The 66,727-nt window shown below is 57.7% G+C and overlaps 19 protein-coding genes across 19 annotated transcripts in view; all 19 read right to left on the bottom strand.

Annotated features, from left to right (window-relative positions):
• The window catches only part of LINJ_09_0240 (conserved hypothetical protein), a gene marked incomplete at both ends in the record, with an annotated part of 2,352 nt that extends 2,114 nt beyond the window's left edge, over nucleotides 1–238 (bottom strand). Inside the window, one exon of the mRNA XM_001463444.1 lies at nucleotides 1–238. This exon is cut by the window's left edge and continues 2,114 nt beyond it. Within this exon, the coding sequence (XP_001463481.1) occupies nucleotides 1–238 (238 nt within the window).
• Nucleotides 239–2,577: 2,339 nt separating this feature from the next.
• LINJ_09_0230 (conserved hypothetical protein) lies at nucleotides 2,578–3,495 on the bottom strand (the record flags this gene model as incomplete). The annotated part of the gene is made up of 1 exon (XM_001463443.1): nucleotides 2,578–3,495. One exon carries the CDS (start codon nucleotides 3,493–3,495, stop codon nucleotides 2,578–2,580), a length of 918 nt encoding a protein of 305 aa, XP_001463480.1.
• A 489-nt stretch (nucleotides 3,496–3,984) lies between these two features.
• On the bottom strand, nucleotides 3,985–5,496 carry LINJ_09_0220 (conserved hypothetical protein; the record flags this gene model as incomplete). Its single annotated transcript, XM_001463442.2, has 1 exon — nucleotides 3,985–5,496. One exon carries the CDS (start codon nucleotides 5,494–5,496, stop codon nucleotides 3,985–3,987), a length of 1,512 nt encoding a protein of 503 aa, XP_001463479.2.
• Nucleotides 5,497–6,697: 1,201 nt separating this feature from the next.
• Nucleotides 6,698–7,060, bottom strand: LINJ_09_0210 (conserved hypothetical protein; the record flags this gene model as incomplete). The annotated part of the gene is made up of 1 exon (XM_001463441.1): nucleotides 6,698–7,060. The coding sequence occupies one exon, from the start codon at nucleotides 7,058–7,060 to the stop codon at nucleotides 6,698–6,700; it is 363 nt and encodes a 120-aa protein (XP_001463478.1).
• Nucleotides 7,061–8,094: 1,034 nt separating this feature from the next.
• Nucleotides 8,095–8,463, bottom strand: LINJ_09_0200 (microtubule associated protein-like protein; the record flags this gene model as incomplete). Its single annotated transcript, XM_001463440.1, has 1 exon — nucleotides 8,095–8,463. One exon carries the CDS (start codon nucleotides 8,461–8,463, stop codon nucleotides 8,095–8,097), a length of 369 nt encoding a protein of 122 aa, XP_001463477.1.
• A 1,216-nt stretch (nucleotides 8,464–9,679) lies between these two features.
• Nucleotides 9,680–10,054, bottom strand: LINJ_09_0190 (microtubule associated protein-like protein; the record flags this gene model as incomplete). The annotated part of the gene is made up of 1 exon (XM_001463439.1): nucleotides 9,680–10,054. One exon carries the CDS (start codon nucleotides 10,052–10,054, stop codon nucleotides 9,680–9,682), a length of 375 nt encoding a protein of 124 aa, XP_001463476.1.
• Nucleotides 10,055–11,109: 1,055 nt separating this feature from the next.
• ATG8C.1 (putative ATG8/AUT7/APG8/PAZ2) lies at nucleotides 11,110–11,514 on the bottom strand (the record flags this gene model as incomplete). Its single annotated transcript, XM_001463438.1, has 1 exon — nucleotides 11,110–11,514. The coding sequence occupies one exon, from the start codon at nucleotides 11,512–11,514 to the stop codon at nucleotides 11,110–11,112; it is 405 nt and encodes a 134-aa protein (XP_001463475.1).
• Nucleotides 11,515–12,732: 1,218 nt separating this feature from the next.
• On the bottom strand, nucleotides 12,733–13,107 carry LINJ_09_0170 (microtubule associated protein-like protein; the record flags this gene model as incomplete). Its single annotated transcript, XM_001463437.1, has 1 exon — nucleotides 12,733–13,107. The coding sequence occupies one exon, from the start codon at nucleotides 13,105–13,107 to the stop codon at nucleotides 12,733–12,735; it is 375 nt and encodes a 124-aa protein (XP_001463474.1).
• Nucleotides 13,108–14,021: 914 nt separating this feature from the next.
• LINJ_09_0160 (conserved hypothetical protein) lies at nucleotides 14,022–15,596 on the bottom strand (the record flags this gene model as incomplete). The annotated part of the gene is made up of 1 exon (XM_001463436.1): nucleotides 14,022–15,596. The coding sequence occupies one exon, from the start codon at nucleotides 15,594–15,596 to the stop codon at nucleotides 14,022–14,024; it is 1,575 nt and encodes a 524-aa protein (XP_001463473.1).
• Nucleotides 15,597–17,666: 2,070 nt separating this feature from the next.
• LINJ_09_0150 (putative kinesin) lies at nucleotides 17,667–20,921 on the bottom strand (the record flags this gene model as incomplete). The annotated part of the gene is made up of 1 exon (XM_001463435.1): nucleotides 17,667–20,921. The coding sequence occupies one exon, from the start codon at nucleotides 20,919–20,921 to the stop codon at nucleotides 17,667–17,669; it is 3,255 nt and encodes a 1,084-aa protein (XP_001463472.1).
• A 942-nt stretch (nucleotides 20,922–21,863) lies between these two features.
• On the bottom strand, nucleotides 21,864–23,999 carry LINJ_09_0140 (conserved hypothetical protein; the record flags this gene model as incomplete). Its single annotated transcript, XM_001463434.1, has 1 exon — nucleotides 21,864–23,999. One exon carries the CDS (start codon nucleotides 23,997–23,999, stop codon nucleotides 21,864–21,866), a length of 2,136 nt encoding a protein of 711 aa, XP_001463471.1.
• A 1,072-nt stretch (nucleotides 24,000–25,071) lies between these two features.
• On the bottom strand, nucleotides 25,072–25,737 carry LINJ_09_0130 (conserved hypothetical protein; the record flags this gene model as incomplete). Its single annotated transcript, XM_001463433.1, has 1 exon — nucleotides 25,072–25,737. One exon carries the CDS (start codon nucleotides 25,735–25,737, stop codon nucleotides 25,072–25,074), a length of 666 nt encoding a protein of 221 aa, XP_001463470.1.
• A 2,444-nt stretch (nucleotides 25,738–28,181) lies between these two features.
• On the bottom strand, nucleotides 28,182–29,930 carry LINJ_09_0120 (calmodulin-like protein containing EF hand domain; the record flags this gene model as incomplete). Its single annotated transcript, XM_001463432.1, has 1 exon — nucleotides 28,182–29,930. One exon carries the CDS (start codon nucleotides 29,928–29,930, stop codon nucleotides 28,182–28,184), a length of 1,749 nt encoding a protein of 582 aa, XP_001463469.1.
• A 12,311-nt stretch (nucleotides 29,931–42,241) lies between these two features.
• On the bottom strand, nucleotides 42,242–43,141 carry LINJ_09_0110 (RNA-binding protein 5-like protein; the record flags this gene model as incomplete). Its single annotated transcript, XM_001463431.1, has 1 exon — nucleotides 42,242–43,141. One exon carries the CDS (start codon nucleotides 43,139–43,141, stop codon nucleotides 42,242–42,244), a length of 900 nt encoding a protein of 299 aa, XP_001463468.1.
• An 11,024-nt stretch (nucleotides 43,142–54,165) lies between these two features.
• On the bottom strand, nucleotides 54,166–54,903 carry LINJ_09_0100 (RNA-binding protein 5-like protein; the record flags this gene model as incomplete). Its single annotated transcript, XM_001463430.1, has 1 exon — nucleotides 54,166–54,903. The coding sequence occupies one exon, from the start codon at nucleotides 54,901–54,903 to the stop codon at nucleotides 54,166–54,168; it is 738 nt and encodes a 245-aa protein (XP_001463467.1).
• Nucleotides 54,904–56,298: 1,395 nt separating this feature from the next.
• On the bottom strand, nucleotides 56,299–60,003 carry LINJ_09_0090 (putative RNA helicase; the record flags this gene model as incomplete). The annotated part of the gene is made up of 1 exon (XM_001463429.1): nucleotides 56,299–60,003. The coding sequence occupies one exon, from the start codon at nucleotides 60,001–60,003 to the stop codon at nucleotides 56,299–56,301; it is 3,705 nt and encodes a 1,234-aa protein (XP_001463466.1).
• A 1,995-nt stretch (nucleotides 60,004–61,998) lies between these two features.
• Nucleotides 61,999–62,394, bottom strand: LINJ_09_0080 (putative RNA-binding protein 5; the record flags this gene model as incomplete). The annotated part of the gene is made up of 1 exon (XM_001463428.1): nucleotides 61,999–62,394. The coding sequence occupies one exon, from the start codon at nucleotides 62,392–62,394 to the stop codon at nucleotides 61,999–62,001; it is 396 nt and encodes a 131-aa protein (XP_001463465.1).
• A 657-nt stretch (nucleotides 62,395–63,051) lies between these two features.
• Nucleotides 63,052–63,828, bottom strand: LINJ_09_0070 (putative endonuclease III; the record flags this gene model as incomplete). The annotated part of the gene is made up of 1 exon (XM_001463427.1): nucleotides 63,052–63,828. The coding sequence occupies one exon, from the start codon at nucleotides 63,826–63,828 to the stop codon at nucleotides 63,052–63,054; it is 777 nt and encodes a 258-aa protein (XP_001463464.1).
• A 1,765-nt stretch (nucleotides 63,829–65,593) lies between these two features.
• Nucleotides 65,594–66,343, bottom strand: GPI12 (N-acetyl-D-glucosaminylphosphatidylinositol de-N-acetylase; the record flags this gene model as incomplete). The annotated part of the gene is made up of 1 exon (XM_001463426.1): nucleotides 65,594–66,343. The coding sequence occupies one exon, from the start codon at nucleotides 66,341–66,343 to the stop codon at nucleotides 65,594–65,596; it is 750 nt and encodes a 249-aa protein (XP_001463463.1).
• Nucleotides 66,344–66,727: the final 384 nt, after the last annotated feature.

The following is a 66,727-nucleotide window of genomic DNA, read 5'->3' as shown; positions in this document are numbered from 1 at the left end:
CGTGCGGCAGGAGAAGGAGCGGGTCGTACGCGTGGCCGTACTCTGCACCATCGCTGCCGGTTCCGGGGAGGGCACCAGAGGGAGCAGCCCCCACCATCGCGGAGACCCCGTCACCCGCTGACGCCGTTGCCGTCGACCCCGGCTCCTCCGCCTCCACCGGCACGTTCAGAAATGTAAAGTACGCCAGCGCGACGCATAGCGCGATGCTCACGAGGAGCTCCAACAGCAGGCTGAGCATCAGCAAAAGAAAAAGAAAAGGAAAGCGCGTATGTTGGTGTGTGAGACCGTCGCCGCATGAAGGGTCGTCTCCGCCGCCTCCTGGTACGTGCGTATGCACCTGCTAATCCTGAGCACCGCGGCGATGGTGGTGGTGTTTATGGGAAGGAGAGCGGAGGAGAGAGGCAAATGTGATTCAGCACAGCTCCTCTTTCTCTTTGGCGCGCACACGCACACATAAAGTACTCCTCTGTGGCGCCTCAAGTCCCACTTCGCCGTGTTCTCCAGATGCCGCGAGGCCTGCTGCGGTTGTTTCGCCTCCTGCGAACCCCTTCCCCCCACAACAGGCGGCGCTTCAGTGGAGTGGCAATGGTCTTTGCTCTTGCCGCGTCTGCGCGTGTGCGTGCATGGAGAGAGAGGGATGCGATGATAGAAGCCGAATGCGAAGAGAAGTCCTGCGCACATGCGATGCACTCCTCTGTTGGCCGCTGGAAAGCAGCAGAGCTTATTCTCTTTTTTTTGGGGGGGAGGGGATGTGAGACTGTGGCCACATATACACCCGGTCCGGAGGTCGAGACTTGCCGAAGGGGGAGGGGGTTGGAGAAGGAATGATGGGGGAGAGCTTCGCTTTCCGTTTTCAACGTGCCTGTTCTCTGCTGTACAACATGAGCGAAACCCCACATCAGCCCCCTGGCCCTGCCATGGGACCTCATCCCACGGTGCGAAGCAGCGGTAGCCACACGCCTTGCAGCAATGCGCCGACTCGGTCATCGGAGAACACGGCCTCTTCCTCAAACCCTGCCCGCCTCCCGCTTCGCAGGTCGCTTCACAGCCGCGCCCATCGCGCTGGCTGCCACCGGGTGCATCCCACCCCCCTCGGGGGTGGGGGAGGGGGCTGCACGCAGGCTCCTCCCCACACATCAGTGGGCCGGGTGAGGGCCGCGTGAGGCATACGCTCGAGTCACCCTGACACGTTTTGCCTATCGTATGGATGACACACACGTGCTCGCTGTCGTCGGGCGCTCCGACGCAGCGCCGTCCAGGACCTCAAACCACTGTCACCACGTGAAGCGACTGAGCATGGACCGGGATATAAGGGGTGGGGGGAGGGGTGCACTGGACTCTGCAACGCCACGCACGGAGATGTGCGACGCTCCTCCCTTCATCCCTCCCCCGCTTGTCATGAGGGGGCCACCAGGGCAAGAAAGCACAGAGAGACGCGCGAAAGGCGCGCACTGCCTGAGCGATGTAGATGAGGGGGAGGTAGGAGGGCGTCGCGAGAGGCACACGAGTACAACGTAAAGGCGCGGTAAACGAAGCGAGGGAGCTCGGGGAGACCTGTGCAGAAGTAAAGCGCCACGCGCGACTCCCTCTCTCACTATCCCTTGCGTCTTATCGGATGGCTTGCAGGGGGAGAGGAGCAATATTATGTGCGTAGAGCTGCAGCGGGGCGCGGTGGCCAAGCGATGCACGCGCAGCACGTCGCATAACACATTGTATGCCGTACACATTTCTGTTTTCCCCTCGCCTTCACGTGTGTCGCAAGATGTTCCTTTTTTCAAGCAGCGCGGCAGCTGTGCGTACGTGTAGGTGCGCAGGGAGTTGGGGCAGTGGACACGCGGACCATCCCATAGAGAGTCGAGGAGGCGCGGGCACACGTGCACGCTGAGGGGGGGGGTGGGCAGGACAGAGCGTCAGAGAGAGAGGATGCGCCCGCACACAGACACAGACAAACCTCAAGAGGGATAGACGCTGGCCAACGAGCACAGCGAGAGATGCACATACAGTAGTGAAAGATAGGAAGGGGCGAGCAACGACAACAGATTCACACAGCGTCATCACCATCATCGTGAGCAGCAGGCGCAGCGGTGATAGACTGCAGCCGTTGCTGTTGTTGGATATACTTCACATGGAGGCAGTGTACAACTTGATACATAGAGACACTCCGCGCAGAACGGCGGAGGAAGGAGGAAGGGGGGAGGGTGAGATATTCGCCAGCCACAACAGCCGACGAGCGAACAACAGCAACAGAAGACATAGAACAGGGCAACGCTGCATCTTAATGAACATAGGAAGGGAGGCCGGGGAAGGGCTGGTGTATGTGTGTGTGTGAGGAGGCGGGACAGCGACAGGACAGCCACAACGAGGACAGGAAACACAGAGACACCACTCTTGACCCTCCGCCGCCGTCTTTTATGTACATTCTGTTTTTTTTTTTCTAGCTCTGTACGTAGATCAGCGACCCGTACTACCGACCCCCCTCCCCCCTCCCCTTTCCACTCCTCTGCGCAGCGCACGAGAGCAGCGGCACAGACGGATGCGCACAAGAACAACGAGGGGAGAGCGACGCTGCGGTGCCCGTTACACAACTGCCGGAGGGTCGTAGTTGATGGGTTTCGTGTAGATGTACCGGTACGGGTCGTTCCCGGCCGGGATCCATGGCTTGTAGGTACTTTCCTTCTGGCGCATTGCCCGCACCTTCTGTTCCTTCACGTCGTACGGGTCTTCCTGGTACTCCGGCTGCTTCAGTAAATCAGGGACAAGAGCGCCGCCAGGCACCCACGGCTTGCGGCCGGCAGCGGCGCTAGCGATCGCCTGCTGCGATGATGGGTTGCGCTTGGGGGGCAGCGGCTTCGTCAAACCGTACACACGACTCACGCCGTGCTTGCTCTCATCGAAGCAGCCGCCGGAGCGGACGGCACTGCGGAAGGGCGAGCCGATGCGCTTCGTTGCTTCGTACTTTCTCTGCAGCGCCTCGCGGCGCATGCTGCCCTCGTATGGGTCCGCCACATACTGCACCTCGCCTGCCTGTCCAATGGTGAGGCCGGTGTAGCCATATGTGCCCTTCTTGGGCGGGTTCACGATGAAGTTGCACTTCGCTGCGGCCGTCTCGGCTTTGTAGTCGGCGGCCGTCTTGATGGGCGGAAACTCGGTCTCGTGGCGGATCGGTGCCTTTTCGCTGAAGGTGCCGTAATAGTCGCCCTTGCCGCTGCTCTTCTTGCTGGCCCCGACGGGGCGGAACGGCGGTGGGGCTGCGGCGCTGCTGCCGTGCTCCGTCTTGCCGCCTGCCGAAGTGTTTGCGCGGAAGGGCCCAGCAAAGCCAACGGAGGTGTACGGGTCACCGTTTGAGAGCGATACGAAGGGGTCGAAGGTGGCATCGTTGATGTGCGGGTTACGCTTCGCGGAGACCACGAACGGTGGCTGCCCTGTTGCCTTCGCGATCACCTCGCGCTTGTCGTACTCGTCACCGACGGAAATGTACACCGGTGGGCTGAACATCTTCTGAGCCGCAGAAGTCGATGCAAGTGGTGCGAGATGTTAGAGAGCAAGAGAGGGAAGGACTGTGTGGGGGAGTGAGGTAGCGAGGAGTGCGGTTTGGAGAGTGGTGATGGCGGATACAGCTGGATTGGAGCACACGCGTCGCAGTTGTGTGTGTGTGTGTGTGCGCGTGTGGGCAGCGCCATGAAAGAGGGAGAGGGGGGTAAGCGAGAGGCGCCGTGGTGCAGTGGATGCGTGGAGGAAGACGGTGACAGAATCAGACATGGGGGTGGTGTGTGTGTGTGCGTGTGTATAGGCGACAGAGAGAGAGCGAGCGCGCGCCGCGGTGACAGGGATCTGTCTTTGCCTTCTTTCCCCACTCGACTCCCTTTCGCCGCGGTGTATCGTCCGTACGGGAGCTCTTCCGTGCTCGCATCAACCGCTGCGGGATGAGGCCTTCAATGAGCACATCGGTGTGTGTGTGTGTATGCGCGTACGTATCTATGCGCATTATGGCGCTGGTATCTCTGCGGAGTCGCGCAGGCAGCTGCCGTCTTGGAGGATGCGGTAGGCAATCCACGGCGCCGCCACCACACTCTGTGTTGCCACGTCAAACGACACCTTTCGCTGACAGAAGTGGATGACCGTGGTGGCGCTTGCAGACGACACCACGTTGGAAAGCGTCGACGGCACCGCTGCAACCCGCTCCACTAACACCATCGACTGCATCTGTGTGCCATAACCACGAAATGGCAGCTTGAATATGCTCGACTGCAGGTAGGCCTCACGCGTCGCGGCGCCCCCGTCACAAAACCGAACCGAAACGTCATCCTCATCACCGGCGGCGCTGTTGCCAAAGTACTCATGGAGCTCCTTCTCAGTAAAGCCCAGGAGCGGGTTATTCGAGTGCAGCTGCGCGTGCAGGGCCGCCGCCGCCGCTGCCGAGAACGCCGTCTTCTCCATCTTGGGCAAGTCGAAGCTGCAGCGGTCGCACAAGCACTCGTCCGCTAGTGCCGTCGCCACCTCCGTTACCATGGCTGGAGTAATGCCCGACGTCGACGAGGGGGGCTGCTCCGCTGCGATGGGGTCGATCACACGGTGGAGGGCGTCCGTGAAGAGTTGCCCAAGTCGGGCCGTAATGGGTTCGCCATGCATGTTGTCCAAGTAACTGTTCTGTAAGCAGTGCACCTGGCCTGGTGCAACCGGGCACCGGTGCTCGGCAGTGTACCGATTTGTTGTGTAGAGGATCTCCGGTGCGGCGGCGCTTGTGTTGCCAGACTCGTGCCGCCCATGCTCCGATGCTACAGCATCGACGCCGCACCGACGAAGGTCGTCGCAGGAGAGAAGGTTGAAGCCGGCGTAGTAGGGAGGCACTCGCAGTACAGCCGGCAGCGCTGCCACTAGTGCATCGTCCTTGCCCAGAGATGCGTCAGCGTCCTCGCTTCTTGTGCAACCCATCGGCGTCTGCGCGGTGTCCCCAGGCAGAATACCCGTTTGCAGAAAGTTCTTGATGACCAGGCCGCGCGACGTCGGTGGATCGTAGGCGAGTGTCACCGTCCGCAGCTGCTTGCTGTGTTGAGGGCAACGACTGTCTTCCGCTGCTGTCTTGGCCGTTGCCAGTACGGTCGGCAAGGCAGTCACCGGCACCACGGTGGTGTGTGCGCAGATGTGCGAGAGCGGTGCAGCCCCGCGCCACACGGCAGCTGCGGTGAAAAGCCCTGCGCGCTGTGCCGGCTCACCTCTCTCGCTACCGCCGCACTGGTCCGCATCGCGTGCCTTTGCGCTGCAGGTCAAAGGTGCGGCTGGCGAGCGTCGGCAGTTTGTAAGAATGGCGAAACGCCCGCTGCGAGGCTCGATACCCATCCACGACCCACCGGCGCGTCGATCCAGCGCCCACACAAGCCCTGTGGATGTGTCCAGTGTCAGCCCACCAGTGACCCTTGCCAGTTCCTCATCACGATTGCCAATCAGGATAAATGGGAAGCGCTCGCAGTGGCGCGTGATGAAGGCGAGGATGCACATGAGCAGCCCAAGGAAAAAGAGCGGCTCGCTCGAACGCATGGACGCACCGGTGGTTGCGTGCGTGACGGGAGGGGAGGGGACGGCAAAGATCCCCTTGTGCCTGCTGCTTGCCCTAACCGACCTACACGAAGGTGATGTAGACGACGCGATAGGCTGAGGAGGATGGGGTGGAATGGTGTAGGATAGTTCACAACTGCAGGCCAGCATCGCTCATGCACGCCCGTGCCAAGCAAGAGGGAGGAGCCAACGAGGAAGGACGAGAGGGGAGGAAAGGCTCCTAGCGCATGCACGTCGGTATCTGTGTCGACGTGTGCACGGTGTGCTGACATGCATGAAACAAGGTAGGGGTGGCTGGACGAGGAGGTGTGTTTGTGTGTCTGGAAGCAGAGAAGGTAGGCGAAAGCAAACAACGATGCGCGCGCGCCACACGACGCGCACATTCACGCATACATGTGCACACACGAATAACGTGGCGCTCATCATCTCGCCGTGGCCCCATGACACAATATTTCGCCTTCTCCGCCTTGCCCACGATTTCGCACACGCTCTCGGAGATCAGCCAAGACGATAACAGCAACATACACACACACACATAAAGAGGATGGATTCAGGCACTCTGGTGCTTCGTGCTTACCTCCTTCGCTCAGCTCAACCCGGCTAGAGCAGTGGTCTTGCCTTGCCCTCCTCCCCCCCCGCACCTCCTGACTCCCGTGTGCTCTTCCGAGGGGCCTTGTGGCAGCTTTCCCGCTCGTCTCTTGCCTTCCCGCGGTGCGAATCGACACATCGACGGCGTGTAGAGGGCGTGCAGCAGTAGCAGGAGGTCGGAGGGCGCCAGAGTCCCTTTCCCGCTTGGCTTATGTGCACATCAGCAGCTAAATACGGCCATGCATCTCACGCACCTCCTTAACCCCGGAGGCGCTTGCCCTGTCCTATCGTGCCATCCAGGACCTGGCCAACCGTGTAATGCACAAACAGAGGTGCACACAGATACGCCTGCTCGAACGCGCACTCGCACTCACACAACAAGAGTCGCTCCGTGAACGGAGGAAAAGACAACAAGGTGCGCGGCAACAGACACGCTGCACATGGCAAGCTGTAAGAGGAAAGCCCTTGCGTCTAGTCGGCCGTGGGGGCCACGAGAGGAGGGGGAGGGTAGGGGGCCGCAGATGCGTCGCATCACGCGTCACTCGCCCTCCCTCTTTCATCCGTTCTCTTCAGTGCCGGCTGCGCTTGATCGCAATGGCGATGAACTCTGAGGCGGGGGCTGCTGCTCGCCCGCCGTTGACGGCCGATGGATCCGCGAGGGCTGCAACGTGAGATACTGCGGGAACATCGACTCCTTCATGTCCCATCCGCAGCGCTGCCGCAGCGCCGTGTAGGTGTAACTGTACTCCGGATTGCAGTACACAAAGTAGAGCAACATGCCGATCACAAAACCGCAGCGCACGTAGCCGTGCCGGCGGAACCGCAACTCGCCCGGGGATTGGACGCGTGACGGTGAAAGCAGGTACGCCAGCCCTGTGGTGCGCTCTGCATCCTTTCGTCCAGCGAAGTGCTTGCTCATGATTCGAGCACACCAACGCAGAGCCGTGACGCAGACTCGTCGGCAGTGACCAAAGAGATGGAGGCGACCGTACGCGCCTGAGACAGTAGAGAGCGCGACGCTACGCAGGCACCACTACCAGCGCTAAGCCTCGCCGTGTCTTGACTACCAAGGGGTGGGGGGCGATGACCCACCCATTCGGGACGAGCAACGTACAGAGGAGGAGAGGGGGGGGAAGTAGACACACACAGCTTCAGCAGACCACAAGGGTAGACCAACACATGCAAGGGGAGAAGAGGCGCAGGAATAAAGCCCCTAAGCAGACAACCGTCAAGGTGCTGCACAATGACACGCACAACCGCAAGCGTTAACGTCGGCAGTGCGGGCGCACCGCGCCGCACGGCGGCCGGCGGCGCCGGCCAAGCTGAAAGGCAGACGACCATAGGACAACGGGTGCGACATGCCGCGAGACGCGCACGAAAGCAACGGTGCGCTTCGTTAAGGGGAAAGGGACAGGGACAGAAGGCAACGGCACACCGGGGAGGGGGGCAGCAAGAAATACAATCACCGCGACGGCCGGGGAGCAGATTATCGAATGAAGGACTCGACGCGTCCATGCACACCAGGACTCGACCGCTGAGGCGGAGGGGGGCTTCCCTGTTCATGGCCTCCTAGAGAAACAAACACACCTATATATGTATATATAGGTATGTTTGAGTCGGCAATCCATTTAAGACAGACCGGCAGCCCCCAGCACGCAGTACGGGGCAGCGCCAGCGCCACGGCAACTCTACGCGAGGGGACCACAGACGTCGGCATGGAAAGCTCGATATCTTCCACCACAGTTCAGCGCATGCAGGAGCGGCATACAACCACACAACCGGCATTCTTCCAGCAACAGCGCAATCTAGACCAGAGCCAAGCATAAGAGCCGAGAAGCAGAAAGCGCGAGCCTGCACCCAGAGTTCCGAGTGCTAGCAGCAATCTCCCACCACACCCGACCCATCACGCACCTCACAACAAGAAAATATCAAGCGGCAACAAAGAAATCAATTCTACGCGCACGAGCCGCACGGCGTGCACACCGCAGCGCCCATGCAGCGCTCCGCGGTGTAGGCGACGTACAGCATGCCGTCGTCCGCTCGCCTGCACGCGTCGTGCAGCTCGCCGAGCGTCGCCGACGGCGACACGCTGCAGCCGGCAACCGTCAGCGCCACCGGCTTCTTCGCGTCCACGCCGCGGAAGCCGCGCACCGCGGCCACAAGCTGTGCAACCGTCGTCTCGCGCGCCAGCGCGCTGAAGTGTGCCTTGCCGCCGCGCGCCTGCGCCTCCTCCACGACAACGGGCACCGCGTTCGCAGCGCGCAGGCTCGCGCACTTCGCAACGCGGGCCTCCAGCGGCGTCGACAACACGTAGGCGGACATGGTGATGATTGGGGTGGCCTGGGGGAGGGGGGAGTGGGAGTGCGTGTGTGTGGGGGTGGTGGTGGGTGGGATGAATGCAGGAGATGCGTGCGCTCAGCCCGCAGGGCGTCAGACGGCGGTGATCGGCAAGGGGTACACCGCGGCGCATGCGCACACAGAGAGACAGGCGGAGAGAGGGAAGGAGGGGAGGTAGCAGAGAGGCGGGGAGGGGGGGCATGAGCCACGGGGGCGAGGCAGCGAACGAGTGGCGGAGGGCACCGCGGGGAGCAGAAGAGGCCGCATCGCGGCGACAGAGAGACAGCAGCGCCTGCCCCCCCCCCTCCCTCCCCTCACTCGCACGCAGGCTCACACAGCGTGTGTCCTGCTGGTATTCCCGGGGCGCAGTTTTGCAGAGCTGGCGGAGATGGGCATTGCTGAGAGAGGAGGGAGGCACACGAGGAGTGGCGAGTGGCGCTCCAGGACTGCAGTGCAGCTCGCACTCCAGCGGCGCACACACAGCCGCCAGCACACGGGCCACCACCGACGCGTCGGCAATGAAAGTTTCGGGACACACGTATACACATGAGGACAGCGGGGGCGAACAAGATCAAGAAAGTGAGGGGGAGGGGAAAAGAGAAGAATGAGAGGGGCGTGAGTCGGCCCGCCGCAGCGCTGTGCACACGGGAGAGAGATCATAGTCGCGGAATATCAGGAATAAACAAGCAAAACAAGTGCGTGCACATGGAGAGGAAGGCGGTGTGGGTGGTGGGGGGCGGGACGTGTGCACAGGTAGCGAGGCGTCGCCGACCACAGCCCGCAGGGAGTGTGTGGGGGACAGGAGCGCCCGCGAGACGTGCCCGCCTCCGAACAACACAAATGACACTTGGCGAGCGCACACACACACACACGAGGGGTGCCGTCGATGCGGCGACAGAAAAGAGAACCAAAGAAAAACGTATAGCAGAGGGCCGTCCCGCACAGGCACACACACGGGGAGGCAGTGTGTGTGTGTGTGGGAGGGGGTGCACCCGGCCGCACACACGCAGCTAGTCATCCGGTGCGCCGCACGCTGTCAGCGAGGGGTAGCACAAGGCAAGGAGGAGGGTACCCAGAAGAGACAGCCAGCGCACCGGGGAGCGGTGGGGCCAAGCACACCGCAAGGCTAGGCAGACAATACCACGGGAGCCGCAGGACGCGTTGAGCGCTACCACACCACGCTGTCACGCCCTTCCCGGCGCTAGTTCCAGGCACACGAGCCGCACGGCGTGCACACCGCAGCGCCCATGCAGCGCTCCGCGGTGTAGGCGACGTACAGCATGCCGTCGTCCGCTCGCCTGCACGCGTCGTGCAGCTCGCCGAGCGTCGCCGACGGCGACACGCTGCAGCCGGCAACCGTCAGCGCCACCGGCTTCTTCGCGTCCACGCCGCGGAAGCCGCGCACCGCGGCCACAAGCTGTGCAACCGTCGTCTCGCGCGCCAGCGCGCTGAAGTGTGCCTTGCCGCCGCGCGCCTGCGCCTCCTCCACGACAACGGGCACCGCGTTCGCAGCGCGCAGGCTCGCGCACTTCGCAACGCGGGCCTCCAGCGGCGTCGACAACACGTAGGCGGACATGGTGATGATTGGGGTGGCCTGGGGGAGGGGGGAGTGGGAGTGCGTGTGTGTGGGGGTGGTGGTGGGTGGGATGAATGCAGGCTGAGCAGGCAGTAAGAACGTGCTGTGCGAGGGTCGGGGCGTCAGAGAGAGAGAGAGGGATTGTGGAGAGGCTGGCGACAGTGCAGGCGGAAGTGACGGCGTGTGAGAGAGGATGGGCGGGTGGGCGGACCGGAGCGAGAGGAGCGGCGTGGGAGCCGGTGCTGGCCCAGGGCATTCAGTTGAGGGCAGGGGAACACGAGTACGCGGAGCGACAACGGGCATATACGGAGAGAGCGATACTGCGGTGACGGGATGGGGTAGGTGGTGCACTGTTGGCTATACTCGCAACACACGCGCTGGCGCACATCCCTCGCCGCGCTGGCAGCGTCCGCGATACCGGTGGCGAAGCGAGCGGAGGAAATGAGGGCACGCACGGAGAAGGCATGCACGTTCGGTGCTGAGGTACTTGGCAGGGAGGTGGGGAGGGAGGGGCAGCAGGTGGCTGCGATGAGAAGGACCTTCACACATATTCACAAACGACACACACGCGATTAGGAGGAAAACACGAAAAGCAGCTGTACACATAAACTCCAGCGCAGGCGAGCCATTGACGCCACTAAATCGCACAGGCTCTGTCCAGACCGCGCGCGTCGTGTTGGCAGCGGAGCAGCAGCAGCAATGAGATCGCGCTGCCTCAGGTAGAATAGAACAGGAGACATGGCGGCCGGTACCGCTGTCGGCATTGCTGCGGCACCGCATGCGAGGGGGAGGAAGGAACGGAAGGAGAGAAGAGCGTGCGCGGGTTACGCATGGCCACGGCACAGGAAAGAGAATCATGAGGAAACAACAGAGAGGATGTTGGAGCTGCGCCTCACCAAGACGAGGCAGAGGGGGGAGAGAAAGGGAGCCGGAGGTCCACGCCATATGCGCAGAGAGCGGATCGGCAACAGCCCTGCAGCTTAGCCCGTCAACACCCACGCGGCTTCACCGGCGCCAGCAGCAGCCGGGCCGAACGCTGCGCCTCAGCACGACCCTTAAATGATCACGTCATCGTCCGCAGTGCTGCCGTCCCACGCGCACGAGCCGCACGGCGTGCACACCGCAGCGCCCATGCAGCGCTCCGCGGTGTAGGCGACGTACAGCATGCCGTCGTCCGCTCGCCTGCACGCGTCGTGCAGCTCGCCGAGCGTCGCCGACGGCGACACGCTGCAGCCGGCAACCGTCAGCGCCACCGGCTTCTTCGCGTCCACGCCGCGGAAGCCGCGCACCGCGGCCACAAGCTGTGCAACCGTCGTCTCGCGCGCCAGAGCGCTGAAGTGTGCCTTGCCGCCGCGCGCCTGCGCCTCCTCCACGACAACGGGCACCGCGTTCGCAGCGCGCAGGCTCGCGCACTTCGCAACGCGGGCCTCCAGCGGCGTCGACAACACGTAGGCGGACATGGTGATGATTGGGGTGGCCTGGGGGAGGGGAGAGTGGGAGTGCGTGTGTGTGGGGGTGGTGGTGGGTGGGATGAATGCAGGAGATGCGGGCTGAGCGCACGCAGGGCGTCAGACGGCGGTGATCGGCAAGGGGTACACCGCGGCGCATGCGCACACAGAGAGACAGGCGGAGAGAGGGAAGGAGGGGAGGTAGCAGAGAGGCGGGGAGGGGGGGCATGAGCCACGGGGGCGAGGCAGCGAACGAGTGGCGGAGGGCACCGCGGGGAGCAGAAGAGGCCGCATCGCGGCGACAGAGAGACACCAGCGCCTGCCCCCCCCCCCCTCCCTCCCCTCACTCGCACGCAGGCTCACACAGCGTGTGTCCTGCTGGTATTCCCGGGGCGCAGTTTTGCAGAGCTGGCGGAGATGGGCATTGCTGAGAGAGGAGGGAGGCACACGAGGAGTGGCGAGTGGCGCTCCAGGACTGCAGTGCAGCTCGCACTCCAGCGGCGCACACACAGCCGCCAGCACACGGGCCACCACCGACGCGTCGGCAATGAAAGTTTCGGGACACACGTATACACATGAGGACAGCGGGGGCGAACAAGATCAAGAAAGTGAGGGGGAGGGGAAAAGAGAAGAATGAGAGGGGCGTGAGTCGGCCCGCCGCAGCGCTGTGCACACGGGAGAGAGATCATAGTCGCGGAATATCAGGAATAAACAAGCAAAACAAGTACGTGCACATGGAGAGGAAGGCGGTGTGGGTGGTGGGGGGCGGGACGTGTGCACAGGTAGCGAGGCGTCGCCGACCACAGCCCGCAGGGAGTGTGTGGGGGACAGGAGCGCCCGCGAGACGTGCCCGCCTCCGAACAACACAAATGACACTTGGCGAGCGCACACACACACACACGAGGGGTGCCGTCGATGCGGCGACAGAAAAGAGAACCAAAGAAAAACGTATAGCAGAGGGCCGTCCCGCACAGGCACACACACGGGGAGGCAGTGTGTGTGTGTGTGGGAGGGGGTGCACCCGGCCGCACACACGCAGCTAGTCATCCGGTGCGCCGCACGCTGTCAGCGAGGGGTAGCACAAGGCAAGGAGGAGGGTACCCAGAAGAGACAGCCAGCGCACCGGGGAGCGGTGGGGCCAAGCACACCGCAAGGCTAGGCAGACAATACCACGGGAGCCGCAGGACGCGTTGAGCGCTACCACACCACGCTGTCACGCCCTTCCCGGCGCTAGTTGCAGGCACACGAGCCGCACGGCGTGCACACCGCAGCGCCCATGCAGCGCTCCGCGGTGTAGGCGACGTACAGCATGCCGTCGTCCGCTCGCCTGCACGCGTCGTGCAGCTCGCCGAGCGTCGCCGACGGCGACACGCTGCAGCCGGCAACCGTCAGCGCCACCGGCTTCTTCGCGTCCACGCCGCGGAAGCCGCGCACCGCGGCCACAAGCTGTGCAACCGTCGTCTCGCGCGCCAGCGCGCTGAAGTGTGCCTTGCCGCCGCGCGCCTGCGCCTCCTCCACGACAACGGGCACCGCGTTCGCAGCGCGCAGGCTCGCGCACTTCGCAACGCGGGCCTCCAGCGGCGTCGACAACACGTAGGCGGACATGGTGATGATTGGGGTGGCCTGGGGGAGGGGGGAGTGGGAGTGCGTGTGTGTGGGGGTGGTGGTGGGTGGGATGAATGCAGGCTGAGCAGGCAGTAAGAACGTGCTGTGCGAGGGTCGGGGCGTCAGAGAGAGAGAGAGAGGGATTGTGGAGAGGCTGGCGACAGTGCAGGCGGAAGTGACGGCGTGTGAGAGAGGATGGGCGGGTGGGTGGACCGGAGCGAGAGGAGCGGCGTGGGATATGAGATGAAATAATCACAGCGACGTTGGTTTTGTGTGGAGTGGGTGGGGGTGCGGAGGTGTATCGGGGCGGATGAGGAGAGGATGATGAGGGGAAGGCGAAAGGAGTGTCGGTGGAGGGAGGAAGAGACAGGGGGAGGATGAAATGTGGGCGGTGCTTTTGATTTTACTGGAGGTGTTGAAGAGATAAGGCGAAGATGGCGTATGCGAAGAGTGTCTGTCCTCCCTCCCAGAGGGAGGGAGCGAGAGAGCGCTAGAGTGGTCTGCCGGAGAAGGGGGCGGGTCGACGCCGCCGTGATATGAGTGGGTGGGTAGGTTGGGGGAGGGGTGTCATGGTGGGCGGCCTTGCGTTATCGCGGGTCTTCCTTTTCCATCCGCCGCGGCGCCGAAGTTAGCGAAGCGGCGCCGTCGACAGGGTTGTGTGGCTCGTCGGCTTCGTGGCTGCTGCTCACGAGGGAGGGGGGGGGGGCAGCGTGGACAAGGAAAGACGGAAGAGGAGGGGAGGGGCGCCCGCGCGCTGAGGATGTCAAAGGAAGAAAGACGGCGCGCAAGGAGAGCAAGAGAAAAGGAGGGCAGAGGCTAAACTCGGCGCCCACCATGCGCTCACTGGCAAGACCACTTCCGACCAACAGACGCACGCGAATGCAGGCTCTTTCGCCACTCACTCTATCAGGCCACTATTCCTTGCGCTTCTCCTGGTAGCAGACATGGTTGTAGTTCTGAGCGTGCTGCTCGTTGTGAAACTGCGCGCGGCATTCCTTTCCGTACCAGCAGTTGGGCCGCTTATTCACTGACTCTGGCAGCTCATCGGATGCGAGGTGACGGCGGTAGGCGAAGAGTAGCCCTGCAAACACCGTCGCTGCGCACCGCCGGCACACCGGTGAGTCTGCCCTTATGGCGCCGTTGATCAAAACCATGTCGGGGACCCACTCTCCGCCCTCAAACTTCGCCAGCGCTGCCGACCACACGTCCTTGACAAGAATGCTGTGCGAGGCGAGATAGTGGGAGAGGATGTTCTGCTCAATCGTGTTGCCGCTAAAGGTTTGCGGTGGCAGCACGCTGAAGGGTTCGTGTTCCTTGAAGGGCTGGAATGACGTCCCGTCGGTACACGCACAGCCACCCGCTCTGTAGAGGTGGCAGAAGGCTAAGTGGCAGACGTGGCAGCGCTGCGGCCGGCCACACAGCGGGCGCTCGGCGAAGCAGGAGCGACAGGCCGAGCAGCGAAGATGGGGGCCACCTGCCGGGCATTGAAAGCCGTCGATGGAGCTCGGCGTGTCGCACTCGGCGCACTTTGGGCCGGCGAGGGGCACTGCGTGGCCAAAGACCAGTGCCGCGTGACGCACAGCACGGACGGTGTCGCTACCGCCATCGCTGTGAGATCCGCACTTGCCATCGCCGTCGCAGTCACTATTGTCGCTGCGACTGCGCTTCTCAGTCCTCATGCCCAACGGGTGGATCTTGTCGGCGGCGTCCAGCTGGGCGAGCTCCTCCGCCGGGCGGCGGCTGGCCGGGTTCGCGAGCAGGTAGTTCTCTGCGCAGCTCTGCAGGCGATGGGTGGGACGAACGTCGGTGATGCTCACGCGACACTTGGGGCATGCATGTTGCTCCCCTTGTGCCATCCAGCCGCTGATGCACCCGGCACAGAAGACGTGCATGCAGGGCAGCACGGAGCAAGGCCGGTGAAAAATGGACTTGCAAACGGAGCACGTCAACTCCGCGCTCATGCGGGCTCGCGTGGTCTCCTGCTTAAGTCGCTGAAACATATAGTCGACGCGGCCGTTGGCAGCAATGCCGTCCACGGCGCTGCTTGGTGCCTGCCCAGCACCAGCGTCACTTTCTGCTGGTCGCGTCAGTGCAACACGGTCACCATTCTGCAGCACGACTCGCTCCCCCTTTGCGACGCGCCTGCCGTTCAAGAAGGTACCATTGGTCGACAGGTCGCGCAGCTCCACGCGCAACGTCACCGGATGCACGGCCAGCTCGCAGTGGCGTGCGGAGAGCTTGTCGCTGACGTCGATGCGGTAGTCCTCGGAGATGTCCTTGCCGCGGCCGACGACCACGTTTCCGCTATCTTGATGGAGGTCGAGAGTGGGAAGCCCGGCGTAGAGCGGGACAAGGCGTGCCACCAGCGGCTGCTGCAAGGGTGGGGCGGCGAGGTCGAATAGGTCTGCCGCAGCGGCCGCCTCATCCGCGAAGGAGCGCTGCACCGGCGTGTCCTCCTTCGAGTGTCTGGGGGACGCGTGGGATGACATGATAAAAGCCCGCGGAGGGGTCTTGAAGCGGACAGGCGATGCCGTTGATGTCCAGTGTCTGTGCGTGTGCCTGTGCGTGCTTGTGAAGGGGTGAAGCTAGAGAGGTGTGGGAGAGAAGCACCAAGGGCATTCACACGTGCACAGGAAGAGCGAGCGAGCGAAACAAATCGACAAGCGGCGAAAGGAAGGCAGGGGTGGGGGATGCAGCAGCAGCAGCAGCAGCACACACACACACACACACACACGAAATGGCAGCAGCGCCACGGAGAACACCGTCAGCGTCACGGTGCGGAGCTGTAAACAGTATGTGAAGGTGGAGAGAGGGTAGAGAGACGCGAGCGCGAAACGATGAAGGACAGAAAGAGACCGCGTATAGGGAGGAGGGTGTTCGGTGGGCGGGGGGCGTACACATACACGGGCGCATACGCGGTGACGAGCAAAGAGCAAGAGGATCGGAGAGAGAGAGAGCCGAGAAGCGTTCCGGTCCATAGGGAGAAGGGGGGAGGCCTATTACGTAGATGCGCGAACTCGCGCTCACCGCATCCACCCAAGACGGATAGAGAAGAGTCAGGGCTGCACGCCTGGAGAGGGCAGTCGGCGGCTTTGATGCTCTTGCAGGTGAGCCCTGCAGGTATTGTCTGTGCCGGGTGCGCCTGTATTCGCTTCGCTCCTCCGTTTGTGCGCCATGAGCGGCGGGGAAGGGGGCATCGTGGAGAGGGGCAGCAAGCCGTTCTCGCAGCGCCGCTCCCTCACCACGCATAGACCATCAACATACGCCTCTCGTCTTTTTATTTCTTGGGTTAGCTGTTGTTTTTGTTCACGACATTGAGCAGCGCCGGTGCCGACCATGAGAGCGAGAGCCGGGACTGTACACGTGAAGCTGCATGACATGCGCAACAGACCAAGCGAGAGAGAGACAAACACATGCGCATAATGCGGAGGGTGCAGGGAGGGGGGAGTGGACGAATAGGAGGAGGAGGGAGAGGCAGGGGGTGGGGTCAGGTGATGGGAGCAGACCCCCCTCCTCGCCTCCCGACACACGCACACATACCCATGCAAGCTTGTCTTGGTGAAGAACGGCGGCGGCAGCATGGGTGGCGGATGCCGAGCCTGTGCATCTTCTTTCTTTTCCTTAAGCTTTTTCACTCAAGCATTTTGCAAGCAAATCAGCGGACGTGAGGGGGAGAAAGAGTGTGTGCGTGAGAGTCACCGGCAGCGGTGGTAAACACTCCCCCAAGCGGACCTGTAGACACCCAAGTACACACGGACGCAGGTACGCGCACATACACAAATATATATGTAACGACCTACCCATCGCACAACGGACTCAAAACCATGAAGGAACACACAAGCGAGCTCACAGAAAGCATGTAGGACGGATGGAGGCAGCAACAGTGTAAACTGCGTGTTTTTCACCGCTTTCCCCCTCTCTCACACATGTTCCACGTGTCCATCCTCCCACGAGCAAGCCAACAAATAGACGCATAGACACCCGCGAAAACACGGTAAGTTACCCTCCTCCGTGTCTCCCCCTCCCCTCCCCCTCAGGGCGCGTCATAACACGGGGCACAGAGACACATGCGTGTGTGTGTATGTGTGTGGGAAGGAGGGAGGGGGAGACATGGAGGTAGGGATGGGGAAGCCCCTCTCCTCCTCCTCCTCCCAAACACGAAGAAAGGAAAGCGATCAACAGCGAGCATATCATCATCATAATAACGAGAAGCAGAAAGCGGCAGCGATGGCTGCAAGGGAAAAAAACACAAAAAATAATAATAATACACACACACACAAAGAGAGGGGTGGGAGAAGGGGGGGGGCGACACCGATGCACGCACTGCTTGGCGCATGCATGTGCACATCGGTGTGCTGATTCGTGAGCCCTTAACGCCCTTTACCCCTTCTCCAAACGTCGCTGCTGCTGCTATGACGAGGGAGCTCGACGTCGTGCCGCAACAGCCAGAAAAGGGAAACACGGTGTTCAGGTCTGGAGATACACGTTGCACTTTCCACTCCCTCGCCATCGCCCACACCCACCGCGCGCCACGGAACGTGCGTACACACGCACGAACACTACGCATGTCGCTCTTGTGCACGCAACGAGCGGGACTCCTCAGCTCGATGCATGACCTGCTGCTTCGACCCCGTCACATATGCCCGCATGTTTCCGTTGTTTCCTCGCGTCGATGCCACCGGTGTGTGGGGGGCTGACGTGCCGGCAGCGGCGTACCTTGCAGATGCCGCGCGCATGTGGCGCACAGACGGCTGATGCTTCTCCCTCGCCGACACCACCCCACCGCCCCCGCGCGGCTTCGGCACCGAGCGCTGCAGTTGGCGAAAGCGCTGCGTGTAAAGCCTGTGCGCCCTGTTCAGGTCCTCGATACGGCTGTCGAGCTCAGCCAGCTGCTGCGCAGGGTCGGCGAGCATGTGGTGGAGCGCTTGCAGCTGTCGAAGCTGCTCCTCCATGCTGCTTTGCTCCTTGAGAAGAGCCGTGCGCTCGCGCTGGCCCGGCTCGGTGGACTGCAGCGCAGCGCGAACCTGTGAGAGTCGCCGCGCAAAGCCCTCCTTAGCGCGGTGCCACTTGGATGCATCAACGGCTTGCGCGGTCAGCAGGGCGCGGCGATACACCAGTAGCTTGGCCAGCTCCTTCTGTATTTGCTCCAAGCCTTGCAGCTCGCACTTGATGGTCGTCTGCGTCGCGTCGCCGGCGCATGAGCTCTGCAGGGCACCATCGATGCTACTGTGAAGCCCATGCGCATGAAATCCCGACCAAGACGATGACATGTGGAAGTTCTTGCGAGCCTTGACGATGTGCGGCGAGGCTTTACCGAGCGCAGGCGATCGGGGACTGACTTTGGCGGAGGAGGAGGACAGCATCGGAGACAGTGTCTTCTCAGGTGGCAGGTGGCAAAGACGCACGGGGGAAGGCACCTCTTGCTGAGACCTCTGCACCTGCTGACCTGCCAGCTGACTGCGCTCCTTCACAATGGCAGCACCTCTGAGCTTCGTGCGTTGATTCGGAGACGTCGTCTGTGTGCTTATCAGCTGCAGCTGCTTCTGAAACTGCTCCACCTCCTGCTGATGGGCACCATTGAGCTTCCAAGACGCCTTCCGAGTTTTACGCGCACACAGCCGCTGCCGGAACACCTCCGCCTGCAGCTCCACCAACTTTTCTTGCAGCTGGCGGGTGCTTTCGAGATCCGCCTGGCGCGCACGCACGTGCCGCGCCGACTCCTTGACGCGGCCGCGGTAGTCCACAGACTTCTCCCTAGCGCGGCGGAGGTGATCCCCGGAGGCGGCGCGCAGCTTCTCTTTTTCCTGCTTTCCCCGCTTAAGCGCCACCTCGGACTTCTCCAGCTGGGCCTCCGCCTTGCGTAGCTCTCCACACGGGTGCGCCTGGCTACTGAGGGTGCACCACAGCTTCTCGCGCTGCACGAGTTGTGCAGAGGCGTCGCCGTTTTCCATCTGCAGCTGCGCAACTCGACCTTTCTGGGCAGCAATGTCCTCTGCGAGCGTCACCACGTTGGAGTCGTCGTCCGCGCTAGCGGTCAAGGTGGCAGCGAGGTTGTCAGCACCGCAGTTTCCATTCTCCACAAGGGTTGCCTCGAGCCGAACCGTGTCCCCCACCTTCTGAGCCGGCATCGCCGCTAGCGCCTCCCGCTCTTCCTCCAGCTGCTGGAGGCACGTCATGTCTGTCGCGAGGCAACTGCGGAGGTTGAGCAAAGGGCTGGCCGATTTCCCCGTGTCACCGTCAGCGCTGGCCTCGGTGCACTCTGCCTCTTTCGCCTTCGGGTCAGCAGCGCTCGCTGCCTCGAGCTGCGCGACTCGCACCTCCAGAGCCTTGCGCTTCTCCACTTCGGCCATGGCGATGCACTTAGCACTGAGCACGTCGTTCTCAAGTCGCTTCGTCAACTGACGCTCCTGGCACAGGAGCTCGCGTAGGTGCTTCACCTCCCGCATGAGGGATGCCGAAGGCGACCGAGCGGGGTTCCGCGTGCCTGCGCCAGCGGCGGTGGCGATCACTAAGCGGCGCTGCGCGTCCTCCAGCTGTTCACGCAGCAGCAGAATCGTTTGCCGGGCATCCACGGACGTCGTCACTTCCGCAACGGCCAGGTGCGGGTGGATATGAATGCGCTTCGCGCGGTCAGCGTACTTGAGCGTGTTCAGCGTCTCCTCCATCGACGACGCAAGCTGAGAGATGCAGGCGACAATCGCCGTTCGGGCGTTTCCACTGAGCATCGGCTGCAGCAGGCGCGTCAGCTTGGAGGAGCGGTACGGCACGTACGGCTTTCGCTCGCACAGCGCAACAATGACGTTGCCCAGAGCCAGCAGCCCACTATTGATGTTGATGCCTTCTCGCATGCGCTCGGAAAGGGTGCGGCATGACGGCAGACTCGCCCCGACGAGACTTGCTGGGCCACCAGGTCTGCCGGACGGACCGGCCACTCCGCGAGACTTCAGGCGCTCAATCCCGGCTAAATCGACAAAGCAGCAGCGCGAGCACAAACCGCGTCGCTGCAACGTGAGCGTGATGACGCAGTGCGAGCGCGAGCTTTTTGGATTCTTTAGTGTCGAGGCCGTCTTTCGATTCTCAATGGCGCTGTCGATCAGCGCGAGCATCTCTGCTTCACTGCGCACTGGCGCCTCTGTGAGACCCGCCACATACACGCCCCCATGTGGATCCTCGCGTAGGGCGAGAGAGTTTCGAGGGAACGAGCTAGTCGGCCCATAGGCGCGTCGCTGCAACGACCTCCGATTTGGAAGTGGGCCGCAGCCCTGCGCTAACAGCCGTCTTGGAGTATCTAAGGCTTGCAGGACGGTGCCGTTCAACACCGTCGCCGTATGTTGCCTCGGGGGCTGCGGCACCAGCGCGGCAAGCAGGTCGCCGATGGACTCATTGTACACCTCCAGGACGCTGAGTGACATGGTGAAGGTCGTGCTCGTGCGTAGCGTGGTGCTCAAACTGGTGAGGGCGGAGCTGGAGCGTCCGTTGCTCTGCGTCGCCTCCGAATCCTCTGTGAGGCGACAAAAGACTTCCTGCACGGTGTCGTGGAGTAGCGTGGCCATGGTGAACGTCTTGCCAGAGCCGGTCTGCCCATACGCAATCGTGGACGCGTGAAAGCCGTTCAGAAAGGAGTCTGCTAGCGGCTGTCCAAGTGCAACGTAGACGTCGTCGGACGAGGCCTTTTCGTCGAAGACACAGTCGAAGACAAAGGGGTGTCCGGCGCCAACGGTGACTTGGTTCTCCGACACCTCCAGGCAGCTGGCCTCATTCTCGTGCGGCAGAAATGGACGAACTCGCACGGCAACCATAATGCGCTCTGTCATCTTGTGGCGTGTGTGTGTGTGTGTGTGTGCGTATGTTTTGCGTCGCAAGAATTAAGTGTCGGAGCTCCCGCTGCGCTGCCTACGTGTGTGACTTCTTGTCAATGTGTAGGTGAGCGCTGGCTTGTGTGCACGTCTGCTGATCCACGTGCGACAACGCGCACTCGACATGTGGAGAGTCCGCTCACCAAATCCGTCACTGTGTATGAATGGGGAAGAGGTGGTCAGGAAGGCAGGAAGGCAGGAAGGGGGAGGGGAGCAAGTAAATGAAGAGGCAAAATGCACGCAGGAGATGAGAAATGGTGGACAGAAAGGAAGGACTTGCAGGCACCGGTGTGTATGTGTGGGGGTCTGCACGTCTGCAGGAGGGGGAAAGAGGGGAGGGAGCCGGCTCCTCCCCTAGATTATGTACAACACGCATCACTGTTCGTGGTGGCCTGGGCCTATGCGAATGCCCAGCGTTCCTGCACCCTTCCCTTCATCGGCGTCGTGTGAGCTGCATGCTCCTCTCGTTCTTTTTGAGTGTGAGCATGTCTGTCGCTGGGAGTGGTGCGCGGCGAAGAGGACAGCGTCCAAGCACACAGGTGGCATACGCGCCTATGCCTCTCTCTCCGCTCCGTCCTCTTTCCGTCGCCCACCATCAGACGCAGTCTACACTGTCTAGGAAAGGTAGCTCAACACCATCTAGTAAAAGCCGCACACGCGCACACACAGGTGGAAGTGGGGGGGGGGACAGTAACTGCGAAATCAGCCTAGAGCGGACTCAATGGCGTCACAGCCAGCCAGCGGAGGCAGCAGGGAAGGGGACATGTGTATGTGTCGGGAGGGGGCAGTAGGGTGAAGTGGCCTTCCTCTGCTGTCCGTACCCAGGCACTCCTCTTCCGCCTTCGCCGCACAGCTTCCAACAGAAAAAAAGAGCGCTCGAACACGCCATGCAGTCAGCGCTCACAACGCAGACGACCGCCCACGCGACGCTGTCGCAGTCGCGGAAATCGGACGGTAGCGGAGCGGTTTACGCCACGAGAAGGACGCGGAGGCGCGACTGCCGCCCTCCCCGGCAGCGGCCTCTGAAGCACCGGCGGCCGTCGTTGGGCGCCACGGATATGGTCCACTCCGTGAAATGTCAACCGTGTACGGGAAGAGGGTGTTTGGCTGCTGCGGTGCCGCGTAGGCCGGCGACGACTCTGCCGATGGCACTTCCTGCTGCGACACTCGCGAGAATGAAGATGCGGTCAAAGAGGTGCTCGCTGGCGGACGTGCCCAGTGCTGCTCGAATACCACCTCTTCTTTTCTCTTATTGTCCTCTGCCTCAGACGCAGTGCTGCTGGCGGCGCTCCTGCGCGAGGCACTCACTGTCCTCTGCGTCGAAGGCTGGCTGGCGGCGCGGCTGGACGGCGAGCGCCAGCGAGAAACACGCGAGGTTCGGGCCACTGGCGCTCGTGCGTACTTTGGCCGCCACCACTGCTCCGCCTCCTCCCGCTGCCGCCTGGCCTCCGCCTGCCGCTCCAGGAACGCCTCCACACCCCACGCTGGTTTGGCGTCACCGCGGGGCAGCGGGAAGACGGGATCAACATGAGGCCGAAAAGTGCACTCCTCGACTGTAATCTCGCTGAGTTCGGTGCGCAGATCGGCGAGGTGGCGGTCACGCTGCTGCGCCCACAACGCTGCTCGTGCTTCGACAGGCATCGCCACGTAGCCAGAGCTGCGCTGCGGTGGCCGTCCAGCCTTGGGCCGGAAGGTGCACTCTGCAGCCTCTTTCCGCCGTCGCTGGTCCTGCAACTTCAGCACCTCTTCCTCCTTGCGCTTTTCTGCCTTGCGCCACAGTAGCTGCCGCGCCTCCTCGGTGTTGCGAGCCACACCGCTCGCCTTCAGGGCCGACACCCGCTGACGCCACAGCGCTTCTGATGCGGGGCTCACAGAGGGGGTAAAGGTCACCGTTTCCTGCGCCTCGGTATCCCGAGCCGACAAAACTTTCTTCTTGGACGTCTTCGTCGCCTGTGCCGCAGCGAAACTGGCGGTTCCCGGACACAGGCGGCTACCCGGGCTGAGACCCAGAGCCCCCGGCTGCCCATCCAGCGCTAGTTGCCGACGCCGCTCCTCCACTATGCGCCGTGACGCGTCGCTTATCTCTGGCTGCCCGGTGAAGACGCTCAGCTGCGCCGGCTTCCGGTACTTGGACGCGTGGTGCGTGTTGCGGAAAAGCCGCTCGTGCGGGTCTGTGTCCGCCTCGCCCTCCTCCTCGTAGTACCGTCGTGACAGCTCCGTCGACCGGGCAGAGAGCTTGGGGTGGAAGGTGCAGTAGAGGGCGACCTCCTCGTCGTACAGGCGGTCGCGTGGCGCCAAGTGGCCACGGCTGCCGTGGCGCTCGTATAGGCGACTTACCACATCCTCTTCGAATTCGATCCGCGAGGCGTAGGCCGAGATGGAAGGGGAGAAGCGCCTCGCTGAGGTGGCACCGCTGGAGGAGGAGGCAGCAGGGTACGCCTTTTCGAACGCAGCGTGACGGCGCTGTCGTCGTGCCTCGGCCTCAGCGGTCAGGGAGACCTCCACTGAAACGCCGCCGCGCTCGGCCCTCGCCTTCTCATCTGCGTACGCCGTGATGCGCGGCGCGGCGGATACCTTGCTGAGCTCGTCGCGTGCCGCCTCCACCTGTGCCCGGGCTTGGCGGGCGCGACGTTGTTCTCCCCATTGCATGAGAGCCGCTGCGACGTCGCTCCCGGTGCGACGAGACCGCGCCGCATGTGGCGTAACGGTGGGAGAGAAAGGGCAGTCCTGCGCCTCGTCCGCCGCGCGCCGCTTCGCCTCCTCTTGCGCCTCTTCTTCCAAGAGTGCGAGCTTCTTCTGATGAAGCTCGTGCAGGCGCGCGCCGATGGACGACGACTGCCGCGCCAGAGAACTCTTACCCACCCGCTCGGCATACAAAGATACGTTGGGCTTGAACGGTGCATGCTGGGCATCTCGCACCGCCTGCTCCTGCCGGAGGAGCTCTACGTGCTCGCGGTAGCGCCGCCCTGCCAGCTGAAGGTACTCGACGACGTTGCTGACAGCCCGGCTACTCTGCTGTTGCCGCACTTCCGCCATCCCGCGTTTCGATCGATGGGTGTTGTGAGATGACCCGCACCGCAAAAACACCACGCCAGCGATGAGCGTCCGCACCTCCTCTAGTTGATGCGTGTGCGTGTGGGACTGCTGTGCGTGTGCGTGTGCGTGGCAGGCAGGCAGGCAGGCAGCGAGCGAGACCGCTTCTTCTCACTTAAAGACCCACGCAGCACACAGCGAGAAAGAGCGATACACTAGCAGACGCGCTTACTTAATGAGGCCGCTGCTGAGTCTGCAGCCCTTGATCCCAGCACACACACGCTCATGCGCCTGCACAGAAGCCAGCTAGAAACCAAAAAGAAATCGTGCAAGCGTTTGCATAGAGTCGAATCCACGGCAGACAATCCGTGGTGGGTGGACATGGAGAGCGAGGGAGAGGGAGGGGGTGGGTGAAGGAGGCGGGATAGTGAGGGCAGAGGCACCGAGTGGAGAGGAGCGGGGATTCATGTGGGCTGTATGCAGCTGTGGGAGAGGGCAGGGTTCGAGGAAGGGGTGTGGTGTGCGTGTGTGCGTGTGTGTGTGGGTGGGTGGGTGTGGGTGTGGAGGTGTTTGGAAAAAAACGCGGCGACGCATTCGTGCACATCGCGCCCCTCCCCGTTCCCCTTCCACGCACGCACACGCAGTGCTCGCCTTGTCTCTTTTTCGGTCTTTCCCTCCTGCTCCACCGTTTCACAGATGCGTCGCGGAGTCACCGTTGCCGCTTGCCGCCGTTGCTGCAGCTTCTTCTTTTTAGTCTGCACTTACGAGTATGTTGAGTTGTGAACGGCGTGTGCTACGAGATGGGCACACACACACAGACATTGTGCACACGTGTTCGTGTCTGAGGGATGGGAGAAGAGGCGGAAGAGAGAGGAGGAGGGGGGCATAATCCTTTCGTGTGCGGGCCGGTGTGCGTGGATGGGTTTGTGAGCCCGAGCACTGCTGAGGCGTACCGGAGGCATCGGGGAACGGCACGGGAAGAGGAAGCCACACGAAGGGGAGGCGGAGAAGGAACGCGTCAGCGAGCACGGGCGCGCGTGCCTGTCCTGTGACGTGTACCTCACCCACTATGTCCTCATCGCCCTTGCACAATGTCCTTCTCCATTTCCTTGCGCAGCTCACGCTTCCGCGCCTGCGCCGCCTCGAGTGCGTCCAAGGTCTGAATAATGGGAATGGAGAGCGTGCGGTAGCGCTCCTCGGCCCGGTTCACTCCAATGCGGCATGCGCGGTAGATTTCGTAGAGAAGGAAGCACATGGTGACGAAGAGCAAGTACACAAGGACGTCAGCGATCGCGTTGCGGCTGCGCAGCTGCAGACGCAGCGACAGCAGGCTCCACGCGTAGTAGCGGCGTGCTAATCCCTGGCGCGCTCGCTTCGCCACGCGCCACCACGGAGTTTGCTGGGCTGTAGCATCCACCGTAGTCAGCTCACGATGCAGGCGCAGTAACCGCAGTCCGTATGTCAAGCTGTCGCTCAGAGAGTTCACCGTAAGACAGTGCTGCATCATTCTGCCCTCCTCGCCGGCCTTGAGGAGACGCCTGTACAAACTGTGCATCGCTGCTGCCCCAGACCTTTCCATCGCTTCAGCATCGGCGACTAAGGGTCGCCCGTCCGCCGATGTGCTCGAGGACGCGGAAAGCGAGGTAGCAGCGGCTGCAGCCGCGGTGAATGTGCGCCGACAGCGGTGCATGGCTAAAGGTGCTGCAGAGGACCGAGATGGGAACGAGAGCAAGGCCGACATACCGCACGGCAGGTCCACGCGCGAGCGATATCGCCGTTGCGTATCAAGCCACTGCTGCCGCGTCTCCTCACTTGCTCCGCAAAACAAAGGTAGCGCGTCGATCTTCTCGTCTCGCTGTTGCTCGCTCGGCCGTGACGACGACGACGGAGTACCGCGGCGGGTCCAACACCACCGCACGGAGCACCGAGAAATGCAAAACGACGAGACAGGAAAACGGGGGATCGAGGGAGCCAGTAGCGTTAGACGTGCGTGCGTATGAAGGAGGACGAGGAGGAGGGGATAGCGAAGACCGAAGGTACGCTGGAGCGGTGCCAACTGTGAGCGAGTGGTTGGGTGGGGAACAAATCACTCTGGCTGCAGATGGCCGGCCAGTACCCACTCTCACCTTCCGTTTCCTGCGTCGCGTTCTGCTGCGCAAAAGCACACGTGAGACAGGGAGGAGGATATGGCGTGAGAGGGAGGGAGAGAAAGTCCGCTGCCAACGGAAGCGTCTTCGCCAGTCCTTTTCTGTGTGTCTCTGTGGATGTGGGCGTTCGAGAGCACCTGCAGGCCGGCATGGGGCGAGGCAGTTTTATAAAGATGGGACGAGAAGGCGTAGAAGTAAGGGGCTGTAGGAGCTGCCGGCATCAGCGACAGCAGCTATGGCCAAGGGGCGATCCTGGGCATCGCTTATGCGTGGGGACGCGGGGAGGCACGCTGGCATGCTCGACAGGCACACACGCAGCACTCACGTGGGCCGATACTCTACTTCTTCTCCGCCCTACCCCCTCCTCGTCCGATGCCCTCAGGCATCGTGTTTCTCATCGCCATCTCCATAGGAAGGAAAGGAGTAAATGAGAGCGCCGGCAACATTTTGAGGGCGAGAGATGTGGGGACCTGCCACAAGCAAGCCCATGACAGGCGTGCGAACAACGAGAGCAGCAGCAGTGCCAGCATACGATATAGTTACCGGACAAGATAGCGGTCCGCGTGTTTGACGTTGACCCCCCCTTCCCCTGCTGTTACAGGGTACCGGTATGCGTGTCTGTCGATGCACGCCTGGCAACTCGCCTTACCTCGGCTTCTTTTTCGTTGTTGTTTTGGAGGGCAAAACTCTCTTCAGCCTCAGACCTGTGGGCGTGTGCGTCGTTTGGCTTTTCAGTTACGCAGCTGTGCTGCACCCTGCAGCAGCAGCCGGTCCGCTGCTCCCACCTCTCTCGTGTACGATGAAGACAACACTACAGAAACCCCAAAGGCACGCAACGGCGACTAAAGGAAACACAAAACTCATCTATGGAAACGCCAAAACAAGAACAGGCAGGCGGGAAGCAGCGGGGGTGGGGGAGGAGGTTGATCGTTGAGGAAGGGAAAAGGGCCCAGCACGCGGTGGCCATGCGCGTCGACTCCTCACAACCTCTAAAGCACTCTGCCGGCCAAAGTAGTTGTCTCCTCCACACCTCTCTGTTGGCGCTCTATGGCACAGCCCCATCCCCCCTCTCCGGTCCCTCCCCCTGGAACCAGCATCACCACCACATACCCTCTCTCCATGGCCTCAATCAAGACGACGACACGTACAGTGGTACACAGCGAGTCAAACAGAGAACCAAGAGACCAACGAGCACGGAAAGCGTCCGTCGTATACTCTAGTGGAAGAAGAAAAGGCGACAACGAAGACAAGAAGAAGAAAAACGCACGTTTAACGATGATGACGGCGCAGGATGACGAGTCTCCATCGCGTCGCCATAACCGACACGCCAGAGAGAGACCACATACACACACACAAGCACACGCACAACGCACGGGGACAATGCACTTTCCCTCTTCTACTCTCCCAAAGAGGTCAACCTCGTCACTATCGTCTGCGTGCTCCAGTGGTGTGGCCTGCAAGAGGGCGGCGCCACTGCCACCAGCCTGGCCGAACCCCCGGGGAAACATGCGTTAAGGATTGCATACGGAGGGGGTCATTCGCACGGCGGCATGGATCTCTCTCAGGGAGGCAGGCAATACAAGTCCACATACACGCGCACTCGCACGCACACATCCAACGATAGAAAAGAGAAGGTGCAGGAGAAACAAGGGTGGATGCGAAGTGAGTGTGACGGGTGAAGGATGCGCCGCCCAAACTCACACGCCGATGGGCAGACTCGGCGTATATATATATATATATAGCAGACATCGCCACAGCACGCATGGCGTGCACGGCTGCCTATCTAGCAATCAAGGAAAGAAATGCGCCCCTAGCACTCACACGCACATGCGCACAGGGTGGGGATGAAAGCGCCCCCCCCCCTCTGAGCACCCCAGAACAAAGTACCAAGAGAGATGAGCAGCAGTTGCGTCTAGCGAAAACGGCAACAGCACACGCACAGAAAAGAGGAGGGGGCGAGAGGAGACAGCGCATGAGGCGTTTCTAGCGGCACGCACACGCACGCGTCGTTGTCGTTCTCTGCCACTCCTACAACGACTCAGTACCCTCCGGGGTCGCGCGAGTAGGAGCGCGTCGCGAGGTTGATGCGCATGTTCCCAAGGTAGTTGCTGGCCTCCGACATCAGTTTTGTCTCGCGCTGCTCCAGACTGTCGCGCTGCTCACGGAGGCGCAACTCTTGTTCGATCAGGGTGCGCTCGTGCTGCGTGATGAGCTCTCGTTGACGTCGGTGCTCGTCGAGCTCCGCCTCCTTTTGTTTGATGGCTCTGTCTTTTTCGGCAACGGCGTTGCGCGCTGCGTCCAACTCGCGCACCTTCTGCATCACCTTTTCACGTGCCTCGGCCACAGCCTTCTCGCCAGCGTCGCGCCGACTGGCCGCCTCGTCTGCCTGACGTCCAATGTCCTTGCCGGCACTGTCCAGTTCGCGCAGCACCTGGTCCGCTGCCACCACGTTGCGGTCCGCCAGACGCACAGCGTCCTCGGCCTTCGGGATCTCGCGTGCAATCGCATCCGCCTCCATGGCGGCATCTCTTTCACGCTCCTTAGCCTGGTCGGCCTCCAACGCTGCCTGCTCGGCCGCCTGGTGTGCTCGGTCAGCGGTGCGCTTCGCGTCCTCGAGCGCCTTCTGAAGCTGGCGAACCTTGTCATCCGCCGCGTCGGCATCACTCACGAGCGCGGCAGCGCGCCGGTCCAGCTTGTCGGAGTCGCGAGCTAGGTCCTGCAAATCTTTGCGCGCGTCCTTCTCCCGCTCCCTGATGGCACCGAGATCCTGTTCCCGCTCCTTTTTCTCGCGCATCACCCGCTCCTTGCCCTTGCGCGCCTCCTCCATGTCTTTAGCAAGGTCGCGCATGCGGTCTGTGCGGTCCCGCAAGTCGTCGTCGGCGGCTTTCACGGCGCTCTGCGCGTCTGCAACGTCGGCCTCGGCGTTCTCCAGGCTGCGCTGCGCATGGTCCAGCGTGGCCTCCGACTTGTGCGCCGCCTCCACCTCCGACTGGATCTCTTTGCGCATCTGGTCCTCCTCCCAGAAGGCCTTGGAGCGGAAGTACAGGCAGTCGGCCATGATCGGGTACAGCCGCGCAAAGCGCTCGAACTCCGTGTAGGAGATGCGGTGGTCGTGGTTGAGATCGGCGCGCTCGAAGAGGTCCTCCACGGTGGCGCTGGAGAAGTCCAGCCCCATGTTGTGGAAACCCTGCTTGAAGTCATCCACGTCAATCATTCGAGTGCCCTTGTTGTCGAATTCGGAGAAGACGACGCGCAGCTTTTCCTCCGGAGATGCGTCTGCATTGCTGCGAGGGACAAGGGCAGTGCTGCTGGCCCCAGCTGCATAGGACCTCCGCAATGTCGCCGGCTCACTGCGGCCGCCGGTGTAGGGAGCCAAGGCGTTGGAGGTGGACGCGACGGCGCGGCTGCCGGACGGCGTGTTGCTGACGGCGGCACTGCGACTCAGCGCGGTCGTAGCCGTCGGCGGTTTTGTTGCCGGAGGAATCGGCTTCTGCGTCTCCTTGTGCCATGGATTCTCTGGCTGGAAGGCGTAGAGCTGGCAGTAGTCCGTTAGCTGACCCTCGCCGAGAAGGTCCACCCACTTGCTCTTGTCCTCGTCATAGACTTTGATCTTCGATATGTGGAACGTGTGCTGGGGCACGTTGTCTGGCCGCGTGTTGGCTATCTCCGTCGAAAAGGCGCTCTCAGAGACGCGAGTGATCTCCTGCAGGCTGGGGCGGCTGGGGAAGCCGAGCTCGAAGTTCAGCTTGTTGCCGAAGATGTCGGCCGCTACCTGCACAATGAACATGGTGGCAGCGAAAGGGAATGTTACCCAGAAGAGTGAAATGAGGAGCGCTCTACTAAGAAGGGTTGTCTGCCGCTGGTGACGGACTTGTTGTTGTAAGGAGAGGAGGGTGGGGTGGGGGTGGACGGCGCGTGTCACGAAGCTCCCCTGCTGCGCGTGCAGAGTCTTTCGGTTTCTGCCGTGAATGGGCGTGCCGCTGCTGTGGATGATACTCTTTCGTTAAGTCGCTGCTTTCTTCTCGTGTTCTCTGATGGTGATGAGGTGTGAGTGGCGCGGTGGGAGTACCGAGGACGTGTGCGTGCTCGCCAGCCACTCAGGGCGACAGTCCATGAGCGAGGCACAGAGACAAGCGCGATGAGGTTGTGAAGAGAGACAGAAAGTGACGGCAAGAGAAGCGGGACGATGAAAAACGACAGTGTGCGGGGCGGGGGCGTGGGGGCAACATCATCCGCACAGAGGTGGCCAGGAGTTGGAAGGACGTCCGTGGCGCACGCCAAAGGGGCAGCTGCGAGTGACTGAGGTACTCGTGAGCGCGGCGGCGTGAAGCAGAGATGGAAGCTGCCCCCGGATGCAGGCGGAGTAAGCGAGGCATGCCACGGCTGCTGTACGCGTAGAGATGCAGACGGTGAGACGGCCATGCACACACACACACGCACAGGAGGCCGCTGTTCAATGTGTCCTTGTTCGACTTTTCGTTTACGCGCATTCTTTCTGTTCGGCTCAACGACACGTTCAATACACGCTCGCACGCACGCACGCGTCCTCTTCGACGCGAGGAGGGACAGCGTGTGCATGTGTGCATGCGTGGACGGGTGCAGAAGAAAAAAGAGGCAAACAAAGAGAACGGCATGAGGCGCACCACGTGTGAAGCGACGGAACACACCCGCGCACCGACGGTGCACACAACATAACACGCACGCGCACGCCAATGCATAAACACATGTGTGTGTGGGGGGGGGAGTGAGGGGGGCGGGAAGGGGGGTACATGGATGCGGTGCTCGAGTTATGCAAGCAGCAAGGCGGTGGGAGAGAGACGGGAAGGGGAGGGGAGGGGAGGGCGCAAACGCGAAGAGACGGAAAAAAACAAAATCGATAGAGAGCACATGAAAGGAAAACAACGCGCCCCGAAATACTCTGGCGACAGTATGAGCGGTTGAAGGGCCAACACGAGAGCGGGTGAATGGGGCGAGGGGGCGAGGAGAAGAGCACGACCACGCTCGGGACACCGTGCAAGCACGTCGCAAGGGCAAACACAAGCAACCGACACACACACACACACACATAGAGAGAGAGCCAAGACACACAAGATGAAGACAAGAGCAGTAGAAAAACGAAGAGGAGGGGGGCAGAAAACATAACGCAGATGTTATGAAGAAAGGGATAGCAAGCGCCAGCGAAAGAGGGAGAGGAGGGGGCGCCAGCAATGAGACAGAGGAAGCTGAAACAGGGGCTTGAGCTACCGTGTGCTGCTTGAGAAATGCGTCTCCGTGGCCCTCACCTCATGCAAGAAACGGAAACAAGAGAGACGAGAGACGAACGCTAGCGCGTGCCTCCTCACTCTTCAACACGAGCTGGCAAAAAGGCGCTGCAACTCATAACGACCCCCGACCACGTGGTGCACGCGCACCAGACCCGTTGGAGCGGGTTTTGCGTCTTTCTCTGGCTTGTCGTTCAAGTGTGCGTGCATGCTTGGTTTTGTTCGCTGCGCGTAATCGTTTTCTTGGATGCTGCGCGGTCATCGCCTACAACGACGACTTCAGCAGGCATGGAATGCACGCTGCGCGTCGCTCGTCCAGCATGTCCACACCGCAAACTGCTGCTGTGTGAAAATGGGCTCTGGTGCGTGTGTGTGGGGGGAGGGGGGAGGGGGCTTGCCAGAGCATGTGCGTGTGTGTGTCCTTGTATATACGAGTATGTAGCACCGAAAAAAAAATGAGTGGTACACACACACACACACACACAAGCAAAGAAGAACAGGAAAAGGTCAAAATCGAGAAGAGGCAGAAAGCGCACATCTGCTGTGGTGGAGGGAAAGCGCGAGAAGGGCAGAACACACACGCACACGCACACGCGCACAGGTTGGCAGCGCCTCAGAGAGAAGAAAGCCTCTGTGGATGCCTGTGGGCATGAGCACAGAGCACGATAAAGAGAGAGAGTAGACCACTGAAAGAAGGTGCCAGCAACGCAGCCATAATCACTAAAGCCCCGCTATAAATAAAAGGTACACGTGCGTGCGTGTGCGTGCAACCCTCCACGAGGCGAAGTGAGTCTATGCGCACAGCAGCACAACGACCCGCCTCACAACATCCACCCACGCATGCACAACAGCAAGTGAGGCGAACACGTTCCTTGACCGTCATCACCAAAGCGAGGACAGCAAAGGGCGTGCGGCTACCCCGGAGGGAGACCGAAACGGAAAAAAAGCCACAGAGCGCCGTCGCCCTCCCTCTCACTCCCCACCGTCATCAGCGCACGGGTGTTCTGTCTGTTCTGTGTGTGCGTGTGTGGGGGGGGGGAGAGAGAGTGAAGGCTTGTGCTTGAGAAAATGCTGTAATCAAGACCTGAAGCACTGAGGGCGGCACGGAAGGGTGGGACGGATGAGGAAGTGACTGACAAGTTATGGAACCCAATCGCACTTGCTTCGCTCACTCCTTGCACGCCCGTGCAGGCGAATAGCAACAAAAAGGAGAGAAAAGATGACTCCGCGCACACACAGACACACAGAGATGCGAGCTTTCACCTCGATTATATAGAACGAGGCAGAGATGTGTGCTCAACTCCGAAGGCACTGACGACAGGAGTGTGGGGAACGGAAAGGAGAGGAGGAGAAGCGTGCAGGCTACATCTGTGCAGTATCTGGATCTCTTTACGAAAGGCACTGCATTTGCGTGGGTGAGTAGACCGCTGTGCATCTGTGCTCCTATTGGCCTGTTGCAGGCACATCCCGACACTCAGTGTGCTCAGCGTGTTGGCCCACAAGATGCGGGACCTCCTGTCGGAAGCTCTCTGGATACGTATGCGGGAGCCCAGCGCGTGCGCCTCGCCGTAACGTGCCACACTCTTCTCATTCCACTCCCCACTTCCGTCAAAGTCGGGGGGGGGGGGCATCCGTGAGGGTGGAAGTGAGCACTGCTCATGAGAAGCGCTGAGACAAAAGGCCAGAGGAAGATGAGCCGGCGAAACTCGAAACGAGCGAGAGAGTCAGCGGGCAGCGCGCGGGCAACAAGGGGGAGTGGGAGGGGGAGAAGAATAAAGAAATTAACAGGGAAAAGGAGGAAAAGGTGGGGATGGACGACGGTGAAAGCCGAGGACCGAAGCAACAAACGAAGTGAGGCGAAAATAGGGATGAGCAGCTACAAGTTGGGGAGAGGGAGGAACAAGAAATAGACTTTCGGGAGACGAAGAGGAAAGTAGCAGGAGAGCTGGGGGTGGGGAGATCACCAGCTAAAGCACCGGTGAAGATGTTATACTAAGGGCAAGCGCAGAAGAGGGGGACAAGCAAACAAACTAGAAGCGCGGCGGACAGCTCAGAGACAGAAGACCATGCGAAAGAGAGCCGACTGCATCTTCAAGATGCGCACGAAGAAGAACGAAAATGCCATACACCCCTACTCGCTGAGGGAGCAGAGAGGAGATGCATGCGCCAGAGCACACATGCACAAACGCATACATACATCTGCATACATATGGCTAGTTCCCGGCGATTGAAAGCGCTCCGCCAAACTTGTCGTGACGAAAAAAAACCTACACGAGTTGCTAAGCCTCTCACAACTTCTAACGCCTGCCGCAAGAGCAGGTTTCACGGCTCGCTTCGTCGCACTGGGGTTTCAGTAGGCGGTGGGAAAGAAAGCGCTGTCCACCCGCTTTTCGTTGAGGGAAGGGAGGGGGAGAAGCAGGAGCGAGGAAGGAGCTCAAAGAGGTCGTAGCGCTTTCCTCGCCGCCCTCGTACCTCATTCTTCGAGCTTGCAGCAGGGCGAGCAGGGGGGGGGGCGATGACAGCAGTGAGCAAGGCAATACATCGAGGGAAAACAGCTAGTGCGACGCGGCACACACAGATACGTAAACCCAAATACCGGCCCCCTCCCCCGCCAGTCACTCCAACGCTTCGACCGGGGTCATCCCTCAACGCGTCAGCGTACCATGTGTGAAGGGATGGGGGGAGGGGGTGGAGTGGGGGGGGGGTTAAAGGAAAAGAGAAGGGGGACGAGAGAGCGTCCCAATAGCCCCGTTCCCCTCCCCCAAAAAGAGAAGAGGGCCAATCGGCAGACATGCGCCAACAAAACACAGAGAGCGAGTGGCCGTGGGCGATGGAGGGAAGTGGGGCGGCGAGTCGAAGTAAGTGATGCAAAAAGCGTCAGAGAAGCGACAAGGAGGAGGAGAGAACGGTTGGAGATAAGGCAGAGTTACAGATGCGCGTGCGCAACTCCAGTTCGCCCGTCACTACCCCTCATCAGCGGCACCCAGAGCCATGGCAGCTGATGGAGAGGGGAGAATAGGGGTGGTGGGACGAGCAATAGAAGCGAAAAAAACAAAACATGAACGACCTCAGTCACGTGCACACGCTGCCGCGCAGCAAGGGCAGGTTTTGTGCGTATATATGTATGCATGTGTGAAGTGTGCATGGAAGCCCGGGCACAACATCATCAGCGTATGCAATGGAATACCCCCCCACCCACCCGCACACACAGGAACACAAAACACCTCAGTAAGGCCGCAGCGACGGCTGTGATGGAGGCGCGCGACAGCAGTGAAACCAAGCGAAGCATACAGGCACGACACATAAACGGAAGGGGGAGGGGAGAGGGGTAACGTTAAATAACAGTACAGCGGGAGACCCCACACCCAAGTAAGAGAAGAAAAAACGGTGGAAAAAAGAAAGGCAGAAAGGGAGGAACAAACGGGAAAGACGCTCACGGGGGGAGGGGTGGGGTGGGGGTGGGGATATCGACGCATACCGAATAGGCCTAAAGCGCAAACACTGTAAGGGAAGGGTAAGAGGGTGCGGCTCACGCCAACGCCAAGGAAACATCCTGAAAAGGTAGACAAGCTGGTGATGGCACAAAACATACAGGGGCTTTGCGTGCACCGATACGCAGACACCGACAGAAGGGGGAAGGACTTCTCTCTTCCGAGTGTCCGTTATACGACGAACAGGCGAACCAATCGACGCATGCACAGTCACAGCTCACCTGCCTCTGTCGCATCACGGCTACATCCTGGTCGTCTAGGACAAACCATCCTGCCGTCGAAGCGGGCCGCGCGTCGCACGGGCACCGTTTGTACACCCGCGCGTTCGTTCTTCGGATGCGTGCTGCGCGATCGGCGCCAGACGGAGACTCGCGTGGACGGCATGCCTTGATCCAGGCGGGCCGTGCTCAAGGTCATGCACTCAAGGATGGAGGCGGTGGATGCCAGCCGCGTGGGTAACAGGGGGCTGGCCTCGGTGCATGCCGCCTGAGCTCAAGGGGGAAGTTGGCCAGCCGCAGGTCAGGGCCCTCTGAGACTCTGCACACCCCTTGCCTGCGTATGCCATGCTTCGCCCTCAGTCGCCTCAAGCCGTGGGATTCAAGAGTATGGCGCGGTGACTCGCCACACTGGAGAGTCTGGAGGACTCGATGGCGCGACTCGGGGTGTTCTTGCCATGCTTCCGGCACTTGTGCCTCATCAGCCCACCCCGCCAGATGCAGGTGATGTCTCATGCCTTCGCGCACATGCACTGTGCCGCTGACCGGTGTGGGTCTCTTCGCGTCTCGCTCGTCCATCACTCGCGTTCTGCTGACCTCTGCATGCCTTCTTTCGATTTCATACGCCACGCCAGCTGTGCTTCGCAGCGCTCGCGTTTTCGGGCCCTGGGACCTGTTTCAGGACGGCGTTGTTGTCTGGTAGGGGGCTAGCTGCCTTCATCGTCCATGCCCGTTGGGGTCATGGGGGCGTGCTTGGATGACTTGTCCGCATGTGCCGCGACAGACAGGACACTTCCATGAGACTGTGGCAGCAGCGCCACTCCGTCTTCTCCTGAATCCGCATGCCTTTGAAGGGAATGGCTGTGTCAAGCGGAATGGGCCCGTGGATAAGCATGCGCCTGATCGCAAAGAACTCATAGCGTGTCCTCCTGAAGGGGCGCAGGCGGGCAGCCAGAGATACGTGACACGAGAAGCCCCTGCAGCGCGAGGGATATGTGCGTAATCAAATCACTGCGTGCAAGACCATAGCCTGAGGCGAGACCTGCTTCAAGCATCGAGCGATCCGCGCATCACGCGTAGCACACCGGGTACAACGCCGAGTCAGCTGCCCTCATAATAAACACAGAAGGGGGGGACACCATAGTACTAGCGGAGCGGCAGGCAGCGAACCATCTGCACTCCATGCAGTCACTTCCGGTCACCCAGCGTTACAGGAATCCAAGACACGGACAGATGCCCGCGCAGAGCTGGGGCGAGGATGGCCTCCTGCCCTCTCGTAGGTTCAGCAGCCTTGCACTTCTGGTGTAGAAAGACGGAAAAAAGGATGAAAAAAGCACATCAAAGGGAAAAAAAATGGAAAGGAATAGCGCATGCGTCGATGGAAGAAAGCGCAAAGAAAAGTAGAAGAACGACAACGCTGCTCAGGTCAGGGTGCATTACTCGCTTGTGGTTGTGGCTGCTGCTGTGTTGGATGCATTCGTTTTTTTTGTTGTTTCTCTTTGCAGTCATCATCTTGTTGCTCTTCTTTATTCGTTTTCTTTTCTTTAATCTGTTCGTGTTGCGCACAAAAGGCGCACACGTGCGAGTGCGGGTGCGGGGTGTGGGTGCTCGTGTCCGAAACGAGGATGATCTCGAGTATGCATGACTTCGGTTTCGCCTTCTGCCGCTGCAACTGTCTGCGAAAATAATAACCCGATTCGAGGTCGAAGTTGTGTGTGTGTGTGTGTTTTGGCCAAGTGCGTGCCTCTGTGCGCGCGGAGCTTCCTTACATGGAAAGGTGCTGACGGAGGGAGGGAAGGCACTGCGGCGGCGAGACACTCCTACGCAGACGATGGAATCCGAAGGACAGAAGAAAACAAAATAACACTGAGACCAAAAAGATGGAATACCCGAAAATAAAGGATGTAACCACACGCACACACACACACACACACACACACACACTTGCCAATGCACAAAACAAACAGAGGCGCGGGCGAGGAGGGGGAGGAGAGAGAAGAAGAGTTAGGTAAAGGAGAGCGGCTGCCGCCATCCCCCAGCCCTCTTCCACCGCGCCAGCCGCGGGGGCGCGCGTAAGAAATATGTGCCGAGCAAAATATATTGAAAGGAGGAGAGGGCTGTATGTGTGCATGCACAAGTGCGTGTGTGTGTTGGGGGAGAGAGAAGGCTGTCATGACGGCTGCGAAACAAAAAGTAAACATGAGAACGTCTACAAAGTGAACACACAAAAATAACTCAAAAGGGGATGGGGGAAGGCAGTGGAGGTAGGAGCGTCGGCGGCAGCCTGCTCGTCCAGTAGCTGAGGAAGGAGGGGGCAGCTTGGGGGGGGGGGGGGATGGAGAGAAGATGAGGGCCACGCACAATGCAATGGAGACGCGAGCTTGTCCTCAGCACCTGCTCAACGCCACAGACCACCTCCCTCTTTTCGGTATGCCCAACCGCCGTCTCAGAGCTGACTTAGCCGTCTGCCGCTGCCCCATCTCCCGCGTGCCTTCTTCTCTAGCCTTGTGCTAACTGCCTCAGCAAGACATGGTGCGTGTTTATATTGGGGGCACCAGTCCGATGCAGAGCAACCGCCCAAGTGACAAGACTAGGGAGCCAAAAGAAACAAAGGAGCCCGCGGCGGGCAGCTGCAGCGATGCCCGTCGGTACTTCAACTGTGCTTGTGTGTGCGATCTTGAGTGACGTTGCGCGCGTCATTTTCTCTGCCGCACCGCGATGAGAGAAGACACGTGAGAGCGCGTGCCTCTGTTTGTGCTGTGTGACAGGCAGACGGGTGAGATACGCGCCGCACACGACAGACCGTCTGCTCACGTACAAGGCTGGGCCAAAGCACAGACAGCACCATCAACCACATCTGTAACGCGCGAAGAAGCAGGAGGAGGACGAAGCTTGAGGCACGACACACGCGCCCTCCGAATACACACACCCACGCGGAAACGAGCACACACACACACACACACACACCTAAACCAAAAATAGAGAAAGGCACAGCAACCAAAACACAACGCAGCGCTGTTGCAGAATACACACACACACACACCGATAGAGAAAAAAAAAGGAAAGCGACAAACAAAAAAAAGTGGCAGGGGACGGGGGCGAGCAGGCGAGAAAGAAAGAAGGACAGGTGCAGGGTGAGAGACACACACCCTGTGTACATCACAGAGGAAAACGCAAAAAAAAACGAAAGAAACATAAGAGAAGAGAGGGGAAGGGGTGGGGAGCAGCAGGCGTTGTGAGAAGAAAAATAACGTATTGGCAAGTAAGAATAGGTTGTCACACACACACACACACACTTGGTGGGGAGGCAAACCGGCGATTGGGGAAAAAAGGGGGAGGGCTTCTGAGAAATGAAATCGCTCATAAGCAGCAACAGCACTAGCAGCAGAAGTTCTTGAGCATGCAGCGTCGTCACATAGACACACGTGAGAAAGAAAAACAAACAAACAGAGGAAACAGTTGGCTAATGCTGTCTCTTCATGACCGAAGAGGAGGAGGAGGAGGGGGAGGGGGGAGGTCGAAGCGAGCAGCTGCATTGCGCCTTTGCGTGTGCATGTGAGAGCACCTAGAGGAACGGGGGGAGGGAAACAAAAAAGGGAAAACGAAGAAAGCCACGCCCACGCATCGCATAAATAGGAGAGGGGGGACTTTGTCTGTGCTCATGCATACTTTACGCCTCATACAAGTGTTATTGCGTGTACGCACAGGCCTGCATGTGAGTGCGCTTGCATCTCTACGCGCAACACACACACACACTCACAAGGATAGGTGCAGTTATTCTTGTGCTCGTCTATGTCTGTGTCTGTGTCTGTGTGCCTGTGTGTGTGCGACGGTCCAAGTGTATCGACAGCATCGCCACACACACACACACACTAGCACACACATATTCATGTCTCCATTACGCTGGCGCTCCAGCACAGATTTGTGTTATTAATGATGAGAACTGCCCTCCATGAGAAAAAAAAAACAAAAACAAAGGAAAAGTACGCGGTACAGAAAGAGGAAAGAAGTGGCCAAACAAAGAAAAAGAGGGAAAAGAGAGGGAGGAAACACGCACACGCACAAAAGACGTCGTAGGACCCCCACAAAAAAATGAACAAAAGCAGCGATGAGAAAAAATACCTTCTCACATGCTTGGGTAGAAAAAAAAAGAGGGGGAGGGGAGGGGGCTGACGTAGTTAACCGCCTTCCTCTAGTCCACGAGTCCCATATCCCCGCCTTTCCCACTCTCTCTTACGCTGCATTTAGTTGCTGGCCGGTCGGGCAAGCTCTCTATCCCGTGTCGGTGTGAACTGACGCACATAGATGGCAGAAGTGAAAAACAGAAGTGACGACAGACCGCACGCGAAGAGAAACAACGAAAAGAGAAACGCAGCCAACAGAGAAGCAGAAGTGAAAACATCAAAGCCGTTCTGATTGACGAGGACCTTGGCCTTCTCTTTTAGAAAAAGCGAATGCAACGTGGCAGCGTCATTCCCCTACAACATCGCCCTACCGCCAGCAAGACGCATGCACACAAGCGAGGAGCACAAACCCGGAAAAAAAAAAGGAGGAAAAGAAAAACGAGCCGACGCGGCAAAAATAAACAAAGGAACGAACAAGGAAAGAACGGCGAGGCAAAAATAAGCAGTAAAGGACTGGAGACCGAGAGGGAACGCAGAGAGCACGGAGAGGAATCAAAAACGGGAGAGAAAGCGAGGAGGGGGGAAGGGGCTGGAGGACAAGCCACAAAGGCCGTATCTGTCTGTGAGTGTCTGTGTGTGTGCGTTCGATTTTGTTTTCTGATTTCTGCCTTCTGTTTGGTACTGATTGCATTTTTGTGTGTCTTCTCCATGTGCACTCGTGCTTACTCCATCGTCGACCTAAATGCTTCCTTTTTTTCATTTTCTGGGTGCTTCTTGGGTACGCTCTCCCCCCGCATACGGAGGGGAGGGGGGAGCGTGTGGAGGAGGACGGCCAGCACGTCCCACACGGCGCACGCAAGATAAAAGGGCACGTCATCCAGACGTGGACGGGCAGAGAGAGAGCGAAAGAAGAGCTGCACCAGCGTGACGACGACGAAAGAGACGAAAAAAAAATATTCACCAAAGCAGCACAGAAGGTAAGAAGTGACAGAGCACGTAAGGTGTGGACCAGAAACAAACACAAAGACGGGGTGGAACTATAAGAAAGGGAGACGCCTCTATCGGGCAGACGTTGTGGGGTACGTGTGGGGTGCGGGGGCAAGCACAATCAGACGCTTGTGTGCACACTACCGCTCTCTTTCACGCACACAGTAGACAAGGCAAGCGCCCGGTTATTCTGGTCTGCATCTCCAACACAAACACGCACATACACACACACACACATGCCCACACCTGAACATTTACCCACGCACAGCGAGCGGGTAAGCGAGAAAGACGACAGGCCCATTTTGAATCCGAAGAAGGGGGAGGAGGTGGAAGCAAAGCAAACGACAGGCGAAGCGTTTAGCGTGTGAGAAGATAGCGATAACACCACCACCAAGCAAACAAGGGAAAAAAAAGGAGTCTCCAGATGGTAATGATAGAACGGAAGGAAAACAAAGAGGGAGACGCACGCACACACACACACGGCAGCAGCAGCGAGGCAGAAACAAGACACAATACCATGACACAAAGAACGAGTGTCGAAGCAGTAAAAAGCAAAAAGGAGAGGGAGGAGGGAGAGAAGGAGAGAGCAAAAAAAAACGGGAAAGCGAAAAGTTGTTTCTCTGTTGCCGTGTGCGTGTGGGGGCGTCTTCTCTTTTGCCGTTGGCGAGCGGACGAGAAACGGTGACGCAGACGTGTCAAGGTGCACACACACACACACACCGCGCAGGCACACGCTAAGAGCGGGATGGAGAAGAGCAGACTATAAACACGCACACAAAAACACACGTACGGACAGTTCATCGGGTATGCAGACTTGCGCGCGTGTGTGCTCGAAGTGGAGAGTTCCCTTTGTCGGAGGCCTTACCTTGCTGATTCTCTCGCTTTCCTGTCGCTGGGAGGGTTATGAAGGCGCGCAGCAGACAAGGAAGTCGGCGGGAAATAATAGTAAAACGACAGCGATCATGATGATTGATGTATAAGGAAGGGTGTGTGAAGGAAGTAGAGAAGGGAGTAAGAAGAGACAAGGGTAACTTTCAAGCTAAGTAGTCAAAAGTGCGCACGACAAGCGAAGATCGAAAGGGGGGGGGGTTAAAGACAGAAGAAAAGTCGGCGGCGTGGCGAGTGGAGAAAAGGAGAGGGCAAACGGAACAAAAGAAACCAACGGGGAGTAGAGAAGGAAGGAGTGGGGAAAAAGAAGGGGGAGCACGAACATCTAATCCTGTTGGCCTCACCCTCCGCCTCCTCCTTCCTCCCCCTTCATTCCTCGCCCTCAGCAGGCGAATAACCACAATAGATGCGGGAGAAGAAGAGCGACGGGGGCCGAGAAGAGTAAGAGAGGCGGCATACGGAAACGGTGCACAGCGGCGACAGAGAGTATACGGAGAGATACGTCACAACACCAAAAACCAAATCCCGCATGGACCACGTGAATCTCACATCGATAGAAGAAACGACAACAACAGGAAGAAAGCGTGCGGGTGAAGAAAGGAGGACGAAGTATCAGCAAGTGGGGGAGAGGGGAAGGAGGAGGAGGAGGCACAGGCAGAAAGAAAAGAAAGCGAGAACACCGACAAAAAGAATCAGAGAGGGGGGGGGGAAGACGAGAGGAGAGAGTGCCCAGTAACATCCTTTACAGGATATCAAAGCACGCGAGAGGCAGAAAGGGGGGGGGGAGGGAAGATGATGGGCCGAGAAACAAGAAAGCACGAGGGAATAGACACACTCACAAACACGCACACAGAGATGTGAGATGGAAGAAAATAGGACGCAAAACGCCAAAGCCGGGCATAAAAACAAAACAACAAAAGAGAGAAGCGAGGCCGACAAAAATACAAGCAAGGAGCCGAACAAAGGGAAGACACGAAGGGAGGGAGGAGGAAAAAAAGCAGATGGAAAGGAGGGAAGGCAGCAGCAAGGTGTTCGAGGCGTGGGACGCAGAGGCCGATGAGGGACATACCCCCAAAATCCTCGACTGCGCTGGCGCAAGTGGCGCGTCGCCCATGGCATGAGGTGCTGGTGCTTAGTAGATCGCGCTGGTTGACTGCATCTGCTGCGCAGACGACGCCAAAACCATGTACATCACATCACCCGCACCCTGCACCATCGTGCGACCGTTCGGGATGGCCACCAACATGGCCGGTTGCGTGTGTGTTGCATTCTGCATTGGAGCACTGGGGTTTGTCAGAACGTAGGTCGGGGTCAAGGCTGTGGTGGAGGGGTACAGGGGGTTAAACGACGGCTGCTGGGCCGGCACCACGTGCGCGGCATAGTTGATGGGCGTCACGTTCGACGACGACGCGCGCGTCGAGCCGGGGGACTCAGTAAAGGTGCCGCTCACAGCGGAAGCGGCCTCTGTGAGAGGGGCACTGGCGGCAGAGCGGGCACGACGAACCTGGATCTTATTGCCGCCCACTACGTGACCAATCATCTCCGATCGCGCGACTGCCGCGTCGTCGGTGCGCTGGAACAGCACGAAGCCGTAGCCCTTGCAGTGGTGCGTTCCCTTGTGGCACATGACCTTGGCAGAAACGATGGGGCCAAAGCGCTTGAACAGCTCGTGCAGGTCGGCATCCGTAAACCACTCGGGTAGAGACGCAACGTACAAGTTGCTGTCATAGGCACGCGCAGCGGGGTCGCTTGCCTGCACCGACATGTTGAGCGAGTCGTTCTTCATCGGCGACACATTCTCACCGTAGTCGCTTAACGGCACGCTCTGGGTCATGGCCTGCAGCGACCCGGACATGACGCGCGGTGCGGGTGCCTGCAAAGCGCTCGCCATCATCAAGTCCGACTCGGTGCCGGCTGTGACGCCGAAGGGCGTGAAGAGGGCAGGGGCAGGGCTACGCTCAGGAGCAGTAGGAAGGCACTCGAAGCCCCAGTCAACGTTGTTGCCGGCAAGAATGTCGAAGTTCAGTGTCATCGTTACATAAAAGAAAAAGAGTGCAAGCTGGAGATGTGAACGCAAGCAGAGACGGCGTCGTCAAGTGCAAGTCGCACGTGCACACGAGGCGACGTATAAGCACAGAGAGGAAATAATAATAATAATAAAAACAGAAGGCGGGAGTTCCGATTCGCAAGGGAACAACGGTGAGCGAAAAGCAGAATGTGAGACGTGCGGAAGCGGTCGAGCAGGGGAGAGGCGGAGAGAAAACACGTGCTGGCGCCGCGTGTTTCGGGACTTTTGTTTTTCCGCTACTTGATGAGTACCTTTTCTCCGTGCGTGTTCCTGATGGAGCGAGCACCTGTGCTTGCCCAGTGTGTGGGCTTGCAGCAACGTGTGAGGGAGGCTGACGACAGAGCCGCGGGGGGGGGGAGGAGCAGTGAAAAGGTTGTCGCTGGGGGAAAAGAGAGGCACAGAAAGAAAAAAACTGTTAGGCTTTGTGTAGGGCGGATATGGTGAACGACATCTGCCACGGTGCGCAACGAGACGAAGATTGTGGGGGAGGGGGGAACGTGCGTTTGCCATTAATAGCAGAGGAGACGGAGAAGGCAACAGATCGACGAAGGGGGAGGGGAGGGCATGATAGCGAGGAGCGCGAAGGGGAATAGATAAATCATTGCACCTTGTCAGCTGCCTCTCCGCTGAGAGACTTTTTTTGTAACCTCGGTGGAAGAGCAAGCGATCCGCTTTTGTAGCGCATGTTTCGACTGCCATAGTTGTCATGACACACGTGGAACGTGGATATAAGCGCGCCTTTTCGACGAAGGGCGCTCGCTGCTGTGAAGGCTTTTATTTTGTTGCATTTTGTCTTCTGCAAAGACAATGGGCGAGTCGTACAGGCAAATCGCGCGCCTGTGGCGTGATGATAGACATGGCAACAGACACGAGTCAGTGACCATTGCACTCGAGCACTTCTATAAAAGAGAGATGATAAGAGACACAACACAGAAGGGGGCAGAAAGTAAAACCCGAAACAAAAGGAAGGGACCATAAAAGAGAGGGAGAGGGGGGGAGGGAAGGTACTGCGCTGGAAACAAGAATTCTCTCTATTCGTTTTCCCCCTTTCCTTGTAAACAGAGAGCCACAAAGCATCTTTTCGCGTTGCTGTTGGCTGCTGGTTTGTTTGTTTGTGGAATACGGCCGCATGGCAACCCTGTGCGTGTGCCGGTTCGAATGCGAGTTATCGGAGGTACCTACGCGTGAAGGGAGCCTGCCAGTGACACCAAAAAAATATCATTTGAAACAACACAAAAAGTTGATAACGTGGAGAAGGAGGGCAATCCCAAGCACTACGCTGGCACGCCGACACACATATACAAACGCAAGTATGAGGGAGGAGGAAAAGACAGACAGACAAAGAGAGGGAGGGAGAGGAGGGAGGGGCAGCGAACAGCCATGAAAGCAGCACATTGGTCTCTACATGCGGCATCTGCTGGCCTGCACGCTTCGTTTGCTTGGACACACATCGCCCGTAGCAAGGTTTGAGTGCGTGTGCGCGGGTTTCTCGACTCCTTTTCCCCTTTTCCTTTATTCCCTTCGCGTCCTTCCACTCCTTTTTCCCCACTTTTTTGTTGTCTGTTCTCTCTTTTTCCCCGTTCTTTCAGCACAAGAAGAAGATAAACTTGCCGTCGTGCGCTCTGCATCTTGTCGTTTTCAAGCAAAAAAACATATACATGCACCTGCACACGTCCCGATGCGTACTCAGGAAAGTACTCCTCGGGACCTCGTTTTTTTCTGTTTTGTCGTTTTTTCCCCGACGAGGAGAAGTTTTGATCGGCACCGTTCCCCCTCCCTGCCCCCTTTCCACAGCTTTGGGAGGGTGTGTCGATACCGCTTGTGCCACGCATGTGTGTGTGTGTGTATGTGCCTTGTGTGCTTTTCTTTCGCCTTTCCCTGTAATCCCAGGAGGGAGCGAGTCGGGAGGAAAGAGAGAGAGCCAAGGCCAGACGAGGGGCACGCCGCCATACGAAAAAAAAAAAGAGACCGAGAAAAGACTCCTGCAAAACACACACACACACACCAAGGACGCCGTCACAGGCTGCGTCTTCTCATCGTTTTTTCTTCCAGCTCCGTCTCTTGTTGCCCAGAGGGGGGGGAGCTCTTTCTTCTTTGATGGCTCCGTTGTCTTTCCCACACCACCTTTAGCGTCTGGTGTCGTTTCGTTCACCTCCCGCGTACACTCGTGGAGTAGCATACATGAGGGGGAGCTGCAGAAAGGGATGCAATGTGCAATGAAAGCACCGGCATGACGGTGGAATAAGTGAGGCTGTGGACACACGAAGCCTTGTATTCTCTTCTCCTCTCCCTCCCTAACCCTTCCTTCCCTCTCTGATGCACAGCACAACTTTCTCTCAGCGCACACGCTTCCCTGACCACCGCATCAGCTCTTCGCTGGAGTTGACAGCAAAGGCAGTTGTGCCGGAATGCACTGCGGCCGACGAGAAAGGTGTTGTGCTAAGAGGGGGCAAGGCGGGGAGTGCGGGAGGCAGGGAAGAGTGAGATATAACGGGAAACAGACAGGAAAAAGAGCCTCCCCATCCCTCCGCCTCAGCAAAAAGTACGGCTGAAAGAAGTAACGGAAATGGAAGCAACGTAGAAGAGAGACCTTTCCTTCCTTTCTTGTTTAGTGCGAGCCCTTCGTTGGGCTCGCTTGCTTGCCTGTCTATTACGTGGTATAGCGCAACAGCAGCACTCCGTACGTCGTGAAGTGGGAGAAGAGGGATATGGCAAACAAGGCGAGTCCGTAACAACGCCAGTAGACACACACAAAAAAAGAGTAAAGAGGAAGATAGACAGAGGCGGGGACAGAGAACAGAGTCAACAGACAAGCAGAATGAGATGGGTAAAATCAGCCCCCAGTGGGGGATAGAAGGAAAGGTAAAAATGGCAACATTCAAGTTCGTGCGTCCTTTTATTCTGCGATTGTGTATTTTTTTAAGAGGCGGCAACCAGCCATTCGAAGAAAAAGCGAGACCAAGATGAAAACCACCATGTGAGTACACAGAGCTGGTACCAGAGAAAGAGACATGCAAGAAAAGACAGAGAACAGAGAGGTAGAGGAGTTGGAGGTGGGTGGGTGGGTGGAGGAAAGGGGGTAGAGAACACAGGACACGCGCGAAGGCGACGAAGCACTTTACAGGAGGTGGAGAAGAGCGAGCCTGGATACCTGCTTTCTGTGCAAAACACAGAAGGCTGCACGCCGACCCAAGGGAGGAGCATGAAAAACAAGTGAATGATAACTGGTCGGACGGTGATGGGTCATGGTGCCTCCTTTTCTCCACGATGGTGGTTTCATCGGCGTACGCGTCTGTGTACGTGGGCGGGCGCGGTGTGCCTTGCGGTGTATTGACGAGGAAGGTATAAAAAGGGGCACTCCTCTACCGGCCAGTGTCCTTGCTTTGCGTTTTCATCCCTCCTTCCCACACACACACACACACACACGTAGACATAGACATAGGCATGCGCAGGCACCACGGCTGCAACAAAAGAAATCAGCCCTCCTGCTAGAAGGCCGCCCCCACCCCACACCCTGAAAGGAGGAAATGGGCCCCAACAACACAACGGGAAAGCAGGAAGGCCACCAGAGACAGCGGGAGAAAAAACAAAAAGGAGGCGTCATCAGCACAGTCCGACTAGAAACAGAAAAACCAGCAATGAGTGTTTAAGAAACGAAAAGGGAAAGGCAGGAAACAGGAGCTGGGCACGTGCGCTGAAGCTTTCAAGAATCTCTTTGAGAGGCTATGCCAACGGCCTTCAGCATGTCCATCTTGTCCTTCACTCACTGGTGGTGCTGCTACTGCAAGGCGTTCGCACTTTGGTCGTGAATAGCACTTCATATATATATATATATACTTTTGCTCACGGGCCAGCATACAGGCGCGAAGACATCGTAGGTGCTATTTCGCTTGTCGAACGCAAGTAAGAAAGCGAGACGTACTCTCCAAAGGCGGCGGTGGTGTGCCACACACCGAGCATCCAACTATATGCCAGCTTGCAGTACTATAAGCTGAGCCACAGACACATAGAAATGCATGCATAGTGATGATGGGAACAAGTACGGTAGCAGCATCGCACGCCAGTTGAAACAAGAAACAGAGCACATCGAAAAGATATCGAAAGACGGACAACAAAAAACGACACCTTGAGGAGAGCACAAGAGGAAAAGGCAACGTGTACTGAAAACAAAAGGCCACTGATGGAGGTATCTGTGCCTGTGTGTATGGGGGGGGGAAGAGGGAGGAGGAGGGAGGTGAGCAGGTAGGCGGGCGAGCGAGCGAGTGTGTATTGGCGTTCAGTGCGGGGTGTGTGAGCATAGTTCGCGCAGACGCATGCGTGCCACTCAGCCCCGGAAATGATAAGAAAGAGAGCCGAAGCTACCCGCCCTTCGTCATTCGTGAGTGCGTTTGGTCGCGCCCCCAAATGGCGGAGTGTATGTCGGATACGCTTCAACAGAGTGCACGGACACACACGTGCATCTCACTACCTCACTACACCTTGGGTCAGTGCACGCACGCACACAGACACACGAAGAGAAGACGAACACAGAAAGACAGAGCAAGAAAAAACGGGCGAAAGACGTAAGGGGGTGGTGTGGGGTGGGGCAGACGAACTTTGGGCGAGCAGAACACACACACACAAAACAAAACGCGCAATCATCGAGAGGGGGAGGGAAGGAGAACGAGGCTCGAGTGACGCGATAAGGCAGACAGAGACGCTAAAAGAGGCACAGAAAGAAAACCCTCGAGCTGCTAAACGAGACTACACACAGATACAAAAATACAGCTGAGGAAAAGACCCCCTCCACACACACACACACACACACACGAGTGATGTGCACTTCGAAGTGCGTTTGCGGGGAGGTCGACAGAGACGGAAGAAAGGCCAGGTGAGGTGGCGCGTGATTTCGAATCAAAGGTAGAAAGAAAGAGAGAACGGTACGGACCGGAAGCACTTGATGCAGGTTCGGCACCAAATAGAGAAGAGAGAAGCGAGAGAGAGAGAGTCGTGAAATCAGCACAGTGAGGGCGACAAAGTGAGGGAAAAGGAAGGCGAGATGCGAGGAGAGTTAGCGGAGGTACCAATATACGTCGGGTCGACGCTGCGAGCGAGGGTTACTTTTTAACAGCCGCGAACAAACACATACGAACACATGTATACACACTGTAGGTGCTGTGGCTATTATTTTTGCTTTCATTTCCCATCTCTGAACAGATGCGAAACATGCAAGAGTAAAAACAAAAGGAGATGAGGGGAGACGGGCGAGGTCTCACAGAAACGGAAATCGCGGCGCAAGCACGGCCCCTGATCGATCGCGGTTCCAACATGAACACAGCTTCCCTTTTTTGAAACAAAGTGCCTGCGTATATACAGGGAGATGCCGTGTCAGCGTCGGAGGAGATTCGACTCACGCATACGCCTGTCCGTGAGGACGGTGCCGGTGGATATCGTCTTCTTGCCCCTCTTCATTGCAAAAACTAAAAAAAAAGAAACAAAGATGAGGCAATCGCAGTAAAACAAAATTGGGTTGAGCGTAGATGAAGTCGAAAACTATACAAAAGGAGAACGAGACAAGAGAGGCACGTCTCTTCTCTCTCCCCTCCGTAGCCGCCACCTTCCCCACTTTACGGTGTGCAAGGGGGAGAGAGCGCCGCGTCCCTTTACTTGAAACAGCGATGCCGCAAGGGCTGCAAGAGAGCGTGGATAGAGCGAGATAAAAAAAAAAAACAGCAACCAGAAAGACGCGAAGACACAAAATCGAAGATGGATACGCCGACAGAGATAGAGATAGCAAAGACACAAAAGAAGGTAAGACGGGGCGGGGAGGAGGGACGAAAGGAGAAGTCCGATAGACTTAGTACCATGAGAAAAAAGGCGAGAGAGAGAGACAGAGCAACAACTTGATCGACAGCCACCGCACAGGCCAAACGCAACGGCGCCAAAAGAAAAAAAGAAAACATAGAAAGAGAGTCAACACAGGCGGGGCCGCATTCCATGAAAGCAGGCAAAGAAAGAAGAAACAGACATAGGTATATGCGCGTGTCTTCTCGCTCAGCACAGATGAGGATGGGGTAGAGAAAAAACGTGGGGAGACGCGAAAGCGAGGAAGAGTTCGCGGGCGTAAGTGGAAGTCGCAGAAGCCGGATATACATTAGAGACTGTCACTCATGAACGGAGAGGCGGTAGTGGGGATGGTGAGGGAGAGGGGTGGGGGCAAGCGAGTCGCAGAGTCACCAAACCTATACGAACACGCGCCTATACACACGAGGGGAGAAAGCAGTGAAATGCTGGAAAGGAAGACGCGCGGGGAGCAGGAAGGGAGGGAACGAGGAGGCCGCCGATTGTGTATGAAGGTAGGTATTGGTATGGCTGCGGGCGCGGATGCGTGGTTGGGTGTACTTCCATCTTGCTTCACCGGCGTACATCACCCACCGTTCATCGACAAGCCCTTTGAAAACTGTGGAAAGACACTGCATTTGCGTGGGGGCCGGGTGCTTTACAGAAAGAGAAGGAGGGGGAGCGCACGTACATGGCGTTCTTCACCACCGTCCGCGCGCGCAGCGGCGACGCCAACGATTCAAGTTAAGCTTTTGGCAAAGCGACACCAGCGAAGGGAGCAAGGCAAAAGAGAAACGAAGGAAGAAGGCCCCCTTTCAGGCAGCTGTTCCTGTGACTCATCCGCCCATCCTTTAGAAGCTCAAAAGGCAGTGCGGGCAGTGATGCTGATAGCAACGCGCACAAAGCTCAGCTGGCAAAGCCACATGCGAAGGGAATGGCCGGGAGAGCGGCAATACACGCGGGTGCGAGTAAAACAAACATGGCTTCAAAGGCGTTAAAGCGTGCGTGGCACCCCGAGTGATGCATGCGGTCGATGCCTGCAATCGCGCAAGACACATGCACGAGCATCTGGATGCAGACGATGCGTGCGACCGCCTGCTTGGCCCGCTCGTACATATTAATCCCATGCTCTTCTTCCCATCGTTCGTGCTGCAAGACAACGTTCTGTTACTCCTCGTTGCGAGAATGCACACTGGCTCAACACCACAACTCGGTGATCTGCTGTTAACCTTTGTGTCTTGCGGGACCCCGATGCTTTCACGAGGGGGGGGGGGAGAAAAGAGGAAGCGCAAAGGAAAAAGCCACACAAAAAGATGCGCGGCAGAAAATCAACGAAACACGGATGCACATACACGAGCTGAGAGAGGAGGAGGAGCACGTGAGCAAGAGAGAGCGCGCACAATAGCGCGCACATCTCCACAGTAGGATGGTGTGATAAGCACGAAAAAAAAAGGCCGGAGCCCACGGAGACAAGAAAAGCAGAGGAGTGGCAGGGGGAAAAAAGCTGAGGAAGGTCGGTTCACGTACGAAGCCAAATAAGGTAAGGAGAAGCAACACAAAAGACGCAAAAAGGAGACCAAAAAAGAGAGGAACGCTCCTTTATAGAAACAAAGCCGGCAAGAAAGAAAAGCAAGAGGATCAAACATAAAAAGCGAACGAACGCAGCAATGAAAAGTAGAAGAAACACGCACACGCACACGCACAAGAGCAAAAGAGCACAACAACAACAAAGAAAAGTTCACGGAAGAAAAAGAAAGCACGCGCGAAGACGAAAGGAAAAGCGTAAGACAGAAATGGGGTGCGCCGCAGCCAAAAGCAAAAAACACAAACAACAGCAAGCACACCGCGTAGGGGAAATGAAGAAACCAGAAGAAAAGGCACACACACACACAAGCACAGACACAGAAAGAAGAGAATCATCGACCACAATGTACATTTGTTCTGTGTGCTCTTGAAGAGATCGATCCGCCACATTCAAGTGAGGCACACGGGCAGAAGTACGGGAACAGATAATCGACTTTCTTCGGTGCATGTGTAACTTGCGCTGCAAGAGAGAGAAAGACTGAGAGGATGGAGGCGAAAAGGAGAAAACACGGGCGGCGGAGGAGGGGGAGGAGGAGGGAGTGAGGGGGAAAAAAAACAGACAGCTGCATAATAAAATCGCACCGTACAAATAACTGCGGTAGGAGAGCAAAAATGTGAAGGAGAAAAACGGTGCACCGGCGTTTCTAACGTGCTGTTTGGGGGGAGGGGAAGGGTCGGCGTCGAGGTGCTTAACCTAAGATCAAGCGCTTACTGGGGAGAAGGGGGGGGTCAATAGGGAAGAAGATAATTCGTACACGCTTTCCATTCGTACTCAATAACGGAGCCTGCCCTCATCCTCTGTCTCATGTTTTTCCCCATCTCCCCAGAGTCTCGCATCAGCCTCGGAAGCACTGCTGCAATTCTTACCTCTTGTGATGAAACTCGTTGCCTGAACTTTGCAAAAAAAAAGCGTATTGCTTTAAAGAGCCGAAAAGCAAAAGCGGTGAACATCCTCAGAGAAAGAACACCGAAAGAGACCAACAAGACACAGACAAAACGCACAAAAAGCACACGCACATGGAGAAGCACACAGGAAGAAAACGGTGGAAGGAAAGAACACACAAAAAAAAGAACGAAATGAGCTTGCTTACCAAATCATCTGTCGTGCCCTTCTTTCCGTTTTCCCCTTTTCGGTGTGTCTTCGATGTGAGCTGACGTTTGCATTCAGTTATCGAAACGAGGCAACATCTGAGAGAGGGAGGGGTAGGGGGGGGGGGAAACAGCCTTTTCACGAATGCGAGGTGAAGAAAAAGTCGGATGCCTTGAACGCATACACGCACGTATCCGAGTCAGTTGGGGGGAGGGGGGGGGGCGTGTCTCTTGTCATTGCTTTTCATTAGGGGCAATTTGATTTGAAAAGGGCCGGAGCTCTTTTTCTTCAGCGTGTCCATTCAGCGCTGAAACAGACGTCAAGCTCCACGCTACTCCCCTCGCCCCGTCACAGTCCCGATCGCGTGGTGCGAAGCAGCCGTAGGCACGCGTTGCTTCAATGCCTCGATTGCCACCTGAGCACGGCCCCTGCTTCACACGCTACTCGCGATCCGCTCTCCAGGTTGCCTCACAGCAGCACCTCCCATCACGCTGGCCGCCACCTCGGGCACACCCCTCGGGGTGAAACTCAGGCTCCCGTCACCAGGAGGCAGTGAGGGCCAGCGAGATGCGTTCCAGTCATGTTGGCACTGTGCCCAACATATAAATGATAGAAACGTGCTCGCCGCTGCAGGTCGCTCCGACAAACCGGTATTCAGGATCTGCTCGCCGACATCAGCAGAGACACATCACTGTGACTTCCTCTACGTCGCGGGTACCTGACAGTGTCACCACCAGAGGTGGCTCGGCATTGGCAGGAAGAGAGTGGGAGGGGATGCTGCTCGACTTCCCCACAACGTGGAATACCGGGGCCGGAGATACTGCGCACGGAGGCGTACCCTCTTATCATCATCACGGTGAACGGAGAGACGTGAAAGAAACGCGATGCAACCTGGAATAAGAGCGTAAAACCAAGGGGACAGTGGGAGTGGAAGAGAAAAGGGCACGAGGGAGAGAGAAGGCATCCACCCATAAAACAGCAGTAAGAGACGGTGGAGGCGAAACCAAAGTAGGAGAACAAGGGAGTGAAGTAACAAAGGGAGCATGGAGAAAGGGAAGGGGGAGCAAGTAAGGATCAAAAAGACGCAAGCGAGCAGTGACCGAGATCAAAAACAGCAACAAAAAGATCCAACAACACCAAGACAGGAACTTTGAATCAAAGATGTGCGTATCTTTTGTTAATTCTCGAGTTGGTTGCCTTTTTTGTCATTTTCTCGTTTCATTTTTTCAGTTCCGTTTTTCGCGCGCGTGTGTCTGTTCCGTCGGCGAAAGAGAGACATAAGTCACATGTGCTCGTTTCTTTTAGAGACAAGCGAGTTGGCCCATTCCTCGTCCTCTCACTCTCGAGCACACTATTCGCCACACATCTACAAGTAGTAGAGAATCAGTGAGAGGAGAGAGAAGTCTCAGTTTTCACTAGTAACGTCATTTGCTTCTTTGTTTGTCCCCCTTTTTCCGCTGTTCTGGCTACGAAACACGCCCACCCACCCACCCACACACACATACACTCATGTAAGCACATAAATCTCTATTCACACAAAGGGGCCCAACAGAAGGAGAAGGAGAAAAAAAAACGATGACGGGGGAAGAGGGAAAGGCAGAGAAGATGGAACACGTGTGCTCGTTTGCCTCTGATCAACTGAGTAGAGTATTAGAGAGGCAGAGTCAAAGCTTGTGCTAGCACCGGAAAAAAAAATAAAGAAAAGAAAGGTAGGGTACAAACGCAAAGAGCACAAACAAAGCAGGGTCGACATCTATCTTTTCCTTCGACTGCTTTCATACCCCGCCTCTCATAGATGATAACGGTCGTCACGATGATGGCGGTTGCTGTTGTAGACGGATGCGAGTCTCTGTCTGTGTGCGTATGCTCTACCATTATTTACCGTTGCTTGAGAACAAGAAGAAACGACGAAACACAAAGTGCGAAGCGGATTGCGCAGAAAAGGAGTAAAGCTCCCCGGTACATGCCTCCGCACATGCGTTGTGCGACGAGCACATGCTTCGAGGCAGTAGCAAAGATATACATCCCCAAAACCTCGTACTGCTATAAGGTTACCGGGCGGGTGCACACCCTTATTTTGTGTTACTTTTTGGAGTGCCGTGGGCGTCCCTCCGTGTGCCCCTTTCCGCTTTGAAGGAAAAGAGACCACGCAAGGCACTCAGTTTATACAGGTGCCTCCCCACACGCACACAAAAGTAAACGGAAAAACTGGCGCGTGTGCGGATATGGGGAGGGGGGAGGGAGGGCCGAGCCACGGGACTGTGAGGCACTGAACGAGGAGACGGAGCTAAAAACGAAAAATAACAAAGCCAGCCCGACGCAGATAAACGGGTCCTTTCCCACACCTGCATGCAACGAATTCGCGTCATCGCTTCAAAGCTCGCATCAGTGGGTGATGATTAAGCGGCTGCCCTCCTCCTCTACAGTGACACGGTATGCAATTCGAGTGTCCCCATTTGTTTCTTTTTCTCGCGTGGACTCAGCTCGTGCGTGACTAAATGGAAAACTGGTTAGGCTGGACGATATGCTGTCCGTTGGGGAGAAGCACCACGTAGACAGGCTGCTGCTGCTGCACAGCTTGCACAGGCACCTGATGTGACTGCACGTGCGAAAAGTAGGTGGCACCGATGCCACCGTTCTGCTCCTGAAGCACATGGGGATTCATTACGGCGCCATAACTCGGATTAATCGATACGGGGGTCGGATTATGGCTTTGATAGGCTCTTGGAGCAACGATCGCATACGGAGAGGTTGACGGCTGTGCTGCGTACAGGCCGGTGGCGGCCTGCGGAAGAGCTGCCGAGTACATGACATGCTGCGCGGGAGCATCTGGGATTGTGTACTGCAAAACAGACGTGGTGCTGTTGCTCTGCGTCGACGGCGTGCTCCGCGGGCAAACGGGTGTGTGCAACACTTTACTGAACGTCATGGACGCATCGGCGTTGGCGCGACGCACTTGGATCCGCGAGCCATCCACGACACGGCCGTGCAGGCCTTCGATTGCTTTTTCGGCGCTGCTAACCTCACGGAACATGACAAAGCCGTAGCCCTTCGACGCATGCGACTTTTTGGCGCGCATGATACGTGCGGAAACAATACGTCCGTAAGGGGAAAAGAGGTCCTGAAGCTGTTGGTCGTCAAAACTGAGTGGCAGGCTGGCGACGTACACATTTCGACTCTGCTTCAACGTGTCGTCATTGACAAACTGCGCGGCGGGCTGCGGGTGCATCATTGGAGTGTGAAAATCGACTGCAGCGGAATGGCGCACTTGGGTGCTATGGGGAAGAGATGGAGGGGGGCGGGCGAGAACAAAGGGAAACAGAATGGTATATATATATATGTGTGTTTGTGTTTGCTTGTTAAACTGTGTGTATCACAAAAAAGGTAAGCAAGAAATAAACAAGGGACTAGAGGGAGCAAGCAGATGAGCCCACAGAGAGAAGGTCAGCTAATGCGAACTGCGTAACGTGCGGGAGAAGCAATGGACGAGAGAAGGGGAGAGGGGGGGGTTCGGGGTGTAAGAAACAAACCAAGGAAGGAAGCACACACTAGTGAGCCAGAGGCGAAGTGAGGGTGAAAACAAAAAGAAAAAAAAAACGCGTCAAACACAGCACGAAAAAAGCAACACCCACACGCACACAAACACACCCACAAAGGAAAGGAGGGGGGGGGTAGACGAAAAAAGTGGGGGATAAGTTTGTGAGGGCACAGAACTATTACATGAGACCTGGAGAGGGACAACCAAAGGGAAAGTGCAGAGGGTAAGGACGAGAGAGTGTGCGGAGAGACAGGTCGAAAGCGTATTTCAACACACCCACAAAAGGAGAAAACTGGAGCGCGGGAGAAACGGGAAGGTGGTAGGGGTGTGAAAGAAAACACTGAAGGCAGCAGGTACGTAAGTGTGAGCTAGATGCCGGAGCAAGAGAATCACAAGAGCGAAAGCATCGACAGAGAAGGGTGAGAGACGCATAGAGACGAGTGCAAGGCGGAGAAGAGGAACAGAAAGAGAAGGCACCGGCGTATATATATATATATGTGTATGTGTGCTTGTGCGACTGCTTCCACAGCATCTGATCACGCGGACCTTGTCAGGTCTCCCAGAGCTGTAGGTAGAGGGCTGCAAATACGCATGTCACGGCAAAGAGCCGAAGGGAGAGGCGTGGTCGCTCTTGTACAGAAGCAAGGAGCAGTGCAGTCACAAGATCCCTTCGCGGCGATTCCAGAGGTCAAACAAGAGGGCAGTGTGATACCCCCTTCTTGTTTCCGCCTCCCCCTTGAGCATAGCGGGATTTTCGTTCCAGATCTCTTTGACTTATTCCGCTTCCAGATGAGAGGACGTCAACGAGCACAGGCAACCGTGCATGCGTACTATTCCCTGTCGCTTTTTTTTCTGTTGCGCTCCATTATGATCGTCTGCCCCCTGTGAATCAGTGAGGGAAAAGGTTCATGCTTAATCGTCTGCTGCAACCGCAGCGTCAGGAACCCGAAACGAAGCTATAGAATGGCTGATGTGAGACAAAAACAGGAATCAGACATGAGCGAGCGAGAAATCGGCAGACGGCCGTGCCTCTAACGCGCTATTCAGTCAAATGACAAGGAAAAAAGGTAAGTACGGCGCCACATCTCACTACCGCTTCAGTGCCTTCACCAGTGTGCAATCCTGGGGAAAGTGCCACTGGCCGCAAATGAAGCAGCGAGCCGGGGGGCCGCCCTTGTGATGCGTGCTGTTGTGCGGACAGTACCGCGACACGTGCCCGGTTTCACCACACAGAAAGCAAGACTTGCTCGTCTTGAATGGCTGGTTCTCGGGAACGACGGGCTGGACCGCAGCCGCCTCCGGCACCAGCGGCTCGGTCAACGGCTCCCGGGGCTGACGGCGATCGATAATCGTGAGCCCGCCAGCGCGCCCACCGTCCTCTTTGAGGAGCTTCACGATGGCGCGGACCACCACACTGCTAATCGACTCCCATGTTTTCGACGGGTCGTTAATCTTCTGCGTCAGAGCAGAGTCCAGCTGTGTCTTGAGGTGCGTCAGCAACGTTGCATCTTCCTGGCGGCACTTAAATGCCGTCATCTCGTCCACGCACAGCTCCTCGTACTTTGCAAGGTACTCCAGATTGCCGCTGCCGAACAGTATTACGTGTAGCGGCGCCACCACCGACACCTCGCGCAGGAACGTTGCCGACGTCTTGACCTTGTCCACGTACACGAGCAGCGGCGACGCAAACGACGTTTCTTTGCTCGCCACACTAGAGGGGTGCACCAGACACTCCGACCCGTCGAAGGTGGTAAACTTCACAGTGTGTCGTCTACTGCAATTGCCACCGCCGACGCTGCGAGACCCGCGCGACATCCGCATCTGTGCGACATTGGGGTACAGTCCAGCGACCAGGCACGCCAAGATGCACCGCGTACTCGTGGAGTTCTCGTTGAAGTGCTGTCCTCCCGCCTCAAATATGCGATCGTCTAGCGTTGTGAAGGGTGGGAAGATGAACTTGCTCGGTGACATATGCGAGCTCGGTGCGCTGTCTAGGAAGCCAGCCTCGTACAGATAGCGCTCATACTGGCGCTTTGTGGACTGAATCTGCTTCAGTGTGGCAGGTGACAAGAAGTAGTCCTCGCATACCTTGCGTGCGGCGGCGGTACCCTTCTGTTGCAGGACCGAAACCCATTTGTTGTAGGCAAACCACGAGGAGAGCTGATCCGAGAGCGTCTCTCCAGCGAACGCGCGCCGCATATTCTCCACCTCGGTGCGAAAATCCACCGATGCAATGAAGGGCGACCTCGTCGCGAGGCAGGCGGCCATGGTGAGCACAGGATCGATGCACTGAAGCAGCGCACCATGGATGATCATTTTGCCCACACGCACGTCAAGAGGTAGGTTGGCGAGGTGCTGTCCGAGAGAGGTGAGTCGCTTTTCCACGGTCAGCGCGCCAAGCGTCGTCAGTACTTTGACGCTGCTGTGAATCGCGCGTTCCTCGGGAGGTGTCAGCGCCTTCTGCAAGTACTCGACCTCGTCGCCCAGGTGCAGGGCGTAAATCTGCAAAATGAGGCTCTCCAGCGGCACGCGGTGCATCTCGCAGAGCTGGTGATCATCAAAGGCTTCGAACTGCGCCTCGGTGAAAAGGCGAAAGCAGAAGCCCTCCTGCACACGGCCCGCTCGGCCTTGTCGTTGGCGGCAGTTTGCCTTGGAGATGTTCACCGTGACAAGCTCGGACAAGCTTTTGCGGGCATTGTAGCGGTTCTCCTTTGCCTTGCCGGTGTCGATGACGTAGACAGCGTCGTCGATGGTGATTGAGGTTTCCATTATGTTGGTGCCCAGTATCACCTTTCGCTTGCCGGCTGGTGGCCGCCGAAAAACTCCTTGCTGCTCCGACGACCCAAGCGAGCTGTGCAGGTTATAGAAGAGGCACGACTTGGCGAGGCGGGGGTTGAGCTTCAGCTGCTCTAGGCATCGCTGAATTTCAGCCATGCCAGGGAGAAACACCAGCACTGCGCCTGGCGCACGCAGCGTAGTGTCGATGTATTCCACAATGTACTCGATCAGCTCATAGTTGACCACGTCATAGTTCATGCGCGCAAGTGTGTCGAGTGTCTTGGGCGACGCCCTCACCACCTGTGCGAGCCTGTGCTGCGCCTTCTCCCGCTCCACGTCCTCCTCCACGTCCTCCAAGTCGAGGTTCAGAACATTCTTGCGCGTGTTGCGCCGTCGCGTCTCTTTGTCCCCGCTAATCTTCTCAAACGGCGAGCCCTCCTCAAGGGTGTAGTTGACCTCGGGGATAATTTGCTCCAAGTGCATCACCTTTACTGGAAACGTGCGTCCTGCGATGGAGATGACCGGGGCACCATCGAAGTACCGTGCAAACAGCTCCGAGTCCATCGTGGCACTCATTAGCACCACCTTCAGATCCTGTCGTCGCCGCACCAGATCGCGTAGCAGAATAAGCAGGAAGTCCGTATCCGCGCCCCGCTCGTGAATTTCATCCACGACCACATGGCTGACACGACCAAGGTACTTGTCTGTTTGCAGCCGTCGCAGCACAATACCGGTAGTGCAGTAGGTGATTTGTGTCTTCTTGGATACACAGTTCTCTAGGCGAATCGAGTAGCCGACCGTGCCACCGACCGCCTCGTCGCGCTCTTCGGCGACGCGCAGAGCCACGGAGGTGGCGGCAAGACGACGAGGCTGAGTACACACAATATTAGCTGAGCTGCCATGTCCTTCCTCGCACATGAACTCGTACAGGAATTGCGGAATTTGAGTTGTTTTACCGCTACCGGTCTCACCGCCAATAACGACGGCGTTGTGCTTCTGTAAGGCCGCCCGCAGCGTTTCACGGACGCTGTGCGCCGGGAGCGAGTCGCGCGCCTTGCGAAGAGAACCCTCTGTCTTCAGTTTTTCCCACGAGGACTTGAGAGTCACGTCGAGGGCGGCATCGGACACTAAGAAGTCGCGGCGCTGCGTCTCCCGACTGGCGCTGGCGGCGTCGACGGTCGCCAACTCGACCTTCTCCGGCATCGAGACCTGAATGAAGCGATCCTCTTCGTCCTCTGCGGCCTCCTCAATGTCTTCCCTGTTGGCCACACGGTTGCCGGTGAGAGCACCAAGGAACGCTTTGCGCTGCTGCTGCACCGCAGACCTTTCCTTTGCGGCCGCGTCCCTATCCAGCGGCGGCGTCGACGAGGCCGGCCGCACTTCCTTCATTGATGACACCGCGCCGTGAATGGCGGAGATAAGTACCATCAGACACCCACCACCCACGAACCCATTTATTGCCTGCACGGCTGCATCCATTATGGCGCGTCTGTCGACGGCCGAAATGTCTTTCGTGCACGACGGCGCCACGACAAGACTTGGCAGCGACTCGGGTGAGCTTCTGCGGAGCGGCTGCACGTAAATCGCCGGCGGCTCTGTCGGATAATAGTCCGGGAAGCGTACGACTACGAGCAGCTGCTTTTCATAAGAGGTGCAAAAGCCGAAGTACAGTTCGCGTTCGTTTGTGTCCTCGTCGTCAAAGTGCTTGCGACCAAGAAAACTGTCGCTGAAGAGACTCTCAATCGTTGCAATCTCGTTCTCTAGAATTGCATCGCCCTCTTCGGGACTCACCTTGTCGTCGCTCTTCTCCCGCGAGAACCAGGTCATGCAGTTGAAAAGTTCGAAACAGCTGCAGACCAGAAACGACTGAAAAGGTCCGGCCTCATCCAGAAGCTCCGTTACATCGCTAAAGGTAGGCACCTCAGCCGCCTGAGCGAGGTCCGTCAGGTACTGCGTGACAAGGTCTCGCGGAAAACCCAAGCCCTCATAAAGCCGCTGCAGGATTTCAGAAGGCATAAGGGGTGCATTGCGCTGAAACGTGACGCGAGAGGAGATTTTGGCATCAAAGTGCTTCTCAGATACTGGCACGCTGCCTCCCGTGGCAGCGTGATGAAGTACATCGATGATGAGGTCTCTGCCGGCGTTGGTAATCATCGACGGGGTTGCCTTCGCGGATGCGCCGGCAGGTGCGGCCGCTCGCCCTCGGCCGCCGCGGCCTGGATTTGGTGGTTTCCGCTGTCGGTTGGGTCCCATTGCGTCACAGGCTTCTTCCTGACGCCGTGAGAGGTTTGCCGATGCTTTTCTGCTGGCCTATGTGCGGGTGGAGGTGTGCGTGTGCGCGCGCGTGTGGATACAGTTGCAGCACGGCAAGGCCACGGTTGCTGCGTGCGAGTGAAAGCTGGCGAGACTTTCGGTGCTCGGTAAAAACGGAGCACAATGACGCAGCGAATAGTGTTCTAAACAAAGATAATCAGAGGAGGAAAACACGAGATGCAAATCAGTGGGAAAGGGGTTGCCGAATAAGGCTGCAGAAGAAGGTGGCGGTCGAGTAGCATGGCAAGGGCGGAGGGACACAAAGCGTGCCTCAGCCAAACGGGGGAGGAGAACAGAGAGCATCTACAGGCGTTCGCGAAGAAAAGGAGGTGTACCACAACGGCTGAGTGGCAGACTAATAAGCAGCCGACGGCACGTGCTCGCGTGTGGCTCCACGCAGTATCCTTCCAGCGCAGCACACTTGCTTTTTCACCTACTGTCGCTATGCTGCCTGTGTCGCATGTCGCGGTGTCGTAATTCGTGATGCGGCTATTTTATTGTTTCATTGGTCGTTGAGAGGCTAAAAACGCTCACAGAAGCTCTGTTGCGAGCTTGGCACATTGCTTTGCTCGTCTACTTTTGTTATTGTTGTATCTGCAAACAAACGCATGCGCACACTCTGTCACGGCTGCACTTGCCCCACCGCTTTTTTCTCCTGTCTTCAGTGTGCCAACGTTGTTTGAAGGAGACCGGGAACAAGGAAGTCAGCAACAGATGGCTTCAGATGCGGAGCAAAGCCCTCTTCCTTCCAAATAAAATCCGTGTTGAATAAAAGTGTATCACTTTCTGCTCCTCTCTCTTTTCCCTCTCTGTTGATCTTCTTCGTTTCAGTTGGAGTGCACGCGGCACATATATCACTGTGCGTTAGCACGAACAACAACAAAAAAGGGTTGCAAAGCATGAGGAGGAAGAGAAAGAGAGAAAACAAGAAAAAGTGCACACGAGAAGAGAAACACCCGGAAAGCGGCCGAGACAGCCTCTCAACTAAGGTCGCTATCTCTCTCTTTCTCTGCCTTGGGACTTGATCGCTTTTGTTTTTGAGTACTCCCTTTCTCTGTTCGGTCCTCTCGCTTTTTACCTTATTGGGACCGCATCTTTCAGAACTTTCCGCCGCTGCCTTTTGTCTGCAAATATACATCTTTATTTTTGCTCACAGCAAGGGCCCTCCGGTGGTTTTTCGTCACGTTTTTGACGTGACGCACGCGGGGGGGGGGGGCGATATGTGCAACGTTCTTTTTTTTCTTTGAAAAAGAAAACTTCTTTTTTCGACTTTCCGAGCTCATGTGGAAGACAATCAACTGAAAAGAAGAACCGTAAACAAGTGAGAGGTGGAACTCGATAGAGTTTAGAAATCCACATCAAAAAAAAAAAACTGACAGGAAAAAAAATGAGAGGGGAAAGAAATGGGAGCATGATACAAAATAGAGACAAAGGGCAAAGAAAAATACGAGGAAGTAGTTGGTGGGAGTTGGAGAGTAAACACTAACGTCAATAAGTTCAGTTGAATGGAGCACGCGGGGATGTAGTGGATGCATACTTGGAACAGCAATATCAAAAAAAAAACGAAAGAGTGCGCTGTGCCGCTTTTCAGAAACGCAAAGGCTGTTTTCCCGCTGCGTGGAACTGTCATTTTGTGACATTGTTCACAGAAGGCAGGATACGCCTCGGAAGACGCGTCGACGTTCTCCCGTGCACTCCTCAGCCCTGCACCAACGGCATCGGACTGTACACGGGCGACGGCACGTACATGACGTACACCGGCTGGTACGGCATGCACGCACTCATCAGCTGCTGCTGCATCATCACCGGATACATCTTCTTCGCCGAAGCCTCCGGACGAGCCAAGCGCACCTGGACGCGTGTGTTCCGGATGGAGTGACCCTGGAGCGCAATCACAGCGTTCAACGCATCCTGCTCACTTTCAAATAAGACGAAGCCGTACCCCTTGCACATCCCGGTTTCCTTGTCGTACTTCACTGTACAGGAGATGACGCGGCCAAAGGCAGAGAATAGATCCAGTAGATCCTTCTCGGAGTAGTCCTCTGGCAGGCTGGCAATGTACACATTCCGAGTGAACGGAGACGGGTAAGACATGATTGGAGATCTGAGTGGTTTCTTTTTGCTCCGATTCGATTTTCTGGTGAGAAAACGGCAGAGCGTTGAGAAAGCAGAAAAAAAGGAAGTGAACGAGGAAGAAAGCTGCTGATGGGTTTGGACGCTTGAAGCTTCAAGTAATCTGGCATTGCTCATCCAAAGTGCAGATGAGGAATGCGGGTCAGAGTTTCCAAAGAGCAGAGAGCGATACAGGGGCCAGAGAGGAAAGTATGCGAAGTGCAAGCAGCGATGAGAGTCCTATACGAGAGCTGTCATGAGCGGCATCGCTTCCCTGGCGCGCGGCGAGCGCACTCACGCGAGCTGCCGAAAATAGAGCATAGGCGCGATCCTGTCGAAAAGCACATGAGGGCGTGAGACAGTCACTGCCTCATCGCGCCGCACACACAAAGACACATCTACACCCGCGCAGGGATCCTCTTCACCCCTGTTCTCCACTGGGAGGGGGGAGGGGGAAACAGAAAAACTCTTACTTCCTCAACGGAATGGTGCCGTCCAACACGTACTACGACGACAACAAGCGCATGCAAACAACAACAAAGAAGCATTGTGCGAGCGAGCACACCTTCGGTGGCGACAAGGTGGAGGCAAGTTCGAGTGGCACGCTCACTGGTGACAGTGGAGAGCAGTACACTACGTTCATTTTCTCCGCTTCTTGTTTGACACAGGCTCCTCTTTCTCCACGAGGGGCGCTTTTGCACGGAGGCGCTTCTGCTGTGTCTCCTTGAACGCGTTCGGGCAAATGTCGCTAAGTTCACAGATGCCACACTTCGGGCGGAGTGGGGTGCATACTGTTTGGCCGAGACCCACCATGAGAGAATTAATGGTTCCCCAGTGTTCCCGAGGCAACCACGACTCCAGCGCCTTGCGCGTGTCCTCCGGCGTCTTCACGGTGCTTGGTACCCACCGATAACGCTGCGAGATGCGGTGAACATGTGTATCGACGCCAATGCCGATAACGCGGTGATCGGCGTCTTGGAAAAACAGGTTCGCCATTTTCGGGCCGACGCCAGGCAGTGCAATCAACTCTGCGTACTCTCGCGGTACCTCTCCATCGTAGTTTTTCATGAGAATCGCGGCGACTTCCTTGATGTTCTTCGCCTTCTTGTTGTGAAACCCAACTTTGCAGATATGCTTATCCAGTTCTGTCTCCGTCATTGCATGAACCGACTGCGCAGTCAGTCCGTGCTTGATCAGCGTATCCATCGCAGCCGCGGTCACGACGTCCTTTGTCTGTGCACTGAGCATGAGCGCCACTAACGTGTGGAAACGCTGAACCTCCTTTGGCGCATACTCGTCGCGGAGGCGGTGGCACCCCATCGTGTCCACCGGGGCCTTTAAGTGTTTTCGATAATCCTCCAGGCGCGCGAAAAGCTGCGCCCAATTCGATGGTGGGGTAAAGGAACATTTATTCATGGCCCACAGTCCCGCCCGTCCGTCTTTCCTTCAGAGTGCGGGTACGTACACAGAAGAAGAGGTCATGGAGTCGACAGTCAGGCACATGTAGACAGTTAAGCGTCATCCAAATCTCACTTGTCGTGATGTATGCAGTGCTGTGCCGCTGTCAAGCGATTCCCGGCGAGGCCACAGGCACGACGCGACACACGGCAAGCCCTTAATTCTTAGCGGCTAGATTCGCCACGTCTTCTATAGGCTAGCGTATTCCCTTTCCAGCGGATGAATATGCAAAGTAGTACAACATCAGTACGAGAAAAACAAAGGGCGTGACAAAAAAAAGGTAGTTTTATCGACGAGGAACACATGGGACTGAGTGAGAGCAAACGGCTGCACTCTGAAAGACCGGGCATCGACCTCAGCAGATTCGTGTAGCAGCCAGAGAGAGAAAAGAGACTGTGGCCAGCCTTGTACACAGCTGTGCTTCCATATCACCTTTTGCGGACAGGTAGCGCAAAGACGCACACGTCGTCGACCAAGCACATGCCGCACATGAAGCTCCTCGAGGTGTAGACCTATTTTCACAGAGGGAACGGGCTGCGATTGACTTCCGCCAGTGCTCGCGTGGAAGAGCTCGAGTGCATTACGCGTGCCCTCCAACGACTTGGCTTTATTTGGCCAGTAGTCCAGGCGCTGCAAAACGCTGTGCACACGTATACTCACACTGATCCCAACGACCCGGTGGTCGGCGACAGCATAGAACACATTACCCGTCCTGGCATCCATGCTGAGGTGTCCAGCAACCAGGTCGTTACCGCGCAGCTCCTTTCCGTCATACTCTCGAAAAAGAATTCCTGCAACTTGAGCAATGTGTTCCGCCTTTCAAATGCCAAAGCTGATGCTGCAAATGTGCTGTTTTTACTAGCTCTTCCTCTCCCATACGTCGGACAATTCACGGTGTGAGCCCTTCGCCATTGAGCTTCGTCATAGTAGCAGCGCATGCGGTCCCTTGTGTCATGGCGTTCAGTACCGGAGAAGCAAGCCAGTTAAACCTATTGGTCTTATTTTCGTGGTAAGGCTGCCGCCGCCCCTCACACGGACGATCGGTAAAGCGGTCCGGCAGAAGTTGCCGATAAGCGTCGCTTCTGCTGTACGTCAGCCTGTCAGTCTGCCGGCACGAGAACAAGAGGCTATGCGCACCAGTCAGTGTCGTGGCAATCTGCCCCGCGTGGAGCGTGTCAGAAATTGTCTTCGACATCTGTCCCTCACCATGAGCAAATAAGCGGGAGAAATTACGCGGCGGGCGAGCAGAGAGAAAGGAGCAGTCAACCGAAAGGGAAACAGGATGGCACGGCTTGGAAAGGAACGAGAGAGCGGGAGAGGAAAAAGGGGAGGGGAGAGCGAGATGCCGCACACGTCTGCCTGCGCCCCCATGTACGGCGAAGGAAAAACAAGAAAAACGGATACACAACTTCCAACTATGAGCTCGCAATCGGAGCACTCGAAGCCTGCCCGGCGCATGTTTCCATTGCCGGACTGCACGGCGCCGCTAAGATTTTTTTCTCTGAGGCACCAAGGCAGTCCATCAAGGAAAAATTTCTCACCTGTCGATAAACACAAAGACAAGCGGTGTTTTTCACAATATTGCAAAAGCTCCAAACCGAAAAGAGCATAAAGTTCTCGTGCACGTGAGCATCAGCCGACAGTGGCTCATTCATCTTACCCTCTGCTCTACGCAGTCTTGCCACGCCTTGCACTCCGCCTCCTCTGCCCCCCTTCCCTCCAGCTAGAGCTCTTCGATCTCATTCACGTACGTGTACGAAGAGAAAATGACAAACAAATACCGAAACCAGACAAGCTGACCGGCGTGCTTGCGCATCGCGGCCATGCTCTCCCAGACTGATGCGGGTGGAATGACGGCGACAAAGCTGGTGCGGCTAACGCATGTGGATGACCACAGGACATAAGGGAGAACCGCCAGCAGTCCAACGTACTTCCACAGCAGACTCCGTGTTCTGAGCTGCAGGTGGAGGAGCCCTGGAGGCATGTTCTCCTTGAGCTCCCGCACGCCATTGTGTACGGCAATGTGGTTAGGATGGCCAGAGACACCGTACTTGTCAAATGTAACAATGGTGCTGATGCTGCCGGCTTTCTGCATGTATGACTCGATCTCTCTGCGAATAAGCAAAGGGCTCCAGACATTACACATGCCGTCTTGCAAGTCAGCGTGGTCGACGACTCGGATGTTACGCCGCTGCACACCAAAGAAAGCGCCACTGGCGTACAGCTCCTTCTCACGCTCCTTTCCCATCCCGGCGTAGTTGCCGTTGGACAGGCACAGAAAATGCACCGTGACCCGCTGCGCCCGCAGCGAATGCAGGAGTGGCGTGAAAAACATTGCCTCGTCATCCGGGTGCGCAAACACGAACAGAACGTCACTGCGAACTGACGTTCCGGCAAGATTTGCTATCTTCATCCACAGCAGCAGCAGCAGCGCCAGCACCACGTTGATGCATACAACTGTGATACTGTGCATTTTGCGGCCCCTGCCACGCCGGGGTCCACTTCAGCAGCCCAAGTGACAAGAACAGCGAAGCCACAACACGTGTGCCCGCGTGGTAGTCCCGCTGCCCTTCGGCACCAGCACAACAGGAAAACGGAATGCTTGATCAAAAGGCACAAAATTACGGTCACCACAGAAACCACCGACAAAGAGAAACAGGCGTGGGAGTGGGAAAGTGTCTCTTTGTGAGCAGGGGGTTGGGGAGATGTACCAGGTGCCCAGGTCATGTGAAGGCTGACAAAAGCGGAGGGTTGAGTGGCCCGCGTAAAATCCCGTACGCACAGTCTTATGCTAATCCTCAACCGACGCGTGGTGGCACTAGTTGCTGCGCAGCACCTAATGGTGAGGAGAGCCCCG

Source organism: Leishmania infantum, chromosome 9, assembly GCF_000002875.2.
Source record: "Leishmania infantum JPCM5 genome chromosome 9".
Lineage (NCBI taxonomy): Eukaryota > Euglenozoa > Kinetoplastea > Trypanosomatida > Trypanosomatidae > Leishmania > Leishmania infantum.
This window is presented reverse-complemented; position numbering and strand designations above follow the sequence as displayed.